The sequence below is a fragment of the Spermophilus citellus genome (genome assembly GCF_964194105.1).
Source record: "Spermophilus citellus genome assembly, chromosome: 7".
NCBI classification, from domain to species: Eukaryota; Metazoa; Chordata; class Mammalia; order Rodentia; family Sciuridae; genus Spermophilus; species Spermophilus citellus.
The window spans coordinates 112784559-112856647 of record NC_138188.1 but is presented as its reverse complement, the minus strand read 5'-3'; the positions used below and the strand labels follow the sequence as shown (position 1 = coordinate 112856647).

Sequence of the window (72089 nt, the reverse complement as noted above, 5' to 3'; positions counted from 1 at the left end):
ATAGGGTAAACGAGGACCCAAGTTTATTTCAGTCTTTCTCTTTTCAATTTTGTTTGGATGCTAAGATGCCTGCCAGATAGCTGCAGCAACCCTGGATGTGACATCCAGAAATGACAAATTCCAAGGCACTGAGAAGTGTCTCTTTTTTGTGTCTCTTTGAGAAGCAAGAAAATCTCTCCCAATAGTCTCTCAATAGGCGCTAGGGACATAGCTCAGTGGTAGAGCACTGGCCTGCCATGTGTGAAGCCCTGGGTTCAATCCTCAACACTGAAAAATAAATAAATAAATAATAAAACCCTAAACTAAAACCAAAAAACATCTCCCAGCAAATTCTAGTTGATTGTTTAGTTGGCCTGAGTCACATGCTTATTCCTAAAGCAATTACCATTTCTTCACCCCATAGCAAACCTTTAATAGTTCATAGAAATAAAATATTTTAAAAAAGATAACACCCCTAAATTTCATAATGAGAACAGGCATCCAGATTCTCCTGATGATGAATTGTCTCTATCACCTCAAGGATCACCTTGCTTTCCACAAAAACAACGGATTCTGAAGATTGTGAAATATGGCTTTGCTAACCGAATATTATTCTAGACACAACACAGCAGCTGGCTTTTAAAAATAACTATTTGGAGAAATTCTTTTTGATGACAAATGATCAGAACTTCGTGTTAAAATGATGTATTGAATGTACACATTCATCTCCTCTTCATCCCTAAACATCACTTAAAAAATGAGAAGTAATCACACACAAGGAACAGGGCGTAAGGACAGAGAGCTAGAAAGGAGCTGTCACCAGCCTTACAGCAGCCAGGAGCAGGGGGAGGAGCAGCAGAGCTCAGAAAGCTGGGGTCTAAGACAGCCACTTGGATCCAGGCGGTAGTCTGCTGCGTATTGAAGAGCTCTCAAAAGACTGAAAACATTGGTGGCACTGAGTCCTTCTGGAGTGTGAAAGATAGCTCCACTAGGAGGACTGGTTAAAAGTGTGCACCAGGAGTGGCTGTACCTGCTTTCCTCCCCTACTCCATACAGTGGGGACAACCCCTGAGGAAGCCTGGCATTCCCTCTAAAAACTGGAACAAGACAGGGATGTCCTCTGTCATCACTACTATTTAATATAGTCCTTGAAACTCTAGCCAGAGCAATTAAATAGACGAAAGAAATTAAAGGGATACAGATAGGAAAAGAAGAACTCAAGTTCTCGACAGATGCTCAGCCCTGGAGGAACACAGGCGATATCAAGGATAGGAGGATCATCCCCAAAACAGAGTAACCCAGGAAAGCTTGCATCCTGCCTGTGGAGATCACCAACTTCCTTCTCCCACCCATCCTGGTACACTAGAAACCTGAAGAGTATATTCCTCAAGCAGGAAATCAAATAGTGTTCTTTGGGGTAGCTGATCAGCCTAAGAGAAAAGATCAAAATATATTGATGCTAGAAGTCTCTAGATAGATCACCCTACAGTGAAAAATCACAATTAATGAGGTCCCTGTTTCCTGAGTTTCTGACTAGTTGTCTTGGTCTATTTCTGTTACTATCACTGAATACCACAGACTGAGTAATTTATAAAGAACAGAGGTTTATTTGGCTTATGGTTCTGGAGTCTGGGAAGTCCAAAAGCATGACACTGGCATCTGGGAAGGGCCTTCTTGCTGCATTATAACATGGCTGAGGGCATCATGTGATGACGAGAGCAAGTGTGTGTCCTCTTCTCATAAAGCCACCAGTCCCACCACAAGGTCCCACCCAACAACCTTATCTAGTCCACATTACCTTTCAAAGGCACCACCTACAAATACCACCGAGATGTAAATTTGTTCCCAGCACATGAAATTGGACACATTCAGACCATAGCCATTGTTTAGGCCTCTCTTTTAAATGTGTTTGGACAGAAAACGATCATCAACATGGGCAGAAAGTCCTCAGTATTAAAATGTCCAAAAGCTAACTATACTAAGCCCCAGGCCAACATCATTCTAAATGGAGAAAAATTGAAAGCATTCCCTCTAAAAACTGGAACAAGACAGAGATGTCCTCTGTCACCTCTACTATTTAACACAGTCCTTGAAACTCTAGCCAGAGCAATTAGATAGACGAAAGAAATTAAAGGGATACAGATAGGAAAAGAAGAACTCAAATTAGCACTATTTGCCAACAATATGATTCTATACTTAGAAGATCCAAAAAATTTCACCAGAAAACTTATAGAACTAATAAATGAATTCAGCAAAGTAGCAGGATATAAAGTCAACACCCATAAAGCAAAGGCATTTCTGTATATCAGTAACAAATCCTCTGAAAGAGAAATTAGGAAAATTACCCCATTTACAATAGCCTCAAAAAAGATAAAATACTTGGGAATCAATGAAAGAGGTGAAATATGTCTACAATGAAAATTATAGAACACTAAAGAAAGAAATTAAAGAAGACCTTAGAAAATGGAAAGATCTCCCTTGTTTTAGGCAGAATTAATATTTCAAAATGATCATACTACCAAAAGCACTCTACATATTTAATGCAATTCCAAGCAAAATCCCAATGACATTCTTCATAGAAATAGAAAAAGCAGTCATGAAATTCATCTGGAAAAATAAGAGACCCAGAATAGCCAAAGCAATCCTTAGTAAGAAGAGTGAAGCAGGTGACATCACTATATCAGACCTTAAACTATAGTACAGAGCAATAGTAACAAAAATGGCATGGTACTGGCACCAAAATAGACTTGTAGACCTATGGTACAGAATAGAGGACACAGAGACAAACCCACATGAATATAGTTATCTCATATTAGACAAAGGTGTCAAAAATATATATTAGAGAAAGGATAGTCTTTTCAACAAATGGTGCTGGGAGAACTGGAAATCCGTATGCAATGAAATGAAATTAAACTCCTATATCTCTCCATGCACAAAACTTAAGTCAAAATGGATCAAGGACCTAGGAATTAAACCAGAAACCCTGCGACTAATAGAAGAAAAAGTAGGCGCAAATCATCATTATGTTGGATTATGCCCCAACTTCCTTAATAAGACTCCTATAGCACAAGAAATAAAATCAAGAATCAATAAATGGGATGGACCCAAACTAAAAACCTTCTTCTCAGCAAAAGAAACAATCAGTGAGGTGAATAGAGAGCCTATAGAATGGGAGCAAATCTTTACCACAACTCACATCAGATATAGCACTAATCTCTAGGATATATAAAGAGCTCAAAAATTTTAGCACTTAAAAAAAACAAATAACCCAATCAATAAATGGGCCAAGGAACTGAACAGACACTGCTCAGAAGATGATATACAATCAATCAACAAATATATGAAAAATTTTCAACATCTCTAGCAATTAGAGAAATGCAAATCAAAACTACTCTAAGATTTCATCTCACTCCAGTCAGAATGGTAGCTATCGAGAATATAAGCAACAATAAATGTTGATGAGGATGTGGGGAGAAAGGCACACTCATACATTGCTGGTGGGACTGCAAATTGGTGCAGCCAATATGGAAAGCAGTATGGAAATTCCTTGGAAAACTGGGAATGGAACTACAATTTGACCCAGCTATCCCACTCCTCGGTTTATACTCAAAAGACTTAAAAACATATACTTATATACTTACATACTGCAGTGATACAGCCACATCAATGTTTATAGCATCACAATTCACAATTGCTAAACTGTGGAACCAAACTAGATCCCCTTTATTAAATGAATGGATAAAGAAACTGTGGTATATATGCACAATGGAATATTATGCCCTATGCCTTGTGTTTGATTACTTCTTATTTTTAAGTGATATTTAGGGATGAAGAGGAGATGAATTTTCAGCATTAAAAGAGAATAAAATCATGGCATTTTCAGGTAAACGGATGGAGTTGGAGAATATTATTCTAAGTGAGGTAAGCCAATCCCCCCCAGACCAAATCCCAAATGTTTTCTCTGATAATGAGGATGCTGATCCATATGGGGATGAGGGGGAAGCATGAGAGGAATGGAGGAACTTTAGATAGGGAAAGGGGGAGGGAGGGGAATAGAGGGGGAGTGGGGGTACAAAAGATAGTGGAATGAGATGGACATCATTACCCTAAGCACATGTATGAAGACACGAATGATGTGACTCTACTTTGTATACAACAAGAGACATGGAAAATTGTTCTCTATATGTGTAATATGAATTGAAATGCATTCTTCTGCCATATGTTAAAAAATTAGAATAAATAAATTAAAAAATTTTAAAAACATCCATAACAAACAGAAGTAAAATGAACTAAAGAGATTATATAAGCAGAATAAATACTGTCATTAATAGCATCACAAAAATAAGGTTCTCAAGCCCTCTGCAAGTACTTTTCTTTAGATAACCCACACAATATAAAAGATACTATCAAATTAATATTATCTGTACATTCCACCTCAAAAGACTTCCAAATTTACAAAGAAATGCCCATTTGTAGGCCACAAATCAAAACGATGGCACTTTTAAATCTTTTAATCTGTGAAATAAGAATTTCAGTTAGGTATAAAAATTTCTATGATGATGGATGGTGCTCCAGCCATGTTTGATTAAAAAAAATCTAGATTTTAATCATGACTACAATTATAGAACAAGAAACCCATGTTTTGTTTATGAAAATATTTTCCATGTAAAGTATCATGCATATAATTGATCTACTCATTCATTGAACCCATGCAAATATGTAAATTATTGCCAGTTTATGGAAATGTTGAAAAAATAAAAGATGATGAATTTAATAATCTTGTGTTCTTTGCACACAATGAGCACTGGCTCATTGGTTGAAAGGTAGAAATTTTCTACAAAGATTTGTTGCACTAACTCCAAATCAAAATTTTTTCAAAATAAAAAAAAAGAATTCTTGCTAAATATTAAATAGTCAAAGAAAAAATATAGCACTATCATATTATATATGAATGGGTTAAATCTAAAGTTCCCAGGAAAGGAACAATTTATTTGTGACCTAGCAACAGAGGTAAGAAAATTTATACTGACATTAAAACTTTTCATAATAAAAATTAGTATTAATGATTATGTACATTTTCTAACATGAATCAATGTGAAGATTTCAATTAAAAATAATAGCATACTAAAACCAAAGTAAACATGCTTTGTTAGTATTGGAAAATTTAGAATTTCTTTTCAATTTATATATCTTAATTCTATGTTAATAAGTTGAATAGAAGTAACTTTGAATAGAAGTTACTTGAATAGAAGTAACTTACTTGAATAGAAGTAACTTTGAAACGAACTTTTTAATTTTTTGCTTGGAAATTATGTTGATTCTTTAGAAAAAGATGAACCAGCTTTGTTGATGTAAATATGAGTGTTTAAAAAGTAACTTTTTAATACCTGCTTCCATAAATGGAAACCATTTAAGTGTTTTTTTGAAACAACTTGAGCATAAGAATCTCTGTAAATGTCATCAAATTTAAATTCAAATAAAATATTTCCAGTAAAAATTTAGTGCCAAATTAAGATATGCAGTGTAAAAATGCATGCTGGATTTGGTGACTTGGTACCAAGAAAAGTATAAAATGTCTTATTTTAGTTAACTTTTTGTTGCTGTGACTAAAATACCCGACAAGAACAATTTAGAGAAGGAAAAGTTGATTTGGCTCACAGTTTCAGAGGTTCCGTCCATAGAAGGCCAATTTCATAACTCTGGGCCCTAGTGAGGCAGAGCATCATGGCAGAAGGTTGTGGTGGAGGAAAGCAGCTCAGAGCACGGCAACCTGGAAGCAGAGAGAGAGCTCCAGTTCACCAGGGTCAAAAAATAAACCCTAGAGACATGGCCCTAGTGTCTCACTTCCTCCAGCCACATCCTATCTGCCTACAGTTACCACCCAATTAATCCATATCAATGGATTAATACACTAATTAGGTTACACTTCTTATAATCTAATTATATCATCTCTAAAAATTTTTTGCATTATCCCACATGAGCTTTTGGGGGACACCTCATATCTAAACCACAACATATCTCATTACTATTTTTTTTTTAATTTTGAGAACATGGAAATGGTAATACATGCATTTTAGATATATTGGATTAAATGTATTATTGAAATTAATTTCATATCTTTATTTTTAATTTTTTAATGTAAGTACCAGAAGCTTTAAACTTACATCTGCACTTCACATTATCATGCTATTGGATAGTACTAGTTGCTCTATTTATTCATCAGGGTTTGTGTCTTAATAACCACAATATATATTAATACATGTTGTATACCAGAAATTGTGCTGAGATTTACAAATACATTGAACCTCAGAACAACTCATTTAACCTCAAAACAACAATGAAATAAGTTAACTGATAAGAAGGTTGCGACTCAGATGTCAAGTCGTTTTCCTAAGTTCACACCGCTAGTAAGTAATATAACCAGACTTCCAACTCAGGATCCCCAAACTTGTCCCTTTAATCACAACTGTGACATCTAGGACAAACCCAATAATAGTGTTCCCATGTAGGAATTTCTTCCCTGCATTTCTTGGGAAATTTATGCTTTCTAAATTCTATATACCAAGAAAAATCAAGAAATTGAGAAAACAGAACAATGTATTGCAATTCTTCTATGAGAATCAAGATAACGACTCAGAGACATTTTTGGTGAAAGGTGGTCACTGATGTCAAGTCAAAAGCAGGAGCTGATAAATACTGAATTTATGTTATTATACTGACTACATTCAAAATTCTCCAATGATAGTTATATTTTCAATTCTATTATCTATGATAGTAACTTTGTTTTATTTTCTAAGACCTCACAGGAGATTGATTAAAATATGTAATTTGACACTGCTTGTTATACAAATTATTTCTGATATTTTAATAAAACGAAACTACCGGAAAGTCAAAAAAAAAAAAATAGCAAGAGCTGAAAGCACAGGTTGATGTTTCTGGGAACTCGAAGGAACATGCAGGAAAGAATTGGCGGTAGCCTCACTGGTCACTTGCTTGAGGCTATTGACTTGTTATAAACATCCTGCAATTGTCTTGCAGTCTTTGCAGCTAACAGTGAGTGATTCTTTCAAATAAAACAAATGAAAATCTGTTTAAAATGTACAGTGAACATCCACCTTCTTTGGGTGGGATTGAGAGAAGGAACAAGCATTGGAAACCATAGGTGACAGGGGCTGTTAACTCAGCTAGGAGAGGTAGCGCTGCATTCTTCTATACTACCCACTGCTCTTTGCTGGCTATTTCCAATGTTTGATATTTGCTATAAGCTACAGTTCTTTACAAATACTACCAAAGTATAAATGCTTTTTAAAATATTGCCAAGTATAAATATTCTGCAAAGGCTGCTAAATTTAGTATTTCGTATTCATTAAATAAAAATTTATAGATATCCATAATAATGAGAGATGAAAAATATTGGAAAGTGTTTTAAAAATAAGTTATGATTGGGAACTTCCTGAGAATTCCCAAGAATTTCAACTTTTTTTTTTTAATTCCCCAATCCCAAAGATTAATAGCCATCAGAAATTTGGGAATATTCCCCAGCATCTTAAGCCTTTAATTCTGCCGGTTGAAGAAGAGGAAGAAGAAGTGACAGTGAGGATCCACAACACTGGGGTGATTCTGACACACAGGTAGGAGAGAGAAGAAGGAAAGAGCTGGTCACCAAAGCAAATAAATCTGTAACAGCGGAAAGAGAGATTTGTTTACAGCCTCCTTCTCTAGTAAATTGAAAGTTAGGGCCAATTCATGAGAGGGGAGCAGGAAATAGCCAGCAGAGGGTCCTAGGAGACTTTAAAGGTTTGCAATTGCCTGGAAGGGGATGAGAGTCGATGGGGTGGTGTGGGTGGCACCTGGAAGGTTTATTGGGCACCCCTGAGCTCTCAGCTGAAACCTGGGTGCTCAGTAGAGAGGGGAAGCACTCAGGGCGATGGGCTTCCAGGGCTTCAGAACCTGTTGGATTTTCTGAGAGGGCAGACGTGAGTACAGCCACAGTCTCTCATAGGCCATGTGCAGAACAACACGTGGCTGTCATTAACAAGCTGCTATGCAGCATACACATGGCCCTGTAGTGAGCTGCCACTCAGGGGTGACGGGGTGGGGGGGGGAAGTCAGTGTTAACCTGGATGGTCTGCCAGGAGAGAAGTCACTGCAAACATGACTTGACATGAGTGGGGGTAAGGAGAGGAGGAATGTTCCAGCAAATATGGCATTTTGGAGCAACTTGGTTTTAGTGCCAGGAATGGCAGCTTTAGCGGCCCCTGCACTCACCCTGCATTTTACCCCTTCCCTACAGGGAACCCAAATTTAGCCTCTTCTCAATGAGGTAAAAGCTGGGTGACCTGGTTTCCAATCCCAGCTGGAAATGAGCTCAGTAAGCAATGCTGGGCTTCTCTGGGACCCGGTTTCCCACTGAATGACCTGGTGAGTAGGCCTGGCTGGGTGCTGCTGCAGCCTCCCTTGGTGCTCTGTTAGCTCTCTGGTGCAAGGAACAGCCCCATCAAGTGATGGGGGCTGTTGTAGGAAATCAGAATAATGAAGGAGGTGAGAATCACAGATGAACACAGGCGTGGGCCTCAGCCTGACCCCAAAGGAGCTTGCACTGCAGTTTTGTACCTAGAAGAGTGTTTAGAGTCCAAGAAGTCCTTGGGTTATTAATCACAGGAGCTCACCATCCTTAGCTCTAGTGTTCTATCCTCACATTGGCTAGTTCTGAGTGTGTGAGTACACAGGCGTGTGTGGGTTTGTGTGTGTGTATGTGTGTGTGTGTGTATGTTTGCTTCTCCTTGGATACCTGCTTGCTTCTGTCTCTCATGGATCACTCAGAGAGAGAGAATCTAATTGGCTCAGCTAGTCTCAGCTAAGCACCCATCTGTGTGGTTTGGATTAACCTTTGAGCCTAAGCCGTCTCACAGATCAGCTGCCATCAGCTCACGTTCCCAAAGCAGCCTTCTCAGCTATGAGCTTGGAAGGCAGGGCCACATGACAGAATGTGGCCACTCTGTACTAATGACTGGAACAGGCTGCTCCCTCTTGGGGTGGTGAGCTGGCAGTCACACTCCCCCATTCTCCCTCAGGCTCTGGCACCTAAGGAGACTGACCTCTCCCAACCCTAACCTCCACCTCCTAACATTTTGTCGTTTAGCCTGATGGTGACAGACTGAGCTGGCTGGCTTACATTACCCCAGGAAAGGATCTCAACACTTGTCCAAGTTACAGACATTCCTCTCTTTATATAGAAACAGTTTAAGACCAGTAAGGGAAGAAGACCTGGATCATGAGTGGTAGAATCAGGGATAGAACATAGGTCTCTGTACCTTCTCTCCTCCCTGCTACCCCATTTCTCCTTGCAAAATCTTTATAAGCAATTTTCTCCTTGGGCCATGAGTCCCAAAGAACAGTTATTGATTTGAGAAGGGCAGCCAGGGTGGAATTCTGTCAGCAATCAGGCCAGTCCACCCTTCCAGGGAAACAGCTGGGCCATCACCCAGAACCCACCACAGAAGAAGCCAAACAGCACGTCCCCCTCCAGGCATGACTGGAGGAGCAGAGGAGCAGCCTAGAAATAAATTAAAACAGATGATTATTCTCTGGGTGTAGTTTAAACGGTATCAGAAAAATTGCCTATAAATAAAATTGGAAAGCAGTCCCGGCAAACCAGTGCAAGTAATTATATCAACTTGATGGCAGTAATTATTTTTCATAAAACTCAGTTGCTTCCCACCTCCAATAAATCTACCCTAAGATAATTCTGTAATATGTATTCACTGTACATAAAACCAGGAGTCATTACCAACTGTGCTATGAATATGCACTGAGTTTCACACCTTCTTCAAAGACCTTGAACTGTCTACGGTTCCTGTGGCCCATTGCAAACAACCAGGCCTCAGAGATGCCATGATGCCATGATGGTCTTTGGCTAGGACCTGGGGGTTGTGGCATGGCATGATGTCAACTTTCCAACACTTCTGATTTTTTTTTTTTTTTTGAGAGAGAGAGAGAGGAGAGAAAGAATTTTTTAATATTTATTTTTCAGTTTTCGGTGGACACAACATCTTTATTTTTATTTTATGTGGTGCTGAGGATCGAACCCAGCGCCCTGCGCATGCCAGGCGAGTGCGTTACCACTTAAGCCACATCCCCAGCCCATGATTTTTGATAAGAAACTGGCAGTGTCAGGGAGGACACACTAATAAGGTGGTGGTGGAAACATTCAGACTCTTAGGAGAGTCAGACAAAGCAAACTCCTTCCTCTGGCTTGCCCTGCCCTCCAATTCAGGTCTCTCTGCTTAGGGATAGTAAGTGGTGGACCTATAGAGGTGGTTCCCTCCTTTAGGGGGCAGGAGGCTATGTACGGGTCCTAGCCTGCCAATCATCTTGCCTTGTGACCTGGTAAGCCTCATCATTTCTTTGGGCATCTGGTACCTCATCTATGGAGGTAAGAATTACAATACTTACTTTTTTATACTAAAAAAGTTAATGACTTTAAGAGGAATTTTAAGTTCTCAGCAAGACTGAGCAGAAGTTACAAAGATTTCCCCATGTACCTCCTGCCCTTGCACATGTACAGCTTCCTCATTATCAACATCCCCCACAAGAGTGTGAAATTTGTTACAGCTGATGACCCTACTACCTTGACACATAAATATCACCCCGAGTCCATCATTAGGCTCACTCTTGGTGATGTATATTTCGTGGATTGGGACATAAGTATAATAATGTAAATCTATCAAACAGCGTGTTTTCATTGGCGACCCCAGATCATCTGTGCTCTACCTATTCATCTGTCTTAGTCTGTTTTGTGCTGCTGTAACAAAATACCTGAGATTCTTTATAAAGAATAGAAATTTATTTCTCACTGTTCTAGAGGCTGAGAAGTCCAAGATCAAGGTGCTGGCAGGTTTGGTTGTCTGGGGAGGGCTGCTCTCTGCTTCCAAGATAGCACCTATTGCTGCGAACTCTGGAGGGGAGGAACACTGTGTCCGCACATGGCAGAAGGTGGAAGGGAAAGAGAGTCAAATGTTATGTGGAGCTATTTTTTTTTTAAGAAGGGTTTTAACCTCATTTGTGAGGGAAGCAGCCCGCATGACCTTGTCACCTCTTAAAGGTTCCATATCTGAAGCCATCACATCAGTCATGAAGTTTCAACACCTGAATTTTAGAGGTAACATATTCACACCATAGCATCACTTCTTCCAAAATTAATTAATTTGGTTTAACAAATCTCCTCCAAGTACCTATTTTGTGCCAGGCCCTTTGTGTAGCATTGTAAGTGGTACTTAAGACAGTCCTCAATTTCTTGATTCTTACAGTCAAGTGAGGAATACAAACCAAACTTGAACAGGTAATTAGAGGTGTGTTATTTACTACAACGGAGAAACACAGGGTTCAACAGGGGAATGAGTAATCTAATCCAGCTTGTTGGAGAGGTAGTGACACTTAGGCGAGAGAAGCCTGATGGAGTGACATGAAGGTGATACTGAAGCCAGATTTCAAGATAGGTAGGTAGTTAGGGTAGCTAGGTAAATCAGGGCTGATATTGAAAACGGTGTCCGATCTGAGCCTGGTGTTTTATACTTCAGATTCGGGGAAGCAAGGACTCATCACTGTAACCAGTATTGATACCTAAAGCAGAAGGGAGAGCTCTGTGGCAGTGGAAAGGTGCAGATTGCTTAGCACAGGGAGGTGGCTTTCCCCAGAGCCTGGCACTCATGGAGGATGAGAATACTGTCTTGACTTCTCCATAAGCCCTGGCTGGAAACTGGTGAGCCTTGGACAGGTGTGTGCTGGGCAGATAGCCATCCCTGAGCCCATTACAACCCAAGAAGCAGCCACTGTGACCTAGACTATACAGATAGGGAGCTGATCCATCCTCACAGCCTGCTTTTAGTGGGGCAGCATCTGCCAACTTCCAGACCGGTGTTGTGTCCAGATGCGGGGGTCAGATGAGGTCTGAGAGGCAACAGGAGATTAGATGGAAGAGCTGCTGAGCTCAGGAGAAATGGTGATTCTCACTTCCGTGGCTTTCCTCTGAGTGGCAACCACTGGACCTTTTGCTCCTGCAGCAGCTGCCCAGGTGCCCTATTTTCTGCTTGGATGTGATTTCAGAGCATGGACTTTGCACTCTCGTGCTTCCCTTCTCCATCTGTTTTAGTTGGCTTTTTTTTTTTTTTTTTTTTTTTTTTGCCATTGTGACTGAAAGTGCAATTGGAGAGGAGGAAAAGTTTATTTGGGGACTCATGGTTTCAGAGGTCTCAGTCCATAGACACCAGGCTCCATTCCTCAAGGTGAGGCAGAACATCATGGCAGAAGAGTGTGGTGGAGGGAAGTGGCTCACATGATGATCAGGCAGCAGAGAGACTCCACTGGCCAGATACAAAATATATACCCCAAAGGCATGCCCCCAATGCCCACCCCCTCCAGCCTCACCCCACCTGCCTTTAGCTACCACCTAGTTATTTCACTGATCGTGTTAAGAAGGCTCTCATAACCCAATCATTTCTCCTCTAAACCTTCTTACATTGTCTCACGCATGAGCTTTTGGGGGACACCTCACATCCAAGACATAACACCATCTGTGCCTGAAGGGACAGTTCCAAGGAGCAGTCCTCCTTCGTGAGGACCAAGGAACTTGGCAGCTTCTCTAACCTCAGACCAGGTTGAGAGGAGTCTCCTGATCCTCACATCAGACCCTCCCAGGAGCTGCCAGGTAATCTCATCAATTGCAGGCTGAAACATATTTCATATTAATTGATTATTTACCATCCACTTAAAAGACTGACAAATCCCAAACAGAGACACATTATCTCAACTCCATAAACAAAGGTGGCCCTACCATCTCTTTTCAAGTTTGAGCTGGCACTGACAGCCGTGCCAGGGGACCTCTACTGAGATTTTAATGCTCATTACTTCAGAGAAAGTTCCTCTGGTCTTGGATCTTATTTGAAACTAATCTCTCGCCCCTGAAGACCCTCACCACCACCTTCCCCATTTCCCAAACCAGGGGAACAGAGCATTATTTGAGACAGGATCCAGAGGGAGTTATTTTCCCCCCCACATGACCCAGATTCTAGACAGACAGTGGCTGTGGTCACCCTCATGTTACCTGTGGCTCTTTCTCTGTGCTACTTGGTGGGTCACAGTGATCCTACCTAATCCAGACAAAAGTTCACACAGCTGCTCTCCTGGACAGCCCTTCCACAGTTCTCCACTTAATTGTCCCAGTTCTTACAGATAGTTACAGGCTCCTGTGTGAAAGTAAAACAATATTGAAACAAGGACAAAATAATTGATGATGGGGCATTTAGATGATTATGTCTGAAAACCCACATCAGTCAAACCCACAGCAATTGCCTATGAAACAAGAACATCAGAGAGTCCAGCTTATTTAATAAAAGGTATACAAGGTGAGTGGAGAGATAAATGCCACTTAAGATAGGATCCATTAAAGTATTCAGAGTTTGATTTGTGGTCTTTCAATGCATTTAGAAGACAGAGTTCCCAGATTGCTGGGTTTCATTAAAACTCTGCACAATACACTGCTATGTTCCTTGTCCACTTATTCCAGGCTGGACCACTGTTCTTAGTTGGACTTTTCAAGCCAAGGTAAGAATTAGAATTAGCTCGAACTTTAATGAAGTGACAACAAAGCTGTACTACAAGATGCATGATTTTATCTAACTCTTTCCTCTGAGCACTCAGCGGTCAGGACATTGGCCAGCCACTGGTAAGGAGAATATGCTCTAGGGCCAGAGATGGTGTGATCCATCCTCCACCCCTGAGCATATGGAAAAAGGATGGACACTGCCAGCAAAGAACACCATCTCCAAGATCTCCTCCCCTGTGTCCAGGGATCTCTGAAGAGCATAGAGGGTAGAGGGGAAGGTATGGGGGAAGTCCAAGAGGGGAGGAAGGAGTGTTGTCAAGACTGGCCATAATTTGCTCAATCTTAGAAGAGTTGTTTCACTGATTAGGTTGAGGCTTAGAAGAGTCAGGGAATGCAATTCCCGAACATTCAGCTTCCCTGAACACATTACAGACAAAACTCCATACCATCTCTGGGAGGAACAAACCCAAACATTTCCTTCTCCTGAGTTACTGTGTCCATTCATTTTGCTTCTCCCAGAGAATGCTCCTGTTAAGGCATTCTTCATTCAGCTCCTGTGGGATTTAGTAACACATTGGCATTTGTGACTTTCACGGCCACTTTATTATTATTTTTATTTATCCCCCTATACATCTGATAGTTCTCCTTTTTGACACATACCTAGCTTTTTGGTTTTAATCTTCTTTCCTCCCAACCCCATACAGGGGACTGAACTCAGAGGCATGCTGTACCACCAAGCTATATCCTCAGCCCTTTTTATTTTATTTTGAGCCAGGGTCTCCCTAAATTGCACAGGCTGACCTCAGATTTGTGATCCTTCTGCCTCAGCCTCCTAGAGTCTCTTGAGATTTACAGGTGCTCACCACAGCACCTGGCTATTCCACCTTCTTTGATCTTCTCCAGCCCACCAAATCTTTCCAAGAATAGAGGGAGTGAACTTGCACAAAGTTCTCTAATCCATGACTTTCCTCGTTATGTTTTAAATATGTCTTACAAAGAGCAAAAGTTTGTAATTTTGAAGAAGACCGATATATTTATTTTATTAACTTGTGAAATGTGCTTTCTTGGCTCCAAAAAATATTTTCCTACTTCTAAGGTTGTGAATATTTTCTCCTGAATTTTATTTTATATTTTGGTCTGTATAGTGTGATATAATGGCTAGTGTCCACTTTTTCCATAGACATACCCATATAATGGGAGCACTATTTGTTAAAAAGACCCCCTTCCCACCTTGAGCTGCATCAACCTTCTGTAGCACACCAATCCATCACGCACATGGGGTTCTACTTCTGGATTCTGTTCTTTGCCATTGATTTTTATGTCTGTCTTCTCATCCATGTGGCACTGTCTTCATTACCATGGTTTTATAGTTAGTTTTAAAATATGATAAAGTCCTCCAACTTTATTCATTTTTTAAAAAATGGCTTTTTCAAAGTTCCTTTGCATTTCCAAATAAATTCTAGAATTAGCTTTCCAATTTGTACTTTTTAAAATCCTAGTGGAATTTTTATTGAGATTGTGATAAATATGTAGATTCTTTTTTTTTTTTTTTTGGTACTGAGGATTGAACCCAGGAGTGCTCAACCACTGAACCACATCCCCAGCTCTTTTTTTAATATATATATATATATATATATATATATATATATATATATAATTTATTTAAATATATTTTTATTAAATATATTTAATATAGATGCATATATATATATATATATATATATATATATATATATATATTTGTTTTGTTTGTTGTTGTTTAGAGACAGGGTCTCACTGAGTTGCTAAATGCCTTGCTAAATTGCTAAGACTGAACTAGCAATCCTCCTGTCAGCCTCCTGAGCCTCTGAGATTACAGGTGTGCACCACCATGCCTGGCTATGTAGGTCACTCTGGGGAGAATTGCCATCTTAACAATATTGAGTCTTCCCATTCTGGAACATGTTGTATCTCTCCATTTATTTAGGGCTTCTGTAATTTTTCTCATTAATTTGTAATTTTCGGTGTGTAAGTCCTTGACATATCTTGTTAAATAAATACCTCTGTGATTTATAGCTATGGGCCACTATCATTAATAGAATCATTTTAAAATTTCATTTCCCAGCCATTTGCTGATACTGTACAAAAATGTAATTAATTTTTATATATTAGCTTTCTACCTTGAAACTTTGCTAAATCCATATATTAGATCTTATTATGTAGATTCCTGAAGTATTTCTGTATAAACAACCATATCATCTGCAAATAGGGATAGTTTCTTTCCAATCTTTTTGTCTTTAGTTTGTTTTCCTTTTCTTGTTATAGTATCTAAAACCCTGAGAACAGTGTTCAATCAAGGTGGTGAGAATGAGAATCCTTGCCTTGTTCTCAATCTCAGGGAAAACATTTTGTAATTATGATGTTGGCTTTAGTTTTTCACAGATGACCTTTACCAGTTTGAGACAGATCCATAGTCTTCCCAGTTTCTGAGAATTTTATCAAAAATGAATATAGATTTTTGACAAATGCCTCTTTCTATTGAAATGATCATATGATTTTCCCCCTCTTTCTGTCAATAAATAAATTACATTAATTTGTTTTCAAATGCTCCACCAAACTTGTATTTCTGGGGAAAAAAATACTTGCTATTGCATACATCATATACTGTTGGATTCAGTTTTCTATTATTTTGTTAAAGATTTGTGTGTCAATCATGATGGGATGGGTTTCTTGTTTTTAATAATGTTAATGTCAGGTTTTGGAATTAGGTGAATGCTGGATTTACGAAAATACATTGGGCTGTGGTCCCTCTTCCTCGTATTCTGAAAACTTTATGCATGATTGGTGTTATTTCTACCTTGAATATTTAATAGAACTCAATAGGGGGAATATCTATACCTGGAATTTTCTTTGTAGAAAGATTTTCATTAACAAATTCCATTTCTTCTGTAGATTTGGAATTATTAGATTTTTATTATATATCACCAGCCTTTTGCTTTGTTAATTTTCTCTATTGTCTATCTTTTTTTAAAAAAATATTTTTTATTTTACAAATGTTTATTATTTTCTTATTTTTTTAAACTTGGGGTTTAATTTCCTCTTCTTTGTCTACCTTCTTGAAGTGGAGCCTTAGGTCATTGATTCTTGTTCTTATTTTCTAATAGGATTTTAAAGTTGTGACTGTTAGCTATATCCCCAAAATTTTGGTCTATCACATTTTTGTTGTCATTGGGCTCAAAATACTTTGTATCCTTCTTTTTGATCCTTGAATTATTTAAAGTGTGCTGCTCATTTTCCAGATATTTTGGGTTTTCATCAATATCTTATTATTTTGGACATTTTATTTCATTCTATTATGGGCAAAGAGTGCGTTCTGTTTGATATTAGTTCTTTAAAACTTAAGTAATATTTCTTTTTTGGCCTTTGACTAAATGACTTTATTCTCTTTATCCTATGTCATAAACAAAAAAGCAGAATGAAACAAATGACAATGGATTTCTTCTCAGTTTTTGAGCCAGCTTATAACTTGTGACATATTATTTTATCTATATATTTTATATTTTTAGCTATTCATTTATTTTTAACTTTTTAAAATTTATTCTGATTTGTTATACATGACAAAAGAATGCATTTTATTTCATTGTACACAAATGGAGCACAATTTTTCACTTCTCTGGTTGTACACCAAGTATGGTCATATCATTTGTATAATCATACATGTACCTAGGTTAATGTCCATATCATTCCATCATCTTTCCTATCTCCATGCCCCCTCCCCTCCTTACCCTCCCCTTTGCCCAACCCAAAGTTCCTCCACTCATCTTATGGCCCCCATACTGTATTATGGATTAGCATCCACTTATTAAAGAAAACATTTGGCCTTTGGTTTTTTGGGATTGGCTTACTGTACTTAGTGTGATATTCTCCAACTCCATCCATTTATCTGCAAATTCCATAATTTTATTCTCTTTTAATGCTGAGTAATATTCCATTGTGTATATATACCACAGTTTCTATATTCATTCATCTATTGAAGAGCATTGAGGTTGGTTCTACAGTTTGGCTATTGTGAATTGGGCTCTATAAATATCGATGTGCCTGCATCACTGTAGTATGCTGATTTTAAGTCCTTTTACCAAGGAGTGCGATAGCTGGGTCCAACGGTGGTTCCATTCCAGGTTTTCTAGGGAATCTCCATACTACTTTCCAGATTGGTTGCACCAATTTGCAGTCCTACCAGAAATGTATGAGTATGTCTTTTCCCCCACATCCTTGCCAACACTTATTGTTGCTTATATTCTTGATAACTGCCATTCTGACTGAAGTGAGATGAAATCTTAGAGCAATTTTGATTTGCAGTTCTCTAATAGCTAGAGATGTTGAACATTTTTTCACATATTTGGTGATCAATGTATTTCTTCTTCTGAGAAATGTCTGTTCAGCTCCTTAGCCCATTTATTGATTGGGTTATTTGGTCTTTTGGTATTAAGTTTTTTGAGTTCAAACTAAAAAGCTTCTTCTCAGCAAAAGAAACAAAGAGGTAAAGAGAGACTACAGAATGGGACCAAATGAATTCCATACTTGCTTTTTCTATTTCTATGAGGAATATTATTGGGACTTTAAATGGAATTGCATTAAATCTATATAATGCTTTTGGTAAGTGTGACCATTTTGACAATATTAATTCTGCCTATTCAAGAACATGGGAAATCTTTCCATCTTTTTAGGTCTTCTTCAATTTCTTTCTTTAGTGTTCTGTGGTTTTCATTGTAAAGTCACCTATTTTTTTTAGATTGATTCCCAAGAATTTTATTTTATTTTTCTGAAGCTATTGTGAACGGGATAGTTTTCTTAATTTCTCTTTTGGAAGATTCATCATTGATGTATAGAAATACTTTGATTTATGGATATTGATTTTATATCCTGCTACTTTGCTGAATTCATTTATTAGTTCTAGATAATTTTTGGTGGGATTTTTTTTGGGTCACCAAGTATATAATCATGTCATTGGCAAATAGTGATAATTTTTTTTTCTTTTCCTATTTATATCCTTTGAATTTCTTTCTCCTGTCTAACTGCTCTGGCTAGAGTTTCGATGACTATGTTGAATAGAAGTGGTGAAAGAGGGCATCCTTGATTTGTTCCAGTTCTTGGAGGGATTCTTTCAATTTTTCTCCATTTAGAATGATGTTAGCCTTGGGCTTAGCATAGATTGCTTTTAGTGTTGAGGTATGTTTCTACTATCCATAGTTTTTCTAGTGTTTTGAACATGAAGATGTGCTATATTTTGTCAAATGCTTTTCTGCATTTATTGAGACGATTATATTATTCTTATCTTTAAGTCTATTCATGTGAAGAATTACATATATTGAATTCTGTTGAACCAACTTTGTATCCCTGGGATAAACACCACTCGCTCATGATACACTATCTTTTTAATGTGTTTTTGGATGTGATTTGCCTGAATTTTATTAAGAATTTTTGCATCTATGTTCGTCAGGGATATTGGTCTGAAGTTTTCTTTCCTTGATGTGTGTTTGTCTAGTTTTGGTATCAGGGTGATACTAACCCCATAGAATGAGTTTGGAAAGGTTTCCTCCTTTTCTATTTCATGGAATAATTTGAGGAGTATGGGTATTAATTCTTCTTTGAAGAATCTTCTAGAACTTTGCTGAGAATTTGTCTGGTTCTGGGCTTCTGTAAACTGGTAGGCTTTTGATGGCATCTTTTCTTTCATTGTTTGAAATTGATCTGTTTAAATTGTGTATATCCTCCTGATTCAGTTTGGATAGATCATATGTCTCTATAAATTTGTTGATGCCTTTGAGATTTTCTATTTCATTGGAGTTTAAATTTTCAAAATAGCTTCTAATTATCTTCTGTATTTCAATAGTGTTTGTTGAGATATTTCCTTTTACATCATGAATTTTAGTAATTTGAGTTTTCTCTCTCCTTCTTTTTGTTAGGGTGCAAAAGGGTTTATCAATTTTATTTATTTTTTTCAAAGAACCAGCTTTTCATTTTGTCATTTCTTCAATTGTTTCTTTTGTTTCCATTTCATTGATTTCATCCCTGATTTTAATTATTTCCTGTCTTTAACTACTCTTGGTGTTGAATTCCTTATTGAGTTCTTGTTGGCTTGGATCACAATAGTGACAGAATGTTTTGGCTTGTAGACAAGGAGAAAGCAATAAATATATCATGTCTGACCTTCAGAAAAGTTTTGGATTCTATGATAAGTGCTACTTCACTCAGAAAGCCAAAAAGCTAGTTGTCTTCATTACATAACAGATGGAGGGCTCAGGAGGTCTCACCTGTTTGCTTCCAATTCTCATAATCCTGAACCAAACAGTTGGGTCTTTCTGAATATTTGGGGGCCTAGGACATTCTTGTTGATGTCCTTTTGGCTTTCTCCTTACACTGTGGCTTTTCTGGCTTATCTGTGAATGATCCAGATATGCTTTTCAGCACTGAATCTCCCTGGTGTTTTCCCAGATATAGCATTCATTTTTATAAGTTTCACATAAGTTTTGCCCACAGAAATATGAGTATAGGGTGGTGGCAGAAGATAAAATAAATAGGAAAAATTTTAAACTATGAAGACAAGCTCAGTGTCTCAATGTCCCTGGAAAATTAACCCAACAATTTAAATTCATAAGTTGATAATCAAAAATTTTGTCATTATCTTGACCTGCAACTAAAGTAGTCCTCTTTGATATCATTTCTAGTCCAAGATAGACTGCTGAGGAGCGACACAGGTGAAGTATTAAATAGAGACTTAGTACACCAAGGTTATGATACTTATGTTGAATTGGTGATTATGCAAGTTTCCAGTTTTCAAGATTTTATTCTTCATTTGAACAACATACATTGATGCACCACATAATTTCCTAAGCAGTTGACCTCAACAAATAAAGGAGTTGACTTTTAAGACTCTAAAGTTCTTTCTCTCTATCTCTTGAAAAGTGAATGCTTTTTGGCCTTTCTGATATTCAAGGCTAAAGAAGTTGCTTGGCATCTTCATTTCTTTTCTGGATTTTTTTCTTTTCTTTTATTCTGACATCTTTCATTCTGCAATAATCACAGATTCTAACTGAACATGTACTTTTAAAAGCTTAATTTACATAGGTATTCTTCAACTAAAAAGAGATATGTGCCATTTACCTTTTCCCAGTACATCTTGCACATACAATGCTCTGAGTAGAAAAATTTGCACTTTTATGTTCTTAATATTTAATGATCACAGATTTTATGGTTTGGATGTGAGGTGTCTCCCAAAAGCTCATGTGTGAGACAATGCAAGAAGGTTCAGAGAAGAAATTATTGGATTACGAGAGCCTTAACCTAAGCAGTGATTTAATTCCCTAATAGGGATTAACTGAGTGGTAAATGAAGTGATAGGGTGTGGCTGGAGGAGGTGGGAATTGGGCGTGGCTTTGGGGCATATATTTGTATCTGGCAAGTGTATTCTCTCTGCTTCCTGATCATGTGAGCCATGTCCCTCTGCCATACTCTTCTGCCGTGATGTCCTGCCTCACCTCAATCCCTGAGGAATGGAGCCAGCCTTCTATGGGCTAAGACCTCTGAAACCATGAACTCCCAAATAAACTTTTCCTCTTCTACAGTTGTTCTGGTTGAGTCTTTAAGTCACAGCAACAAAAAAAAAACTGACTAAAATAATAGATTTACCCCAAAAGTTCATGAGGGAAATTATTATTTCTTAGGCTTCTTGACAGCCATATCTATACTTTTTGTATATACAGTCCATTTTGTATTGGTCTTATTCAATAGTCTAAGGGTACAGCAGGTTTTGAAAGCAGGCTTCTGGAACCAGAGTTCTCTCATCTATATGAATGTCTCCCATCTATAGATATATTAAAAACTTTTGCCCTATTATGAGCTGAAGAATTAATTGAAACTTTTTCAAAATTAGTGCAAATTATAGTACAAATAATTATCAAGAAAAACAGAAGTTTTGAACTCACAAAAGTACAAATGTGATGGCAGAGATTTTTTGGCAAGTATAGATTAGAGGCTGTTTTCTATTCTACTGTTTTTCCCCCCAAGGATAAATTTAGTACCATGTTAAAAAAATGCACAATACACTCTTTCCATGCAATAATATCTCACAAAAATTTGATTTGCGCAAAGTCAATACTGTAAATAAAGACTATATATTTAGTTTCACTTTTTTAAAAGTGATGAATAGCACTTCTTGAGCTTATTCAAGTTTCTTGGATTTAAAACTTATATAGTAGGATAAATTAGCAAAATGTGGTGAGACATGATGGCGGATGCTAGAGAAAATTGAGATTTTCATGGGCATAGAAGAGAACTCCACATGTAGCATAGAAATAAGACAAACCGTAGATTTTCAAATAAGATGCTAATCTTTTTTTAAAATTTTAATTTATTTATTTATTTTTGGTGGTACTGGGAATCAAACCCAGGGCCTTGTGCATGCAAGACAAGCACTCTACCAACTGAGCTATATCTCCAGCCCAAGTTGCTAATCTTATTCTCTTTGTAGCCACTCTGTTTATCCTGATCTGAAATTTTTATGATGTTCCAGTTTTAGGCGTTACTAAAACAAAGACTGGCAGAATCAAGAATCCTATCATATTGTATTATAGTTCAGTTAGACAGAAAAATGTTTATAAGGGAATAAGATAAGAACTGAGAAAGATACATTGAAGAGGATTCCTAACCGAAAGGCACAGAATGGAAGTCAAATCTAAATAATTGTGTCTAGTGTGTGTATGTATGTGGGAAGAGAGAGAGAAGAAGAAGAGAGAGTGGGAGAAGATTTATTGAGAGACAAAATTGAGAGGGGTGAATGTAGATAAGTATGCTTCAAATGGATTTGATCTAGAGGCTAATTCTGAGAGCGCGATTAGAGACAGACAATGAGCACAGTCATGAACCTCATTTCCTTACTAGTTAAGCAAATTGTGCAAATCTAAGAAAAGTACTTTTTGTGCTAGAAAAAAATCACAAAATTATTAAATTCAGAATTTGTGCTTATTAAGAAATATATACATATATAACTCTTCATGTTTCAAAAAAGAGAAAATATAGGTTCTGAAGTATATAAAGATAATAAAAAATATAGAAACCAGTGATTAAATAAGATGACTTTGTAAACCAAATAAAAAGAGCTTTATGTCTCTCTCATATATTCTTAACCAGTGTTCTCTGATACAAACACATGAGAGTATAATTGTCAAACTATCAACAGTGGGGGCTGGGGTTGTGGTTCAGCCTAGCATGAGTGAGGCATTGGGTTTTATTCTCAGCACTGCATATAAATAAATGAATAAAATAAAGGTCCATCAACATCTAAAAAAAATTTTTAAGTCAATAGTTTCTTTAAACCAAGAAACAATATATTTCATTCTTTCTATCCAAAAAATAAATTATTGTATTTAAAAATATAGTAAAGCAGAGGCAGTGGTGCATGCCTGTAATCCTAGCAACTTGAGAGGCTGAGACAGGAGGACCACAAGTTCAAGGCCAGCCTCAGCAACTTAGTGAGGTCCTCAGTAACTTAGTGTGACCTTATCTCAAATAGAACATAAAAAGAACAAATAAAAAGTTAAGAAAAAAGAACTGGGGGAATATAGCTTAGTGGCAAAGAACTCCTGGGTTTTATCTCAAGTACTACTACTACTACTACTAATAATAATAATAATAAAAGAATGGATTAAATTCTCTTCATTACCCCATTTGACTGCTGAGGTAGTGTTTAGGGAGGAACTTTTTAAGAAAGCAGGGTAGTAGAGTGTAAGAGCAGATAAGATAGCCAGCCATTTAGGTCCCACAGTGGCTTGAATTTAAAAGTGATGGTTTTTTTTTTTTTTTTCTTTAGGTCTCAGACCAGTCCTCTGCAAGACTTATAAGTCTTGCAAGCTCTGCATGCTCTTTAAGCCTTGGACAGATAGAGATCTGGCAGAAGCTAAGAAGTAAGGGAAACTACTGTTCTGAGTGTGAGAGGCAAAACCTCATTCACAGGACATTTTAACCATTTTTTCTTTTGAAAAATCAGTCTCTTAAGGTGTGGTCTTAAGGAGCTTATCCTAGTTTAGTTTTTGTTTCCTCCAGAGACAGTTTTCATTCCCCTAGTTGATAATCAGGCCATGTTTGAAGCAGAACATTATTAGACATCTCATTTTTCCAACTGTGAGTAAGTCATTTCCCCGGCTTGGCAGCTGAATAAAATGAGGTGCTTTTTGATCATCCGGCTCCCAGAGCCTCTAGCAGCCAGCAACTTCAACCCCTCTTTTTTGAAACAAGACTCTTCCCTGAACTACATGAAAAAAAAAAATCCCATTTTTTTTCAATAGGTAGTAGGCTACTAGTGAACCAAACATAACTATTGGGGGTGAAGCTCTCATCTGAATATGAGAAAATAGAACTCAGGCTCCTGTGCCGGAGAAAACTCCATTTTTTCTTTAGGCCATTAGAGCTTCTTATAGCCAGCAAACACTTCTCTCACCACATGGTTCTGATAAATCTATTGCTGGCACCACTGGCCAAGTGAACAGGGGCCTTTATTTGGCCTCATGCCAAAGACCCTAGACAGTTCAGACTTAGAGGCAGGACTGACCTCTCCTGCCATTATAAACTTTAAAAGTGATAACCCATTGGGAAAAAAAAAGACCTGTGTGTGGTATATTTCTCTACTCTGTGGGCCAAAGGAATCTCCAGAGGGTAAGGAGGACATCTAATCATGGTTAAATGCCTAATACCCTTTCCCCAGAGGAGTTTAAGAAGGGGTGCATTGAGAATGCCTCCCTTTTGCAGCCAAAGAAAACTAGTGGAGGACACAAACAACAATGGGGAGAATCCCTACAGGCTCATGAAGGCTTAGAATGTGAATGAAGGGATCCCAGGCATTTCTGTAAGAACCACTCCATGTTAAATGTCCCTCTCTCAGTGACTAGAATCTGATCAGAGAGAGGAGGGGACTGCTCGGCAGTATGAGAGAGTGCAGTTCAGCTCACCAGGAAGTGTGTGTCACTGGGGTTTTACACAGTAAAATTGACCAATCACCACAGGATACCCCATAAGGGCCATCAGGAGAGGAGTTGGGGGAGAGATCTTTGTGGTTTTCCCGGGATGTGGCCCTGGCTAGAATTTCAAAGTTATTCAGAACCTTTGTCCATCTCCCCACATCCAAAGGCAGACTGGGACTAGGGACACTGGGTACTCATGCCAGACATGCTCTGAGCCTGGATAGGTTAGTGAGAATCCAACTTGCCCGACCTGCAGGACAGGTGATTAGGAGTCACCTAGGCCATGAATCCTGCCACCCAAGTCTTGTAGAATGGTAGATTGCACTAACTGCATTCAATAAACTGATGGGTGCCCATTTTTGTCCTCAAGAAAGAAAGGTGCAACTCAGAAGGATGTGAGGTGTGGAGGAACTTATCCTAGTAATCATTCCTGCAGAGCCCCCATCTGAAATCGGTCTGAAAAATCAGGATCAGGTCCTATTCACACACACTCCCCACCACCACCACCCCGTGTTGAAAATTAAACACCCAAAAAGCACCAAGGTAAGAGCAAGAGAGAGACCTCCTGAGAGGAGGGATTCCAGAGCTGGTGCCCAAGAGAGTGGGGGTGTCCTGTATCTTTTATAGATTTCAGGTTTCCTTTCTTCTCGTGTCTCTCTCTTCTGATCCTGCCTATATGGCCAAACAGAGGAAAGAAAGCCATCCAGGGGGTACTTCTCCCTATTTTCCATATCTGCCTAGTAAGGCAGAAAGGGAACCGTCCAGGAGGTGCTCATCAACAACTCTTTCTTGGAGGCAGAAAAACTTGGCAGCAGGTTGGAGGAGGGAGAGGTACTCTAGAGATACTGGCATTTTATTCCTGACCCGAACAAACATTATCAACACGACTGTCCTTTTGCCACAATCTCAGTGTCACCCACCCCTGATCTATTTTTTAATGAATTTAATTTTCTTGGCCAGGCATGACTGGCCCATGCCTATAGTCCCAGAGGCTTGGGAAACTTTGAAAGGAGGATCGCAAGTTTAAAGCGAGCCTCAGCAACTTAGTGAGACCTGTCTCAAACTAAAAAGTGCTCAATTCCCCTGGGTTCAATCCCCAATCCAAAAAGGAGGCAGAGGCACTATATATGGGCATTGGACATCTGTGCAGCTGCTGCTTCTCAACACAGACTTCTCAGTCGGTGGGAGCAGTTCTAGAGTAAAACTGATGTCACCTGGATCACAGGCCTCTGTAATCTTGTCAGAGAAGCCACAAGTATCTGCCCATTTTCAGCTCCAATTAGGAGCTGTCCATCCCTTACCAAGACTTATGGAGAAGAATTCATCAAACACAGAGGGTTTCAGGTGATCAATGGTCAATACAATCTCACACGTCAGTATAATAGAAACCCAGTTAATTTCTCATAATACACAGCTCAGGGGGAGGCTGTTGAGGGATAGAACAGAAACTCAATCATTTCTCAAGTTGTGTCTGGGTAGCATGACATGTTGCCTAAAGGGTCCCAGGTGGCACCCCATCCAGCAGGTCTAGCTTCAGAACAAAAAGCAGGACAGAGTTCTGCTAACTACATCCTCTTCCCTTTTAAAGAAAAGGTGACAGCTTTTCCAGAAGTGCTCAATAGACATTTACACACATCCCTTTAATCAGGATTGTTTCATAAAGCCCACCCTGGAAGGGAGGGAAAACTAGGAGGTTATTTAGTTGGTAGATTGCTACCTCCTCCCCAAACTGGAGCTCTGTCACAACAAAAAGGAAGAAGTGGAGCTAGGATAAGCGAGGAGCACTGCCTATTTCCATTAGCACTGGGCCTGAAAGGGGGATAACTAACCATCACCAAACTTCTCCCCATAAACCATATGACATGGTCTCTGTATTAGCTGCTTTCTGTTGCTCTAACAAAATACCCAAGAATGGGTACTTTATAAAGGGATGAGGTTTATTTAGCACAGAGTCCAACATTTGGCAGGCCCTGAAACTGATCTTTGGTGAGAGTGATCACAACATGGTGAATGCCATCATGGTGGCAGGACATGCAAGGGGTCGAGACTGAATGGCCAGAAGCTGGGGAGGATGAGTCTTGTTCTCTTTATAACACCCCCTCTCACAGGAACTAACAGGGACCCATGAGAAGTTCATTATCCCTTCCAAGGGCCTCATCCCCAGTGGCCAAATTGCCTCCCACGAGGCCCCACCTCTTGCAGGTTCTACCCCCTCAACACTGCCGCACCGAGGACCTAGCCTCCAGCCTATGAACCTTTGGGGGATAAACTACATCCATCCTCACAAGCTCCAACAAAGCCACATTGTAAGAGCAGGATGTCCCCGTCCAGAACTGTGTATGTGAGGGCAGGGGAAGGTTGATATCAGTGGGCACAGGAAGCAGCCAGAGGCCCCATTCCGGAACCTCTCTGATGTCACACTTGTAGTCATGGTACTCTGGGTGCCAACCCAGGAGAAGGAGCGGTTGGCTCTCATTTGTTTGAGAGCAGGCATCGCAGCATGACTGTATCAAACGATTTATTGTCCCCACCCCTACCCCCAGCCAGATCCTGGCTATTCTCAAGCCTGTGGGCTTGTGTGACTATGGCAGCCCTGGTCTCTCTAAGCCTAGTGTTCTTTACGTTTCCGTGAGTCTCCGGGCCAGCTGTCGGGTTCTCACCAAGTGACAGAAGGGAAATAGACAGTGAGAGTGCAGAGGCAGGGAGGTGGAGGGAGGCCAGGAGGGGAAGAAGGATATTTAGTGGGAAGCACAGATGTGGGGAGCCTGAGGATTTGGGGGGACTGTGGGAGGCTGGTAATGCTGGTGACATTTGGTGGAGGGAATGGGGTCTGTCTCTAGCCTGGATATTCAGATCTGTCCTTAAGGTGTATGGGTCTGACCTCAGGTGAGCCGAGCCTCATGGGGGCTCCGGGTTGCCCCCGACTAGAACTGAGTCTGGCCCCCTGGTTTCAGAGGCCGAGCACTGGCGCAAGATGGAGAGTGGGCCTTCCCTGTGGTCTCGGGCCTTCTCTGCCTCCTGAGTTTGTACAGCCTCATTGGCATGAATTTTTCAGACCCAGGCATCTTACACAGAGGTAAGGCCTCAGACTCCTGGGAGAGGGAGGTGGCACCCCAAGGCTGGTGCCTACAGGGGTCATTTGTAAAGGGCTGACCCCACCTGTGGCCTCAGGGTCCCTTCTTACCCAGTCATTGTTACTTGGGCCCTGGCACTTCATTTCCCAAGCCACTGAAGTGTGAAAAACAGAATCCTGGAGGTTTTCCAGTTGCTTTAGAAGGGAGGACGGGGCAAGAGAGGCAGCAGGCTCTTCCAACCACACAGTTCACCTTCCTCCTTCCCATTTCACACCCGACTCCAAGCACTGATCACTATTCCACACGGGGAGCTCCATGTAGAGCTCCTGTGCTGGACAGCCCTTCTCTCTGACTGCCGCCCATCTGAGTGTCAGCTTGCTCCACAGGGACCGGGGTTCCCCTGCCCTCCTCCTCCCCACCTTCTTGATGCCCAGTGATGCTATGGGGCTACCCCGAGCATCAGAGTGATACTAGGGCCTCCTCCACTGCCCACACCTCTCCCCCTGCCAGGCGCCTTCAGCAGGACCCTGAGGCTCCCTACATGGCCCGAGTGAATGGCAGGTTGTACCACACGCTGTAGTGTCCCACCTGTTATTTTCACCACCTGCCCCGAACCTTCCACTGCAAAAGATGTGACATCTGTGTGGAGGTGAGTGCTCCTCCTCCCTGTCCACTCACCAACCTATCTCCGGGCACCTGGCCAGGACCAGGAGTGGGCCAGGTGGGGGTATCAGACCATGTTCCCAGAGTGCTTCAAGTGGCTGTCAGCCACTGTTGGTCACTTATATATGTCATCACCTCTGTGTCTGCACCTGTCCTGGGAGGGTGGCCTTGCTTGCACAGGTGTTGACATGCAAAGGGCATCCCCTCTGTGCGGAGCCTGGTGGAGTCAAGGAGAGGAAAGGCACTGACTGTCCCCTCCCCTGGCTTGCTGATACTAGATCCCCAGCCCCTTAGGCTGACTGCTGCTCTGTCCTGGGGATCTTTGCCCGTCTTGGTCTGGGTGTCCCAGTGGAGGGTTTCCTGGTTCTGAGTGCGTTTCTCTGATGTGCCCACCCTGCTCGGGTTCACAAGTGCAGATGGCGGGTAGTATAAGGGCATGTTTTTCATCCTTACAGAACCTGAGAGAACGGAGGCCCAGAGTTTTCATGTCCTGGTCCATGTGACACCAGGCAGGTCTTGTCTCTAAAGACCTCACTCAGGACAGTTGACTTGATGAGCCATGGGGTCCTAACTGTGCTCTCACCATGGAAATGCCAGGTTCTCCCTGAGATGGGAACCCTTATGTAAGGTCAAGAGCAGGCGGCCTAGAGGGCTGCATAGGGGAGGCCCCAGGATTAGGGGGTGATGGAGGCCATTCCAGAAGGACCCTCTGACCTGCCTCCTCTCCCCTAGGAGTTCGACCACCATTGCAGGTGGGTGAATAACTGCGTGGGGCACCGAAACATCCGGCTCTACCTGCTACTCCTCGTGTCCCTGTGCCTCTATCTGGGTACCGTGCTGGCCTCCTGCATGGTTTTCATCATACGCAGGAGGAACATGGCGTGTCTGGACAAAACCATGACGTATCCACACAGTCCCAAGGGCCCACACTGGGAAGAGCTGGTGTGGTGGGGAGGGAGGGGCAAACAGCCCAGGAGGGTCAGGGTGACAGGGGAGGGGCTGAGGTGGACGGGGCTAGAGGGAGAAGTCACTGGGGAGGACCTGTGAAGGACAGGTGGAAGGCCAGTGGGGTCAGGGACGTGGGCGGGGTAGGATGCCTGTGGAGTTAAGAATCTAGGGGCCCACAGAGTAGGGAATGAAAGTTGAAAAGGGACAGTGGGAGGACAGTGTGGTGGAGGGAGGTTTCCCTTGGGTGTACTGGACTAACTGTCCAGTCCAGGGAGGGAGAGCGGTGGGCGGTGCTAGCTGGGGCGGGAGGGAGGGAAGGAGGGAGCAGTGGGGTCGAAAGCGGGGCCAGGGAGGAGCTCTTCCATGGCTTCCCTTCTTAGCCTGTGCACAGCATCCTAGTGGCTGTACCCGCTGGGGCCCTCCTGCTCCCGCTCATCCTGCAATTGTTCATCAAGGCAGTGGCGGTGGGCACCGCCAGGCGACCCTATGAGGAGAAGGTAAGCGGTGAGTGCGTGTGCCCTTGGCTGTGTGGAGGCATCTTGCTCCTCTTCAATTAGACACTTTGTGCGCTTTCTCCACTGCCCTTGGCCTTGATGGTGCCTCATGAGTCCTTCCAGACCCACCTCTGAAGATGCAGCTCAGATATCTCCATACCCTGGAGCTTGGGGCCATTCGGCCTCCTGGGTGCATTGCATTGAAAGCCTACTGTGTACTGGGTGTGCTAGGTGGCGGTTATTTGAGGGATGGGTGTAGGGGTGAGTAAGTACATTCTGCACTTGTGTTGATAAGCAACCTGCCATCAGAATAACACCGGAGACACCAGAACACTCTGAGCGACTGGTCAGTTCTGAGTGGTGTAGCCTACTGGAAGAGACTGGGAGTTTGGCGAAGCCACGCTATAAAGGAGAACATGCCACTCTCTGTCCTAGGTGTGCTTTTGGAGAGGCAGACAGGAGGGCATTGACTGTGAGAGGTACGATTTTGCAGAAAGGCACAGAAATCTGAAAGTAGGGTGTTAACAGAATGATGAAGAAATGGATCCTAGTTCAAGCACAAGGTGACATGGGCAATGAGGTTGACCCCATGGGGGTCAAGATTAGAAAGGCCCAGAAAGCCAAACGTGGAATTTCGTTTGGAAGAAGTGGAAACCTGGGAGCCATGGTAAAAGTTTGTAAAAATGTCATTCATTGAGGGGTAACTACCAACAGAAAATTCACCCTTTTTAGTCTACAGTTAGGGATTTTGACAAATGACGTCGTGTATTCTCCACCAAGATCAAGGTTAACCAGTTTCACTACCCCAGAAAATCCTTTCATCTCTTGTTGTCATTTTCTCTCCCTGAGTCCTTGTGGTTTTTCTCTTTCCGGAATTATGCATAAATGGTGTTGTGGGCTTTCTAGTCTGGCTTCATTCACTGAGCATGATGCATTTGAGATTCATCTATGTAGTTCTCACATCAGTAGTTTATTGTCTTTTGTTTCTGTGTAGTATTGTATTTCCCTACAGATTATTTGTACATTCACCAATTGAAGGATTTTTACTTTGCATCTAGGTTTTGGCAGTATTTTTGTTGGTTTATTTTGTTTTGTTTTTGAACCAGGGATTGAACCCAGAGGTGCTTCACTACTGAGCAACAATCCCAGCCTCACCCACCCCTGCCCCCAGCATCCTTATGTTTTCTTTTTGAAAAATTTTTAAAATTTTGAAAAGGGTCTTATTAAATTGCTTAAGGCCTTGCTAAGTTACTAACTTACTGAGGCTTTGAACTTGCCACCCTCTTGCCTTAGCCTCTCAAGCCATTAAAGTCATGGGGAACTGTGCTGAGCCAGTTTCAGGCAGTTATAAATAAAGCTGCTACAACAACCACTGATGCATAGACATGTGGAAATAAGTTTTCATTTCTGTTGGGTAAATTGTTAAGGGTAGCATTGCTGAGTCATAAGGTAAACATGTGGGACATTTTAGAAAACAACTCTACTGTTTCTACTTTCTACCAGCAATGAATGAGAATTCCAGTTGCTCCACATCCTCACTAGCATTTGACACTGTCATTGGTTACTGTTTTTTTGTTTGTATGTTTTCAAATTGTAGCCTGTCTAATAAATGAGTAGTAGTATCTCATTAGGGCTCCAGTCTATATTTTCCTAATGACTAATAATGTTGAGCATATTTCATGTCTTACCAGCCATGGGTATATTGTTGGTGAAGTGTTTGCTCCAAACTTTTGCCCATTTAAAAAAAAACTGAGTTGTTTTCTTATTGAGTTTCAGGAGTTCTCTGTACTGGATTCAGATCTATGTGTTTCAAATCTTATCTTGCAATTTCATGGCTTGTCATTTAATTTTCTTGTCATAGCATATTCCAAAGAGCAGGAGCCCTTAGTGTTGCTGTTTTTCCAGCACTGGGGATTGAATCAGGGGTGCTCAACCACTGAGCTTCTTCCCCAGCATTTGTTGTTGTTCACTCTGAATGGAACCTCATGTCCTGTGTGAGGAACAGTTTCATGGCTTTCTTCCCCATCTGTGTCTTTATTGCTTTTTCTTTGAGCATCCGCTAGGAATGATAGGAGTGGGCGTCTTTGCCCTGGGATTCCTTTAGTGTGGCAATCACTTGACTAAAGTCTCTTTCAGGAAGACTGGTGGGCAGCATCAGTGGGGGAGGGGAAGCTGAAGACCCTGAGGCAGCTGAACAGACAGAGGAGCCTGTCTGCTCATCACCTCCCATCCTTTTAGTCAGCACCCACCACTGCCATATGTGGTTCCCTCCCACCTGTGACTCTTGAGCTTGGCCCTTATTCCTCAGCCCTGTGGTCTGCCTGTCTTCCCCTCTCTCCAGCTTCTAGTATCATCATTGAGTTTGTCTGGCAGCCTTTTCCCTCCCTCCATCCTGTGGTTCTTCCAGCCATAGATCAGGCCATAGGCCATCACCCTTCCTCCTCTGCTCAGAGTGAGGCCTTCCAAGTCCAGGACTCCCAAGTCTCAAGGGACCTAAATGTGGTCTGCACTCTAAGATTCACCAGACAGGGTTCCTTTCTATTCTTGGCAGCACTAATTTCAGGCACTGATCCCATGCTCCAACTTTCACTCCCACCATACTCCATTCCCTGACTGCAACTCCTCCTAGACTCACTTGCTTGGTGGTTGGTGGCAAAGACTCTGGTGAAGACCACATAAGTTCAAATAGCAGCTCTAAACTGACCAGCAGGGAGACCTGGGGTATGCTACTCAGCCCCTGGTCACCCAATTTCCCTATCTGTAAAACAGATAAAACCACATAGAACAGTGGCTGGTACCAGAGTGTGCCCTGTGTGCTGCTGTTACATCACTACCATTCCTTCCCATGGTCATCTACACATGTTTGTGCTCAGACTAGAAGACATACAAGTCCCAGCCTTAACATCCCAGGCCTCTACTCCACCTGTTGTACGTTCTGGGCCTTATTTCCTGACAGAGTTGACCTTGTTCACTAGCCTCCCCTTCACTTCCTGGGCCAGCTCAGCCCAGCCCTTGCTGTCAGGATGATCCTCTCATTAATGGCCAAATTCAGCAGACATCTTCAGACTACTCTTTCTGGTCTAGACACAGCCTCTGAAACCAGAAGTAGCTGTCTCAGCACTTCACTCTCTGGGCTTTTTCTCTGCATGTACCTGGGTGCTGTGAGCTGGGTTGCCTGCATGGTTCCCATGATACTCTCTCTCTGCTCTACCCTTTCCAGTCCCCATGGTGCACAGGGCCTCGGGTTGCAGCTGCCCTCACCACTGAAAGTAGGCTGGCCATGCTGTTTGCAGGGTGCTTTCCATCCCCAGTGCAGTGACGGGGCTTTGTTTTTTTGCTACTTGGTATTGAACCCAGGGGCAGTTTACCACTGAGCTACATCCCCAGTCCCTGCTACTTTTTATGTGAATCAGGGTCTCACTAAGTTGCTGAGGCTGGTCTCATACCTGCCTCAGTTTCCCAAGTCACTGGGATTACAGGTGTTTGCCACCGTGCCTGGTTGGACAGAAGCATTTTTGATGCCCTGAAATATTTCTGATGGGGGTGCATCTCAGTGGTAGAGTGTGTGCTTAGCATGTGCAAGGCCCTGAATTCTTCAATCCCCAGCACACAGAGAAAAGACATCTGAATCAGTGAGTGAAGCAACAAACAGAAGAACCAACATTTGGGGATAGAAGGAAAGAGGAAAGGAACCGAGAGAAGCCTGGTGCTCTGACCCCCCAGGATAAGGGGAAGAAGGAGAGGCAGCAGGAAGTTGGGCAGAAGATGGGGCAAGAAGAAGGTGCAGCTGCATTTTGGTCCTGTGGAGTGTGAGGGTGTTTGAGACACAGAATTGGAGCAGGAGCTCCAGGAGTGGAGCCAGTGAGAGAGGCGGTCTGGGTGCCTCAGAGCTGTTGGATTCTAGTTGTGTGTGATAGGGTCCCATGTGGGGGGAGGATGATATTCACATTTACTGCTGAGTTCTTAGAAATTTACTATCATTCCTTAAACATTTTGTATACTTTATGTACAATCAATATTTTCTATACATGATATATATCTAATCAAATATTCTTTCTCTATGTTTAAAGTTCCTGTAATTTTTTAATACTCTGCCATTAATTAATGTATTTCTTCTGGTACTAGGGATTGTACACACAGGTGCTTTACTACCAAAGCTGCATCCCTAATCCTTGCTCTATTTTGTTTTGAGATAGGGTATCACTAAATTGTTGAGGGCCTTGCTAAGTTGTTGAGGCTGGCCTTGAAGTTGGGATCCTCCAGCCTCAAAATCCCAATTCCCTGGGATTACAGGTGTGTGCCACTGCACCTGGTGGTATACTCATTTCTTAAGTGCTGTGAACACCTTAAAGGAGGCAGATCCTCATAGAGGACAATGATTCGAGTTGCTTTTTGGACATATTCCAGAGCTGTTCTGATGTGGAATCGTCTTTCCTTCGGGGGAGAAGAGTGTTGAAGATGAAAATCTTCATGTGTGGGCCATCGGAGACTTGGGGTGGATAGAGGTGCTGTTGGGCCACTTTCCATTCTAACAGAGTATTTAGTACCTAAAGCTCGTGAAATTGGGGTGAAACTCAACCTGGTCTGGAAGGAGGAGGGGTCGAGGCTGATGGATGGACTCAGGGGAAAGAGAAAGTAGAATAAGGGAGAGAGGAGAAGCCAGTTATTGTCCTGGGAAGGACATGACCTTTGAGCTTGACCTTTCCTGCTTTGTGTACTGAAGGTCTTCAGCTCAGATTTTCCTGGGAAATCTGATTTTTGAGTAGGGAAATATGTCTGGGCATCCCCTGCTGCCACTGGTCTCCCAGATAGTGAAACTCAATGAAGGTAGATTTTTAGAAAAATCGAGAGGTAAGAGAGTCAAGTGGGAGTGGGCTGGTGACACCATCTTTGGATAGTTGAGCAGAACAGCACGAGACAGACCTTAAAAGGTACCTGGAAGGACGAGGTGAGAGGACAGGTGAGGCCAATGGAGACAGAGCAAGGATCCTGCAAAGGGAAGCACTAGGGATGAGGAGCCCTGAGAAGGCAGGAGAGGTGGGTCTGGGTCAGCACTGTCTGGGGACGGCTGCTCACAAGTGGGTCGAGGGAGGTCACGCTTCCTGGGAGCCTGGGAAGGCAGGAGGCCCTAGGTCACTCCTGGGCACCCCTGTTCCTAGAGCCTGGCCACAGGCCCAGGTTGAGCCCTGGCTTAACTGACCAACTTAGCGAGGGTCCCTGGGAGATGGCCGTGCCCAGTCCTGCTGATTCTGAGCTCCTCTTCCCTTCCTCGTCTCCCTCCAGTATGACAAGGCATTCAATGTGGGCTGCCCGAGAAACTGTTACATCGCACTATGTGCACCCCTGGGACCCAAGTGAGTTGGCCAACAAAGGGCTCAAGTGGTGGACCCTGGGGCTGGTGGGGGGGATGAAGCTGGGTCTATTTCCCTGGTCCCTGTCCCCAGCTCTCAGCCTTAACACTCCCTGTTCCTTTCCTTTGGGGTTTTCTCCAGGGCACTCTGGGAGTTTCTGGGAATTTCATTCTTCCTTGGTGTTGTAGGTTCTTGCCCCAAGAAACGTGCTCGAGGGGAATGGCAGCCTGGATAAGGCTCCTGGATGAGAGCCCTGGGCTCTGTGCTTTCCCAGCTGAGGGTGAGAGTGGTCAGGGAGACCAGGCCAAGGTGGGTAGTGACTCCTTGCATTTGGCCTGTGCTTCCCAGGTACATGTCCGAGGTGGTCTGCCTTCAGGTGGACCAGGGGACCAACTGGGGGCCAACAGAACACCTTAAAGACCTCCTTTGGCCCAGGTCTGCAACTCAGGCCCCCCCAAGGAGTGGCAAGTCTGCACCTGTACAGAAGGTAAGGAGTATTGGGTGTGCTTTGAACCATGAGGGTCTGTGGTTGCACATGTGTTGGGGGAAGCCCCCATGTGGGGCAGGCCCTGGAGCTGAAGCACTTGGAGCATAAGGAGTGGGATTATGGACCTGGAGGGTGCAGGGTCCAGGTCACAGTGCTTCAGAGCACACCCAGGTGTCCCTGGATAGAGAAAGAGAAAAGACTGAAACACTAATTTTCTGATTGGCTTTGGGCCAGTCCTTACTTTTTTGTTCCCCAGTTTCCTCAGCTATTAATGAGGACTCAGACTAGTCCAGTGGTTTATGTTTTAAAGAAAATTCTATTTCTTTTATCTGTGGGTATGTGAGTGTGAGTGTGTGTGTGTGTGTGTGTGTGTGTGTGTGTGTGTACAGGTATAAATATCAGCTGTAGATAAACACATATATTTATTTTGTTTATTTTTATGTGGTGCCAGGGATTGAACCTAGTTCCTCATGCATGCTAGGCAAGCCCTCTGCCCCTGAGCCACAACCCCAGCATCCCCAGCTTCTTTTTTATGGAAATTTTTGACGTATGATGTGAAACATTTGTGTGAAACATTAGGTGTACAGTGGGGTGGGTAACCCACAGTGTCCCCCATGGTCCCTTGCAGTGATGTGGTGCCAGCCCTCTCCCTTGTCCTGCCTCTAGGCACCCTGGGACTTGACTGTGAGTTGTGGGGTGGAGGGTAGGTAGATCCCCCATGTACTGACTCTGTGTTTAGCTTCTCATCAGCCCAGTGGTGCATTGGGAGGCTTCCAAGGGAGGCTTGGCCTCCCATTCTCCCTTCACACCCAGCAATGCCAGGACTAGCACCAGAAGTTCATCTCCTGATCACCATGTGGGGGTCTCTTGTTCCTGAGCCCTCACTTCCCTGTTGAGAGTGCCAAGACCCCCACGCCTGTAATATACACATATTTTTTCCTGCTTCCTATGGCAGCTGTGCCTATGTGTCCTAGGTTCAGGGAAGTGTGTTTCCTGGCATTGGGTGGAGGCTCTGAGGGGCTAGGACAGAGCCCTCCTGGTTCATCCTTGCTCTCTGGAGACTCAAGCTCATGAACCAACACTGCCTGACTCTTTGCCCTTGGGCAAGACATTCAGCATGTCTCTCATCCTTCAAATGTGGCAACAGTAATAATCACAGTGACTGACCTGGCTGGCTTCCTGGCAAGGGCTGCAGATGGAGAATACCCACCAGCCTGGATAATACCAAGTGCGCCTGAAACAATTCCATAAAATACGAAGGGAACTTGTTTATTGTTAGTCCTAATAGGGTAGTAGATTACTCAGAAATTACAAAGTTTCAGTTAAATATGAGTAAGTTTTGGAGATATAATGGCCAATATGGTTGTTGCAGTTAATATACTGCATACTTGAAAACTGATAATAGAGTTGGGTACAGGGGTGCCCATCTATAAGTCCAGCTACTGAAGAGACTGAGGCAGGAGGATCACAAGTCAAGGATCAGTAACTTAAAGAGAATTGTTTTCAGTATATATATATATATATATATATATATATATATATATATATATATATATATAAAGTCCTGGGGATGTAGGTCAATGGTAATACACAAATGTGGAAAAGGAAAGAAAAATTGACCATCAGTTTTGTGGGTTTTCTGTTTGTTTGAGGTGGAGTTCCCAGTATGTTGGTCAGGCCAGTCTTGAACTTCTGAGGTCAAGCAAACCTCCTATGTCAATGTGCTGAGTGCTGGAAGGCAGATGTGCACCACTGGACTGGCTAGAAAAGGGATTGTAAAGTGGGTTTGGTGGCACATGACTAATTCCAGCAACTCTGGAAACTGAGGCAGCTTTAGGCCAGCCTCTGCAATTAGCAAGACTGTATCTCAAAATAAGAAGAGCTAGGGAAAAAGCCAAGTGGTAGGATGTCCTTGGGTTCAACCCCCTAGTGCTGGGGGAAAATGTGTGTATACACACACACAGAGAGAGACACACACATACACATATATTTCATTATATAGAAGGATTTAGAGATTTTAGATTTCTCCTTTGGGGCTAATATGCATAAGCATGAACACTCCTGTCCTTGAGCATGCTAGGCAAGGGCTCTACCACTGAGCCACACCAGAGACCTTACATTTAAATTTGGGTTATTTTCTCACTGTTAGTTATTGGAGGACCCCACTTTTATCTTTTTTTTTTCCATTTTCTTTGGACATGTTTTGGGAATTCCTCTGATTCTCACACTGGTCTCTAATTTGTTGGCTCCAGCGACTCTCCTGCTCCTGCTTTCTGAGCAGGGGGGATTACAGGTACATGCCACCACACTTGGCTGTACAATCTCATATTGATAAGACATTTTACATGTGATAGGAAACCCAGAATAAAAAACAGCAATTTAAGATGACTGGGCATTGTGACATCTGCCTATCATCCCAGCAGCTCAGGAGGCTGAGACAGAAGGATCATAAATTTGAGACCAGCCTGGGCAGTTTTAGCAAGACCCTATCTCAAAGTAAAAAGGCTGGGAATGTAGCTCAGTGGTATAATGCTCCTGGCTTCAATACCTAGTACTTCCAAAAACAAATTAAAGAATAAAAACATTAGGGCTTGAGTTGTGGCTCAGTGGTAGAGTGCTTGCCTAGCACGCAAGAAGCCCTGGGTTAGAGCCTTAGCACCACATAAAAATAAATAAAATAAAGGTATTGTGTCCATCTACAACTAAATGTTTGTTTTAAAAAAATAAACATGAAAGCTGGGCTTTGGTGGCACATGCCTGTAGTTGTAGCTACTCTGCAGACTGATACACAAAGATCACTAGAGTCCATGAGTTTCAGATAAACCAGGGGAAAATGGTGAGACCATATGTCTCAAAAACAAAAACTAAATAATAATAATAATAATAATAATAATAATAATAATAATAATTTGTGAAGCCAAGCACTTTGGTTCACCCCTGTAATCCCAGAGGCTCCCGGTTGAGGTAAGAGGATCACAGGTTTGATGCAGGTGTTGGGGTCTTAACAAGACTCTTGTCCCAAATTTGCAAAAGGGTGGGGGGAATGGGGATGAAGCTCAGTATTGAAGCACCCCTGGATTCAGTCCCCAGTACAGGAGATGGGGGAGGAAACAAGCCAATTTGACTCCATATCATTAAGAACTTGGGACTAGAGGTAACTTGTGGTAGTGTTTAGCAGGTGCTTAGCAATTTAAGGCCCTGGGTTTAATCCCAAACACCAAAAAACAAAACAAAACAAGACGAAACAATAAAAACAAAAACAAAATTTAAAAAAACCCTTTATCTATATATCCCAAATCACAAATGAATATGTTACTTTCACATATATACCTTTTGACCCAGAAATGTAAGTTTTAGCATGTGTGTCCTAGGGGAACCATAGATCAGCGTAGATTATGGGTTTTGTCCCTTTATTTAGATAGCAAAATGTAGCAAAAAAATCAAATCAAATATCATTAGTAGTAAATTGGTTAAAAATATGGCATGACCATTTAATGTAGTAGTAGATTATTTTAAATGGATTTATTAGAAAAAAAAAACTGTAATGTATTGCTGGGTTCAGTGGAGCGTGACTGTAACCCCAGAAGCTTGTGAGGCTGATTTAGGAGGTTTGCAAGTTCAAAGCCAGACTCAGCAACTAAGTGAGGAACTAAGCAATTTAGTGAGAACCTGTCTCAAAAAATAAAAAGGCTGAGGGTATGGCTGAGTGGTTGAGTGCCCCTGAATTCAATCCCTGGTACTCCTCCTCCTCCCCACCAAAAAAGATCTGAAACAGTAAACACTGTATAAAGTGGGTTCTTGGTTTCAAAACCCTATATTTGTATTCCCTGAAGTGCTGAAGTTGGAATGGGCCTGCCACCCTGTGTTCTCTGTCTAAAGCCTAGAGCAGAACCAGACATAAGCAAGCATCCTTCTTCCTGTTTGCTGTCCCCTGAGTTTTGCTCTTGGCTTAAGCCTTTTCAATTAGGAGCTACTCTGGTGGGTGATGAACAAGAGGAAATACAGGTTTGACACTTCTGACCCTCTCCCCAAACAAACCCAGCACTCCATTCTATTCCTCTGTTTGGATCTTTCCTGTTGATTTGCAAAATAAATATGGAAAAGTAGAGTTTTAGTAAACTAGACCATTTAGAATTTAGTCAAATCTAAAATTATGTGTATGGGTTTGTTTTACGTATGTTGATATTTATGTCTGAAAATTGATAGTATTAGAGCAATTCAAACCACAACTCATTTCTGAATTTCTTTTTGTTAGGGCATGCCAGAGCAGCGGGCTCAGTTGCCACAAACCTTCAGGGTCCTCAAAGGAAAGCCAACGGAGCATCCTCTAGCTGTGCGGGGTGTCAACAAGTATTATGACGCCAGCACCTTGAAACAGAAAAATCTCAGATTTCCTCCTACTGGTGAGACATCAGACAGTGGTAAAAGACTGAATCCCATGGAAACTTGTGAAGCACTGATAGATAAAAAGATCATTTCTGGAAAAATAAAAGGCTAAACTGTATTGTTCCTACTTTCTCCTACGTAGATACTGCTTTTGGTCTACTGTCGGGATGGCTCTTGAACATCATCTGGAGATTGAGGATTTCATTGATCTCATAATTTTGTTAGAAATGGAATTGGATGTGTTACATTTTTTTCCATATCTCTTATACATTATATCAACATGGTAGTGGGATTCACACTTGTTCCATGTTGTTACATTTACTTGGGATTTTTTCCTCCTCAGGGCTTTAAATGATTTTCAGTTTAGAAGGAAAACGTGTGGATTTGCAGACATGTTTATGCTAGAGATATGTTTATTGTCAGTGGCATAGAAGGAATTTTTGCTTTATAAATGCACAGACCTTGAAATAAAAAGTATTTTCTACTCAAAAATTACATGCAAATACTTAAAAATAAACATTATAACTAAAAGGATTTATACCTCAGAATTAGAATATCAGTGGGTAAGAATTGGAATATACTGGATTTTTAAAAACAGTTTGTGTAAAGCAGCATCCGAATGAAGTCCACGTGGTGCAGTTGGTTGAGCGATCCCTGGAATGTCTTTGGAGATTTAGTTAGACTCCCCTTCCCCACGCTGGTTCTCCTGCTTTCTCTTCTTTGCACTGTACTTTAAAAGATACAAAATCATTTCTCCCATTTCTCTCCGTGTAGATTTTGCCCATTACAACCACAAGATATATAATTTTTATTTAATATGTTTCTCCATCTCTAAGGTCATATATATAGTTTTTAAAAATAATCTAAGTATGCAAAAATCATATGTGGTTGGATTAATTGTATTCAATATTTACATCATCACAGAGATAAAGGCTATGTTCAAAAAAGAAGTAGACTTCTTTGCAAGTAATACTGATCTTGACTTTTTCTATAAATAACTTACCTGGTATCCTTAGGAAAAGGTCAGACTTTTACCTAGAACTTCTGTGTCAACTAGTAAGTTGCATTTTAAAAAGAAACAAGCCATGTCAAAAATAATTCTTATCCCAGTTGCCATGTTTGGTGGCTTTATATCCTTTTGCTCCTTGGTAGGCAATTCTCTGGAGAAAATATCTTAAACATGGAATGTTTTATTTTAATACAGCTTGAATGGGTATGGTTTTCATTACACTTTGGTGGGGGCAGGGTACCAGGGTTTGAACCCAGGGGCATTCAACCCCTGAACCACATCCCCACTCTGTTTTGTATCTTATGTAGAGGCAGGGTCGCATTGAGTTTCTAGGCACCTAGCTAAATTTCTGAGGCTGGCTTTGAACTCAAGATCCTCCTGTCTCTGCCTTTTGAGCCACTTGGATTATAGGCATGGAATTACCAGGCCAGGACTCCATTACATTTTAATAACTTGATTGAAGTATAATTTACATACCATGAAATTCAATCATTTGAATGATCAATTCAGGTTTTTCAAAATGTATTTTTAAGGTTTCATTAAGATTATAGAGTTAGTAGCTGAGTCTTATATAAATTATTATTTTTATGTTACTATTACTGTCATATTTCTAGAGAAGTAATTCTACTTAAAATGAAATCAGTTTTAAGACATTTCACTTGCTCCTCTTTTATATTATTTTTCTTTTTGTCATAGAAAAGTTTTCTCTGGTGAATTATTAAAAGTCCTTTCCTTTTCACTTTCAGAGAAGGATTGCTTCCCTTCTGGAACACCAGCAGTAAGTTCATGATTTATTTCTTATAGTTCTTGTTCTAATTAAGGTAACCAAAAGAAATCTGCTTTTTTTAAAATTTCTAAAATAATAGGTAGGGCTGGGGTTGTGACTCAGTTGTAGCATGCTTGCCTGGCATACATGAGGCACTAGGTTCGATTCTCAGCACCACATAAAAATAAATAAAATAAAGGTTCATCAACAAAACTTTAAAAAAATGTTTAAAAAAATAAAATAAGAGGTAAAGAACTATTTAATGTTTCTAAATAGTACTCAAGAATATTTATCATATATGTTTATTTACTTTTCCATACTTCAGAAAATCACCTTTACTTTTTAATTGAATATATTGGAACCAGTGAGGTTTAATCATTTAAAAGTTAGCTATTGAAAAAATAAATTCTTAAAGTTTTTTTTAAAAAAAGAGACCTGGTCACATTTTAATCTTTGACTTTCCCGGCTTGTCTTCCTTTGCTCCTGAACACAGCTGAACACCAAGGGGCCGGAAACATCAGCAATAGTAATGGAGGAAGATGATGGTGATGGAGAGGTGCGGCCTTTCACTTCCCCAGGACATGGCCATACAAGACCAGTGAGTGACTAATGACCTGGTGTGCACATCTGTGCATGTGTGTTTGAAAAACACCTGTTTGTGTTTGACTTTCAGAGATAATTTCAAAAAGCCTTCAGGTTTAAAATATTTTACTATGAGAAAATTAAGATTAAATTAAAATTTTTACCTAAAGAGTACTCATCAAAACCATTTTTTTGACAAATAAAAATCGATGGCTTCTTTAAAAGTTAGAATACTTAACTCACTGGGTTTTTTCTTTCCATGTTTTGCCCCCTTTTCCAGAGAGGTCATCTATTGCTCTGTTTTTTCTCTGTTTCATAAAGTGGGTAACTCTTCTACCTAAAACTTAGATCTTTCGTCTTCCCCAGATTATGTACTTTATTTCTCATTTTGACATTTCTCTCAAAGCCTTGATGGCATTCTAAAGACAGTTGAGAGTGAAATTCCTCCCCAGCTGAGGAGAATTTCAACAGTAAAGAGCTCAGATGGAGCCAGGGAGAGAAGTACTAAGGGGGCTGGACTGTGATATGGTGGCTCTGAGGATTGCCATTGGATTCCCATCTCATGACAGATGGCTGTGTTTTCTATATTCCTTACAACTGGCTCCTTGAAGTGAAAGAGGGAGGGTAGGCATTATATTTGTGTAAAATGTTTTGTGGAAATTAGTTATTTCAACGTCAAGATTTCTAGTCTTTTACATTTTATCTTTTTATGGAAAATTTAGTTTTAAAGTGTGCTGCTATGTTGTTTTACTATTTTATCTTTCTAACTTTAAAAAATATATTTCGTTGTAGATGGACACAATACCTTTATTTTATGTAGTTATTTTTTCTGTGGTGCTGAGGCGTGAACCCAGGACCTCACACATGCTAAGCAAGCACTCTACCACTGAGCTACACCCGTAGCCCCTGTTATACTATTTTATATCTGGGCACACAGAGATTTTATTCATAGACCTGCTATTTTGCTAGTTATACTTTTTTTTTTTTGGCATTGTGGATTGAACCCAAGGACACTTAACTACTGAGCCACATTCCCAGCCCTCTTTTTTATTTTTTATTTTGAGACAGGGTCTCGCTAAGTTGTTAAGGCTGGCTTTGAACTTGGAATCCTCCTGTCTCAGTCTCTCAAGTTGCAGGGTTACAGGCATGCACTGTTGCATCCAGCTGCTAGTTATACTTTTTTTTTCTTTTTTTTTATTGGTTGTTCACAACATTACAAAGCTCTTGACATATCATATTTCCTTTTAAATAAGTTCATGCTATGGCAAAGAAAAATGTTTCACATTTTTTTTCACTACATGATTTTTGTAAGTCTGAAAGTATGGCTTTCTTTAGAACAAGAGAAATAACTTAGTTTTGGTTAAAAATTAAGGAATTCTGAGTAGTGTACCAGTTAGAATATTTGAAAATATTTGTTTTAAAATCTCAGTCATGAACAATATCTCTGCATATTTCCACAGTCTATAACTGATGCTCTTCCTGCACCTCTTGGTGATGCGACTGTGGGCAGTGATGCCAAGAGAAAGAACACAAATTTGACCGATGAGGAGATTGTGTCGAAAATAAGTATGTTATCTACTTTTCATATTATTTATGAATTAACATTTCTTAAAACATTTGACCTATGTCTGGGGATAGAGCTCAGTAGCAGAGCACTTGCCTGGTGTGTGCAAGACCCTGGGGCCTTCCACAGCACTGCAAAAAAAAAAAAAAAAAAAAAGGCCCAGTTGAATTGAAATATATACCTTTTATTTTAGCTTAAGGCAGAAAGACTGTTTCTTATAGGAGTAATTGCTTCAATTCAAATGTAGTGAGCTGGGCATGGTGGCATATGAATATAATCCCAGCAATTTAGGAGACTGAGGCAGAAGATTTTAAATTCAAGGTCAGTCTAGGTGACAGTGAGACTCTGTCTCAAAATAAGATATAAAGGGCTGGGCATATAGCTCAGGGGTAAAGTGGCCCTAGATTCAACCCCCAGTACCACCCTCAAAAAGTGAAGGCAAAATATCATTTATTTTGTTTGCTATTGCATTTGAAGTCAGTCCCTTCGGGAGCAATACTATTTCCTATGAGCTAAATGTAAAGGGTATGAACGTGGTCATAGTTGGAAACCTTATCTAAGGAGGTTTGTATATATTTGTCCAGACCTATAGCTTTTCAAAATAGAAACATTTAGTCATAAAATATATTCCAAGGAAAAACATGTTTTCCAGGTCTCTTTAAAATCACTTAATATCGCAGTGACCTGAATCAAACATTATAAATAATGTAAGCAGTTCCAGGAAGGAGGTAACAATAATGTCTGATTACAAGGCCCCACTGACTATAGTTATAAAGAACAATGTGATGTAAAAGCTCAAGGAAAAATACTTTAGAGATGGGTGTTATAAGCACTTACGTATTCAATGTTTTTTAGTTCTGGATTCCTCAGTATTTTCCAATATAAAACTGCTTTAACTGTGACATCCTAGGGATATTTGTATATAGGGCTGCTGCTTTAAAAAATAAACTAAAATAGTTTACTGTGACTATTCATTTGTGACCTTTAGTTATCACATCCCCTGTCTTTATGCCCTTAGCTTCTTGGCTTGAATCTTAGTAGTTAACTTGAGATTGAATACCTACATAAAATTATTTATGAGTTTCCTTACATGGCCCTGTCTTCGTTTATCTTGAGGTAGTGAAATTTTAATGTGATTTTCTTATATTTTGACTTACTGGTCATAAGAATTCACACTAGGATTTTATATCCAACCTCCTAATTTTACCATTTCGTCGTCATTACTTTGAACATTGCTAAAACAGATATATGATTATTCCATAGTAGAGTAATGTCTGTAGTAGGAGGTGGTTTCCTAAATATATTGAAAGAAGATATCCTGGAATAGTCAGAAAAGTCAGTTAGGATTATTCATTTGACTATCACTTATTTATTATTACTGATAGTTGTTTCATAATTTATCATTAGTATATAATACATGCAGTGAGGAAGAAAAGTAGAGTGCAGAATTTCCCATGAATTGCTAAGTTTTTGTTTGTTTTTGATCCTAGGGATTGAACCCAGGGGTGCTTTACCACTGAGCTTCACCCCAATCCTTTTCAGTTTTTTTGTTTGGAGACAGGGTCTCACTGAGTTTCCAAGACTGGTCTCCAGTTTGTGATTCTTTTGCCTCAGCTCCTGGTTATTTGGGATTTCAAGCATGTGCCACCATACCCTGCTGGAATTGCCATTTGGAAAGCTGTACATCCTGAGAATCCCCTTAATTCTCAGGCAGACTAGAACATTCAATTGTTCTGAAATGTCATGATGTTTGAGAAAGTGGTTAGTTAGGAGTCCCAACCTAATGGAGAGTATGTGTCTTCTTGTTTTGAACACACTTTTGCTTTTCTTAAGTTTCTTCAGAGTTTTGTTTGGAACCATTTATTGTTGAAACTTGATGTGTTTGAAAATGACTGTTTTAAAATCAGTAGAGTTTATTAAAAGGGATCATGATACTAAAATTAATTTGTTTTTAAAATTCTTGACTGAAAGAATTCAATGTTGTTTTTGTTTAACAAGGAACTATGGTGAGCATTGGTGACCCTAAAACAAAATATACAAGATATGAAAAAATTGGACAAGGGTAAGTGTTTATGATTGTATTGTTATAATATTCACTACTTACTGGGTATTCAGCATGAGCTCTCTTCCCTCCCCACCAAGGACATTGAACACTTACTGTATTCTATGAGTGGTACCTTAGGGGATTTGTGTAAATACACAATGCAATTGTTCAAAAACCTTACATGTTAGCAATGACTTTACATCATTGTTTCTTCTTGAATGTTATTTCTCATAGATGGTAAGGTGTTATTAAATGGAAAAGTTGCCCATGACATATTTAAAAGCCAACTTTATTGCAGGATTATAGGCCATCAAAACTCTTGACTTGGGGCTGGGTATGAAGTTCACTGTAGAGCATGTGTCTGAATCACATGAGATCTTGGCTTCTGTCCCTGGCATTGCAAAAACAAAAGCAAAGCAAAAACCCACACATTGATCTGGGCTTGCTGGTGCACACCTATAATCCCAGCAACTCAGGAGGCTGAGTTAGGAGGATGGCAAGTTTTCAGCCAGCCCCAGCAATTTAGTTAAAACCTAAGATAAAAAGGGCTGGGGAGTTAGCTCAGTGGTAAGGTACCCCTGGGGTTCAATCCCCAGTACTAAATAAATAAATAATTACCCAAAATGTTTTTGAATCCTATTATTGAGTATTAATCTTTGAGTCTGCCACTCTGATTCAGTAATTTGTTTTTAAACAATGCTAAGCTCTTTCCTTTATTGCTTGAGAGCAAATGAACATCTTGAATTTTTATTGTTACTAATCTCTAGAAAATGTTCTGTGAACTTAGAAAGAATGGTAGGATTTGGAATGAGAATTTTTGGAAACATCCTTAATTTCTTTTTTAAGGACTAAATTCAGTTCAGCACTGATTTTAATAATAAAGTTGAAAACACCTTAATATTTTAAGCATGATAATATGTTGAATAATTAATAACAAGTGAATAAGAATCATGCCTATGTATGTAGATAGGTATCAGAAATCCAGGTGAATTATTTATTAGTTAGTTTGTGATCCTGGGAATTGAACCCAGAGGCGCTTCACCACTGAGCTAGTTTCCCAGCCCCTTTACAGGTGTGTGCCACCATGCCCAGTCAGATGAATTTTTAAAAGCAAATTGTAGAGAAATACCTGAACATTAACTTCATAATTGAAAGTATAGGAAAGCGCTTGGAAAGTTGCACATCAAATATAGCATGAACACCCAATGCAGGTTCCCTGAGGTGGAGGGAGAACGCTGCAGGCAAGGGCACACCAGAAACTTCCAGGTGCACTTGATTGTTTCTTAAGCAGGGAGCTGTCAGAACAAGTGTCTGTTATTCACTCTTTTCTTTATCTTTTCCCCTATATTTTTGTAGGTCTGAAATATTTCAAATCAAAGTTTTGGCTACAAGGATTGTCTCCTCTTTTCCCTTTCCTTTTCCTGTTTTTAAGATGCTAAATCTAAAAATTAACCGTGAGAAGGGTAAAGTTCTTGGCTATTATTAATGGTAGTGATTTAGAAATCTGAATTCTGACTGTGTCTTGTTTCCCCTAGGTTTTCTGGTATGGTTTTTATTGCTATTGATGTGGCTCTGGGGCAAAAGGTAGCAACTTTTTCATACTTCTAGATGTTCTATTAGCTTTTTGTTTAGGAGAAAAACTAGATAAAGCTCAGCATAATCAATAGGAATATACCTTTTAATTGGATATATGTTGCAAGAATTAATCTATAAACATTATGCATCATATGTGCATGTGTGCATATGTATATGCATATGCATGTAGGTGTATGTTTGTGTGTGTGTTTTGTGTGTGCATAAAGATATTTGAGTGTCACTGATGTTTCAAAACAATAACCACTAATTTTCTTAATCTGATAACAGCTATTTAACAAAAACAAAATGATCCAGGAAGCATCATATTTAATAATAAAACCTTAGAAAAATATGCTTAAACTTATGGAAAATTTAAAAAAAAGAATTAATCTATATAATTTTATAGCCATTCTCACATGAGGGTGAACAAAGAAGGAATTATGTCATAAATAAGCAAATATTTTTTTAAAAAGTTTTCCCAGATTGGAGTGAAAAGAGGGTTAATTCCTGGCACTGGACTGATCTTAGGTTGGTTAATCAACTTCAAAATAATTCTGAACATATTTAGGGTTCAGGTAGTATAAAACACTGAGCATAGTCAGTGTGCAAGTGAAAATACTAATTATTTGTCAGTTGTAATCTCACTATGTAATATCATGTGTTACTATAAATTAGTGACTGGTTGGTGTTTGTTACTTTCTAAGAGAACTAGGAAAACCATTTTTTTTTTCAATTCTGTTTCCATTATAGGTTGCGATTAAGCAAATTGATTTAAAGAAACACCCACAGAAGGAACTGATCCTTAATGAACTTTTGGTGATGAAAAAACTAAAGAATCCCAATATAATTCACTTCTTGGACAGGTAAATATGTTTGAAGTTCTTTTAAACATTAGGATAAAAATATGGAAATTTATATAGTCTGGTGGTTCAACAGAGGCTAGCCACTTTGAAGTGTCAATAGTGAAGAGTAAACTTAAAAGAGAAAGAGGAGAGGTGAAACTAGCCTACTCCAAGTTAGAAGGTCCTTCTGTTACAAGGATATTACTTGGCAAGTGAGAGAAGGCAGCTGAATGAAGCACATTGCAGATGATTTGTATATTCGTGCAAATGATCAGAAGCAGAAACATTTAAGAAATGGTCAGCTGGGATTCATGTCTTAATCCACAGAGCTAACTAGCAGTCAATTCTTAAACATTTAGATCAGTTTTTATTTCAAATGCTGTTCTTTGTGTACAAATTGTATATGTTTGTCAAAAGCTCATGTAGGCCATGTGTGTTGGTCCATGCCTGTAATCCCAGGGACTGGGGAGGCTGAGGTAGGAGGATCATGAGTTCAAAGCCAAAATTTAGCAAGGGCCTAAGCAACTCAGTGAGACCCTGTCTCTAAATAAAATACAAAATAGAGCTGGGGGTGTGGCTCAGTTGTTGTGTACCCTGAGTTCATTCCCTGGCACCCCCCCCCGCCACCAAACAATAAAAAATTCATACAGATTAGCAATTGATGTTAAAAAAAGAAAAAACAATGGAAAACTAAGTATACTATTAATTTTTTTTAAAGAGAGATAAATTTAAATTTTTTTTTTTTTTTTTTTTTTTTTTTTTTTTTAGTTTTTGGTGGACACAACATTTTTATTTTATTTTTATGTGGTGCTGAGGATTGAACCCAGCACACAGCATGCCAGGAGAGCACGTTACTGATTGAGCCATATCCCCAGCCCCCTATTAAATTTTTTAAAAACACTTATGAAATATATGAATGAAAGATAACTGGTAAAAAATGATAATAGCAGTTGTATTAGAGGGTTACAGGTGATTTTCTTCCATATATAAATTTATTTAGGATGGAAAAATGATAATATATTTTGAGACTTTAGCCCGAATCATGGGGTCTGGGGGTCTGCATTCATGGAAATAAATTTTTAGGCACATTTCTCTGCTTTTTAAAAATAATATTTCAAGTCAGCATGGAATGTTAGTTAAGATAAGCCATAGGCATTGTAATTGTTAGAATTTGACTTCAGATGCTGATCCTGTCACTTTCTATGTGATCTTAGATGAGTTACTTCACCTCCCCAAGCCTCTGTCTCTGTATCTGCAAAACAAAACCAAGAATCCTTATGTGATAGGGTTATTTTGGTTGGAAAACTCCAAAATATACACCAAGACTGCTATTATGGGCAAACTATGACTTAAAAATAATAATGAATATCATAATGGCCCTTGGACTTTTTTGTGCTGTTACATAGTAACTTTCCAGTGTTTTTCTTGGCTCTCAAACTATCAGCTCTGTAGTTTTATTATTATGGCGCTTAACATTTGAACTCTTGAACAAAGAGTGTCATATGTTTAAAAAAATAAAAGGTATGTTTTGTATGTTCTCTTTTTAGTTACCTGGTCGGAGATGACTTGTTTGTAGTGACCGAGTACCTTGAGGTGGACCACTCACTGATGTTGTAACCGAAACCTGCATGGATGAGGCGCAGATTGCTGCTGTGTGCAGAGAGGTGAGTTTGCTTTCTTTGAGATAAAGCAGAGTGATGTGTGGTCAGTAAGAGATGAATTAAAGGAAAGTTTTTCTGCACAGGGAATTTTGGTTGTACACATCCTCTGAAAGTTATCCCATACTGTTTCATCTCAGATGAGCATTTCAGTCCTTCATGTGTAGGATACATTGGGAATGGGGTTTAGGCCCTTTTTTATTTTTATTTTATTTTTTTTTGTGGAATTGGGATTGAATCCAGGGATGCTCCACCACTGAGCTACATCCCCAGTCCTTTTTATTTATGTATTTGTTTATTTATTTATTTATTTATTTTGAAACAATCTCAAAAGTTGCCTAGCTTGGCCTTGAACTTGTGATCCTCCTACTTCCACCTCTGGTATAGCTGGGGTTACACGAATGCCTGGTTAAGGTCTTTGAAGAACTAAATTCACCTGCAATCTCCTTATAGTCATCATGATAATTTATCATCCAGACAGTGCACTTTTGAGAACAAAGTGGGGTGCTTTTAAAAAATATACCACTCAGCCAGGTGTGGTGGTAGAAGCCTGTAATCCCAGTGACTCAGGAGGCTGAGACAGGAGGATTTGCAAGTTCAAGGTCAACCTCAGCAATTTAGGGAGGCCCTAAGCAACTTAGTGAGACCCTGTCTTAAATGAAAGTGTAAAATGGCTGGAGATGTAGCACAGTGGTAAAGTCTCTCCAAATTAAACCTCCAGTGTCCCTTTTCTGGCAACCCCCTACCCGCACCCCCCCCCCTCCCAAAATAAATTGGGAACTAGAACTGTCACAGACAAACAAGGCACATTTACCTTTAATATCAGTAAGTCTGCCTCTGGCTTTATTGAGCTCACGGAAGGTGAAGGAACTGGTGGTTTCTTTATGTTTTTTAATGAATTTCTTTTTGCTGAAGCTAGTAAAATTTTCCAAATTGCCTAAGTCTAAGCCAAAAACAAGTTCCATCTGTTTCTCCATAACTTGTTCTGTAGAGGAGACTGGGGATAATTGTTTGCTTATTGTCACTGAAACTGATACTACTTTGTCCTGAGGTCACAGGATCATTGTCATAAATGACAAAATTATAAAAGTTTATGATGGACTATAGTGTAAAACATACATGAATTATAAACTTTGTATAATATTTTCGTTAAGGTAACATTCTTTGAAAATTTAATTCTGAGTTGTATTAAGTACTGAAGTACTTAAAGGAAGGAAATCAGAACTCTTTCATAGTTCTGAATATCACATCCCTTAAAAAAGTTTATTTGGTCACTAGAAATCTAATCACATCTTAAGAATTTATCTATTTATACTTAATTGTTTTTCTCAATTTTTCATAGTTGATATTAAAATCTATTTTAGAAGTTCTAACTGTATTCACTTAGGTGTTCTTTTATGTGCCCCAAATTTAACTTGAGACTATAGTTTATTTCTACTTATTTGTATAAGTATTTTTCTGTGGCTTTAAAAAATCTTTCCAAGAATTTGATTAAATGCCTGGTAAATATAACATGATAATACCATTTATATGTTTTTTCTTTGTATAATAGTAAAATATTTTGAATGGTATTTTTACTGGTTACAAATAATGTACAGACTTTGTTGTTCTACTCTGATGGGAATGAGAATAAAAATACAACTAACTTTTCCCAAGTGTATAATTTATCTTATCAGTTTGTATTCAAAAATCATGGAGCAAAGAAATTTTTTAAATCTCATTTTATTCTTGTTTTTAAGGAAGGGGGGAATTTGTCTTTACTTTTTAAAAAATATTTTTAATTGTAGATGGACACAATAACGTTATTTTATTTATTTGTTTTTAATTGTGGTTGGTTATTTTGTTTCTTTGTTTCGGCTCTGGGGATCAGACCTAGGACCTCAAACATGCTGAGCTCTACACTGAATTCTACCCCTAGCCATATATTTTCATGGTTGGTGTCAGGCTGTGGAGATAGCTTGACCTAAAATCTACCAGAGAAGAAATGAAGAGGACAGAACATTATATTGACGACCCCCCTCAATGCAACCAGACCACCCTCCATCTTGCCTGCTTCTCTCAGTGGCTCACATTGTTGAGACTTCTGAGTACCTCAGGTTTCAAGTGCAAATAACCACAAGTTTATCCTCTACTGTGGAAATAATTTCTAAAGAATTTATGCTTGTTTACCAAGTGTTGTGTACTATTAGGCATTTAAACCTGAAAAGGCCTAGAAGGCAATATGGACTCATTCTTCATTTTATAAGAGACCATTGAAGACTAAGTTTTAAAAATCCATGGTAGAGACGGGGGATGTAGCTCAGTTTGCCTAGCATACACAGTGCGCCAGGTTTGATTCACAGCACTGAAAAAGAAAAAAAAAAAGAAAAAAAAGAAGAAAGAAAAGGAAAATAATCAGTGGTGGATGAGTCGGGCACAAGGCAGGTGTCTGCAGTCTTAGCTGCACAGGAAGCTGAGGTAGGAGGATTGTTTGAGGCCAGCCTGGGCAACATAGAAAGGCCTTGTCTTAAAAAAAAAAAAAAAAAAAAAAAAAAAAAATTGGGAAAAAAAAGAGCTTAGTAAGACATTATTTAATAATGCCTCTAGATGAGATCAGAGTGTGGGAGGGGATCTTCTTACTAATTAAGGTATTATGTCTTCAGAACTTTGCATATGAGGGATGTTTTTCTTTATAAATGTTAAGTATTGCAGGGTCTTTAGCTGAAGACTACAGACAGTTCTCAGGCCACAACTTCTGCTATAATGACTCTGTGTGAGCTAGTGAATGGAACTTTCCAGGACTGTTTCATTGATACGTGTTTTCTTGTGTTCAGTGCTTATAGGCATTGGAGTTTTTACATGCTAATTATGTGATTCACCTCGACATAAAAAGCGACAACGTACTTTTGGGGATGGAAGAATCCGTCAAACTTAGTGAGTAACAAACGAAGGAAAAGCATTCATTGTTTATTTTTTATTATGCTTTCTTCCTTTTTAAATAAAAAAAAACCCTTGTCTGTTAATATTTTTGAAAACTAAAATGTGGAAGGGGCTAGAATCTAGTGGTAAAGACTATGAGCTGGGAACTGAACTGGGTTTAAATAACAGAGGTGCTACTATTTGCTCAGTAATTTGGGGCAAGTTAATTTCTTTGTGTGTCTTTTCTCATTTATTCACTGAGGAAGATAATAGAACCAATCTCAGGATTTTTTTGGAGGTTAAACATGTAAAGGGCTAAGAAGCAGTACCTGGGACTGTGCTAGTGTGGATGCTGCCTTAGAGATCAATTTGCATTTGTTTCCGCCATCTGTTAGTTTTTCTCATGGTACTCTCTTCAGCATTCTCTGAGTTTCACTCAGGATAGCCTTTTCAGGAGAGGGCTGTATGACCCTGACTCAGGGATGACAAGGAAAACATCCAACTTTTCCAATGTTCTTCAGAAGGAGACACAGCAGAGTCATGCAAAACAAAGTGAACTTCTTTCCCCTGTGTCCATGGGTTTCTTGAGTCCTCTGGAGGACTCAAGCAGAGCTTTTAAAGTACATCCTGTAAAAGTTACTCAATCAGGTCATCAAAATAAAAGATTCTACTTTTAAATTATCTTAGTGGGCAAGTTGGGAAGAGATAATCACATACATTGTTGGTGGAGACATATGAAAATGGAATTAGATTTTTTTGGATCATGTTTTGTGGTGACTCTGCCACTTACTAGATGAATGATCTTAGGTGAATTAACTAAAAACATATATGCCTTGGTTCCCCTATTTGTAAATTAGAATAATTTAAATAGTAAGCATAGCTGGGGCTGGGTTTAGTGGAGCACGCCTATACTACAGCGGTTTGGGAGGCTGAAGCAGGAGGATCACAAGTTCAAAGCCACCCTCAGCAGTTTAGCAAGGACTTCGAGCAACTTAGTGAGACTTTGTTTCAAAATAAAACATTTAAAAAACCTGGGGATGTGGCTCAGTGGTTAAGCACCAATACAAAAAAAAATTAAATTTTTTAAAAAAGGAAATTACCCAGAACAAATTTTTTAAAACTTACCCTATCTCAAAGTGTTATCATGAGGATTACATATTTTTACAAGGTACTTGAATAGTACTTGAGTTTTATAAACATTCTTTTTCATAATAAATATTATTTTACGTAACAGTTGCTCTTTTCAGTATTCACTCCTATAGAATTACTAAATATATGCACCATAATTAGTAAAAGGATATTCTATGCAACATGGTAAAGAAAAACTAAAACTATCTTTAATGTCAAACAGTAAAGGAATAGTAATCTGGTATGTTAATACACCATAATATATTATAGTTTTTAAAACAGGCAGATAAATGTATTAATATGGAAGGATCTCTTCTATAAACAGTTTACAAAATATCCTCATTAGGTAAAACAAACCAAGCAGTTCATAGCTTAATATTCACTCTTATGCAAATATCAAACAGTCTAAAGCTTACAGACCTAATACCCATAGTTACATAAGTACTTGAATGGCTTTAACAATAGAAGGGAAGAAAAGATCATAAATTCTCATCTTGACCTTTCCACAAAATTAACATCAAGTACTAAAGTTTTCTGTTTCTTAGTTATAGTGGAGATAGTTGGAGTAGATGAAGGCTAGTAAGTACCTTGTCAGTATAATTACACTCAAATGTGTTCATTTTCTAAAGTCCCTGCTAACTTGTATGCTTAGTATAGCTTCTCTTTATTTCATTTAAAGTAGTTTCAGTGTCCTGATGTTTGCCTGATTCATTTCATTTGGGTTTGATGTCCACCTTCAGTGATTTTCTCCCCTTTTTGGATCTCTTTCAATTTTACTAAAACTTTTAGGATAAAATATGTATTACTGAGAATAAATGCCCCCCTAATAATCTGCACTCTGTTGTAGGAAGAAGAAGCAAAAAGTGGCAGTATATAACATCACCAAAGTATTCTAATCCCAGTCTGGATAACCTTATTATTAAATTCTTTTAATAAAATAAATAAGCCCAAATAGTCCAAATGCAATTATGTCATCTGAGGTGAACTCTTTTACAAAACCATATCTGGAAGCTATTAACTCTAGATGTTTTGTTTTTGTTTGTTTCTTAGCCGACTTTGGGTTTTGTGCTCATCTCACTTCTGAGCAGAATACATGCACTGGCATGTGTGGAACACCCTACTGGATGGCACCAGAAATGGTTATGGGGAAAGCTTATGGCCCTAAAATCGACATCTGGTCGCTAGGGATCATGGCCATTGAGATGCTGGAAGGAGAGCCTCCATACATGAAAGAAGATCCCACACAGGTAAGACCAGTGTAACACCAGCTTCACTGCAAGAACAATACTTTCCCTTAAAGTGTAGTTGAAACTTCCTTGTGTTGTTCATTGGCCAAGAATTTAGGATCAAAACTTGATAAAATCTAACCTCTGCCCTTACTTTGTATCTACAAGTCACACTGCTTCTGAGTTACAGAGCTGACCGTGTTAGCTAAAGAGTGTAGGTGTTTGTTAGTCGTTGTATGGTTTCCTGTATGGGGTGTAAGTAAGCATGGACTCACCCTTCTACATAGTTGAAGTCTCCTAGATATGTGCCTCTGTCTACACAGTGAAGGTACTTTTCTTACCCATTAAGTTATCCACTTTGAACTTCAGTCTCTGATCCCCAAGGTCCAGAAAAGAGGAAAGCAAGATGACTCCTCTGAGAAAGCTGTATCACTGACAGTGTTCAAGCCCATTTTCAAACAGAGTAGACTTTGAACAAGTAAATATTCTTGCAGCTGAGGTGAATTTCAACCATCCTCCCATCTCCTTTACAATGACCATATGTGGCTCAACTCCATTAGTAATTAAGGAAATACAAATCAGAACCACAGGATACCTCTTTACACCTAATGTCAGACAATAATCAGTGCTGGTAAGAATGTGGGAAAATTGGAATTGTTGGCCAGGCAACAGCTGTAATCCCAGGGATTTGGGAGGCTGAGTTAGGAGGATTGCAAGATTGAGGCCAGCCTGGGCAACTTCACCAAACTCTGTGTCAAAACAGAAAAACAGCGTGGATGTAACTTAGAGATAGAACACTTCTGAGTTCAATTCCTAGTACTACGGAAATAAAAATGAAAAAATGATTGGAACTCTCATATATTGCTGGTGGGAATGGAAAAGGTTGCACTGCTTTATAAAAAACCTCACAGTTCCTCAGAAAGTTAATAGTGGGTTACCATATGACCTAGCAATTCCACTACTAGGTATATATCCAACAGAAATAAAGGCATATGTCCAAGGTTGGGATTGTGGATCTTGGTAGCCTGCTTGTCTTGCATGCGTGGGGCACTGTGTTCGATCCTCAGCACCACATAAAAAAAGAAAATTAAATAAAAGAAATTTTAAAAAAGCATCTGTCCATGGAGTGGGAGATGTAGCTCAATGGTAGCGTGCCCAGCAGGCCCTGGGTCAGTCCACAGCACTGCCAAAAGAAAAAAAAAAAAAAGGCAATAAAAGCACATGTCCACACAAAACGTGCACAAAGTGTTCACAGCAGTGTTATTTAGAATAGGAAAAAGTGGAAACAACCCAATTATGTGTCATGTAATGAGCAGTAGAATATTATTTGGCCATAAAAGGGAAGGAAGTTCTGACACATGTACACATTGACCCTTGAAAGTATTATACTTAGGAAAACAGGCCAGACAACAGAGGGAATTGGATTTGCATATTCTTTCCTAAATGCGTTTTGCCCCACTTCCAAAGAATCCAGTTGAAGTAAGCAGTTAAAATAGTTTTAATAGGAGATTTATTTAGAACACTTTTCAGAGCAATTTTCAAAACCCTTTCATTTCATATATTTATTTAGCCAATATTGAATTAAGTCCCTGCCTTGTGCTAGACACTGGTTTAAGTTGCTGCCTAGAGAACCCACAAAAATTCCTGCCCTGTAGAACCTACATTCTAGTGGAAGGAGAGAAGCAAGAAGGGAAATCAGAATACTACATTAAGCAATGGACTCTTTAAGTGCTGGACTAGCAGGAGAGAGAGCGTCAGGGGTTTGTTTTTAAAAGGGTCCTTATGGAGGGCTTCACTGAGGTGACATTTGGACAGAGGATGTGAGAGTGGTGCTTATTTACTTAGGGAAGAGCATGGCAAGCAGAAGAAACAGCAAGTCCAAAAGCCCTGAGGCAGGAATGTTCCTGGAGCAGTGAAAGATCCTGAAGGGCTTTAGCAGAGTCACAGTGCACTGAGCAAGCAGTAGGCGGTGAGGGTCAGTGAGGGGAGGCCCTGGGTATTGCTTTGTGGGGCTTCTGGCTTCCACAGAATGGGAAAACCAGTGGAAAGTTCTGAGCAGAGGCGTCAAATGGTGTTACTTAAATTTTAAGAGGCTCACTCTGGTCAATTTGTTCAGAAGAGATTCTCTAGGAAGGCCAAGGCAGAAGCAGGAAGACCAATCAGGAAGCTGTTGCAATAATTCAGATGAAAAATGACAGTAATGTAGACAAGAATGGCATCAGTGGAGGTAATGAAAAAATAGTTAGATTCTGGGTGTATTTTGAAAGGAGCATCTATGTAAAAGAGGAGTTGAGGAGAGTTCCAAGAGTTATGGCCTAAGAATGAGAATGATGAACTTGAAGCTTCCCTTAGTTGAGATGGGAAGGACTGCAAGAAGGGTAAAGGGGTTAGGATGAAATTGGGAGTTTAGTTGACAACATTTTAACTTGTTTTAGACATGTAAAAGTGAAGACTAGACCTAGAAAGATGTTCAAGTGGATATGTTGATGACGCTGTTGGGTATGCAAGTCCTGGATCCAGATTAGAGAGATAAAATTGAGGCTCCTTAGCTACAGATGTTTCCTACAGCTGCCAGGCAAGATGAGGTCACAGGGTCAAGTGGGTATAGATGGACAAATATTTACCTGGCATCCTGACACAGTCTACAACTAAGAGTTGATGAGGCAGAGCAGCAAGGAGACCAAGAAGGAATGGCAGGAAACACAGGGAAATCTAGATAAAGATACGCCCTGAAATCTATAGGCAAGAAGTAAGGGAGAGATCAGCTTGGCAGAAACCACAGTTACACTGAGACTTGATCAGTTGAGATGTAATGTTGGTGAAAACTTGATGAATGGGTAACAGGGACCAACTTAACCCTTCTTGCTGGAAGCGACACCAAGAAACTAGATTATATGAAACAGTGATTTTCAAGACACTATCAGATTTTGAATGAAGGACAGTGATGTCAGAAAGTGAGTACTAACTGAAGTGAACCCTACCACTGCCCCAGTTTCCACCATGCCCTTCCACCATGGTCTGCTTCACCTTGAGCCCAAGGCAGTGGAGTCAGCACACCATGGACTAAACCTCTGAAACTGTGAGCCAAAATACCTGTTCCTCTAAGGTTTTCTTGTCAGGTATTTTGGTCACAGTGACACAAAGCTGACTAACACTCTATGGAAACTATAATATTTGAGACTGGATTAATGATAGATTACTTTAGTGGAAACGACCACAGTGAAACATAAAGGTAGAAATGAAAATAGTTTTTAAATGCAATAGCATCAGTGAGCTGTGAGACAGTTTCAAGGGTTTTCATGATGTGTAATGAAGTTCTGATAGAAAAAAACCAACCCAGAAATCTATCTCCCAAAAGCTAAATAACAGCTTCCTCAAATACAGTAAAGTCAAAAGTACCTCTACCTACCTGAATAAAAAAATGTCTGTCTGTTATAAAAGTATCTTTAAAAGATAAAACCATTTAAATAAAAATAACAGTGGAGGCAGGAGATATACATACATAAAATGACAATAAGAGCATCCGGGCCAAGAACAACAACCCTAAGATTCTTGTCCTGTGTGACATGGTGTGTCATGTGATGGTCGAGTGTGATCATTGAAAGATGCAAACATTCAATAATAAGAGGGAGTCTTACCTAATCACTAAGGAAAGAAAGAATAAAAAAGTGAAGAATGAGAGATGGAGCAACAGGAATGCTCCTGCTTTGCTAGTGGGAGGCTCCACTCCAGAAGAGGGTTTTTTCAGTTTCCCACAAAATGAAACACGACCTTACCACCTAACCCAGCAATGTGTTTCCAGGTATTTATCCCATGCATTGAAACCTGTCCTCACAAAAACCTGTGCAAAATTTTTATAGCATCTTTATTCATATTTGCCAAATCTGGAAGAAGATGTGTTTCAAAAAGTGAATGTGAGGACTGTGTGTAGCTCAGTGGTAGAGCACATGCCTAGCCTGCTGAGGCCCTGGGTTCCATCCCCAGCACCACAAAATAAACAAAGGAAATCCAATGTATGTGCTACATCCATACAATAGAATAGTATTCATGGATAAAAACTGAGATATCATAACACCAAAAGGCATGGAAGAATTTTATCTTATCTATTTATTTATGACAGGAAAATAACTTGGATAATTGACTACATGCCTATGGCGTGGGCATATTATTCTCTGAAAGATCTTTAAGAGCATAGTGCTTAGTGGTGCCCTTCCATCTAAAGGGGCTAGATGCTCTCCAATTTCAAGTGTAGCATGTGGGCTAGAAGTGTTCATCCATGCTAGGGCACTGCCTAGCATGTAAGTTTAGGACATCTCAAGTATGATGAGTTTTAAAAAAATCATCGATTGCAGGGATTTAGGGATGTGAAGAGGATGAGTAGTAGGTTTTTAGAGCAGTGAATTTATTCAGTATGATGTTATAATGGTAGATACACAGGACAATATTCATTTTTCAAATCCCATAGAATTATATAATCCATTACAAAGAGTGAACTTTAATGTCAAGTGTCAGCTTTGGATTAATAGAAGTACATCCGTATTTGTTCATTTGTGGTAGCATGCTTGCCTGGCATGCATGAGTCCCCATGGTTCAAGCCCCAGCACCACTAAAAAACAACAAAAGTGTAATAATATATAGATATGTATCCACAATAGGTATCATTGTAGTAAGTATACTGCACTGTAATGCAAGATATCAATAAGAAAATGAGGGGCCAACATGGGAACATTTCAGGATCCACATTTTAAGACCCAGTATGCATTTGGAAAAAGCATTTGCAAGGCTATCTAGTTGTCTTTTCAGTTTTGGAGAAGGTCAGCGAGATCCCTTAAGTGTTCTTTTTGTGTCACAGGCAACTCAGCGAGGGTCCCTATTGTCTGCTCACTTTTAAACCTAAAATTTATACTAAAAAATCCATTAATTAGAAATAATTTCACTTCTAGAAACTTAAAGGTAATAATAAAAAATTAAAGAATACAAAGATTTTCTAAAGGGGATTGGTTAAATTATGAAAACACCCATATTAAGGCACGATTGAAGTTAGCCATTAGAATCATTTTATGGTCTGTTCTTAGGAATGATGTAACTGGTACATAGCTTTTGAAGGAAAAGAGTTTCAGTAGATCCAAATTGTTTTGAAATGTGACTTTTAAAAAGCTTGTGAAGGTTTAAATAGGTAGAAGGATTGTCATCATTTTTCTTTATTCTTTTATGCACCCCAGGTTGATTTTGTTTTCTTTAAGCAAATGTATTGTATTTATACTTCAACCCAGAAAAGATGAAGCTGCCAGGCCTGGGGGCACATGCCTGTAATCTCAGCTTCTGGAGAGGCTCAGACAGGAGGATTTCAAGTTGGAGCCTGCCTGGGCAACTTAGAGATACCCTGTCTCCAAATAAATGAAAAGAGGGCTGGTGTATAGCTCAGTGGTAGAGCACTTATTTGCCTAGCATATTCCTGGGTTCAATTCCTGCACCACCCCCTACAAAGAAAGGGGGGGGCAAAGAAAGGATAGAGGGAGGAAAGGAGGGAAGTCGAAGAAGGAGGAGGAGGAGGAGGAGAAGGAGGAGAAACAATAAAGGAAGGGAAGAGGGAGGATACAAAATTCAAGCAGGAAGAGATAATGATAACCTCTTTTTACTCACTGTAGTATTTATAGTGATTGTCTTTGCAGAATTCAGAGTAGCTAGAGATGTTGTTCAGTGGTAGAGTGCTTTGCCAGCATGCACAAGGCCTGGGTTTGGCTCTAACACCACACACACACACACACACACACACAATAGTTCCATAAACTTGATAAATTACATTATCATTGTTGAGTTACCTTAAAAATGTCATAAATGCTATACCCAGTGGTTGCACACCTGTGATCCCAGTGACTGGGGAGGCTAAAGAGGGAGGAACACAAGTTTAAGGCCAGCCTCAAGAATTTGGTGAGACCCTATCTCAAAAATTAAAAAGAAGGTTTAGGGATGTAGCTCACTGGTAAAGCCTCTCTGGGTTCAACCCTCAGTATTCCACACCCCCCCATAAAAAGTATGTCACAGACGTTGTTCTATTTTTAGGCCTTACACCTCATTGCCACCAATGGAACGCCAGGACTTTCGAACCTAGAAAAAATTTCCCCGGCATTCCTGGACTTCTTGAATAAATGTCTTGAAGTGGATGTGGACAAGAGAGGTTCAGCCGGGGAATTACTAGAGGTAAATTTGGAAATTATGCAATTTGGGGGAAATATTGACTCTTTTTGAATAACCAACAGAAAGTTTTCATTTCACTGTTCATTGATCACTACCAATAAGCAGCTGCTACATTTTAGGGTTTTATCTGCCAGGAGTAAAAGTTTAATTTCATGATAGTTTGTTGTGGTATATTATCAAATATCAGGTCCATTCGATGCTGGTGTGAGTGTATTAATGGGCTGTTTAACTGTTGATTTTTAGGATTTAGAACAATTAAAAACAACTGTTTTCAAAACAGCTTATGAAATTTATGGTTGTGACTATGAGAGGTTTGGGCAGGTATTAAAATTTGGGTTGTTTAAGTCAATTGTATTCATAAGTAGTCTTCAGGCCTTAGTTGAAAGAACATGTTTTTCTTCTAAATTATGCACTTTTTGTTTCCTTCTTTGGCAGCACTCATTCCTGAATATGGCGAAACCACTCACAAGTTTAACGCCACACATCTTGGTGGCCAAGGAGGTTCTCCAGAAAAACTACTGAAATGCCATCCTATTCTTTTTTGTATGTTTGGAAACAGATGTTTATTAACATACCATTTTAAAAAAATTAAATGCCTTAAACAAAAAACAATACCATAAAGTGAAAGGCCTGGTAGCATGCAAATATTTCAGGTTGGAGAGGCATGTTTGCTCTTGATGAATGTACATATAATAAATTCCTATGACATTTGACTCCAAAATTAATGTATGAATCAGTTGGACATGATTATATGACTAATATTTTAAAGTAAAGCATAATCTTAAAGGCAGTTTAAACACTGGCATTAATCTACAGGAGTCCATTCAAGGTCAGTGACTGGAGAGCTATATAAAAAGAACGCAGTGCCTATGTACATCTGTAAGATTCAGGCTCAACTTCTGCTTTTGACGAACCTGATTCGGAAAAGGATGTATAACATCCATTACATACCTGTTTCAAACACAGTCTGTTTCTAAAATTACACATCTCTTTGCAAATAAATATCAACTATTAATAGCTAAAAGATGCCACTGGGATGGGCTCCGAAGTCTGCTGTTCTCACGGCCACCCCGAGACATATTTTAAGGCATCATTTTTAATCTTGGGGCTTTAAGAACATCTTCTTTGCTTTAACTGGTTCTATGTCTCCAATTTTATCTTCTTCATAATTGGCATGGTCTCTTTTCTTGGCAAACTTTTTTCCAGTTGTCCCCCCAAGGTCTCATATCTTCTAGCCATTTCCTCACCTGACACATCAAGCTCTACTATTTCATCTTCATCTTCATCTTCGGCTTTATTCGTAGCATTCCTCTGAAGCATCAATTTCTCAACTTCAGGATTAAATCCTCTGAATGAAATTCCTCCACACAGATCTTCACACTAAAGAAGCTCTGCTCCTCTGTTATGACACTCTCTTTCTCTTTAAACTCTGGCAAATCCAAGTTCCCGTGCTCTTCACTGATGATCTTCTTTTCTTCTTCCTCTAGTTGTTTCTTGGTTTCCAAGTCCAGTTTCCTTTGCATGAACTTCATGCGCATCAGGTTCTTTCATGAAGTTGGTCTTGCGCTCAGCCGCCATGCTGGCTGCAGCTGCTGGCATCCTATTCTTTAATTTTCTGAAAAGAAAAAATTTTAAAACTTTATTATAATAAAGTGTTTATTGTTGTAAAAGACTTGTACCATAAAATTTGCCCTTTTATCCATGTTAAGTGGACAACTCAGAGGCATTAATTAAACTCACAATATTGTACAACCTTCTGTTTCCAGAACAGTTTTGTCACTTCAAACAGAAGCTCTGTCACCATGTAAGGAAGAACTTACATTCTTCCTCCTCCACCCCCAGGCTGCCACCATTCTTTTTTTTTCTTTTTCTTTTATTTGTTCTAATTAGTTATACATGGCAGCAGAAGGCACTTTGACACATCATACACAAATGGAGTATAGCTTCTCGTGTTTCTGGTTGTATGTGATGTAGAATCACATCAGTCATGTGGTCACACATGTACCTAGGGTAATAATGTCTACTCTTCTTCCCACCCCATACCTGGCTCTCCTCCTTTCCCTCCCCTCTGCTTAATCCAAAGTGACTTTATTCTTCCATAGCCACGCTCCTTATTGTGAATTAGTGTCAAAATATCAGAGAAAACATTTAAACTGTGGTTTTTGGAATTGGCCTATTTTGCTTACTGTGATATTCTCAACTTCCACTCATTTACTGGCAGATACCATGACTTCGTTCTTCTTTAAAACTGAGTAATATTCCATTGTGCATATTGACCACATTTTCTTTATCAGTTCCTCTGTTGAAGGACACCTAGGTTCATTCCATAGTAAAACTCTTGTGAGCTGAGCTACTTTATAGCATTGATGTGGCTGCGTCACTGTAGTATGCTGATTTTAAGTCCATTGAAAATAGACTGAGAAGTGGGATAACTGGGTCAAATGATGGTTTCATCCCAAGTTTTCTTAGGAATCTCCATACTGCTTTCCATGCTGGTTACATCAATTTGCAGTTCTACCAGCAATCTATGAGTGTGTCTTTTCCCCCACATCCTCACCAACTTTTATTTTTTCTTGTCTTCTTGATAATTGCCATTCTGACTGAAGTGAGATGAAATCTGAGAGTAGTTTTGATTTGTATTTCTTGAATTGCTAGAGATGTTGAGCATTTTTTTCACATATTTGTTGATGAACGTACATCTACTGAGAATTGTCTGCTCAGTTCCTTAGTCCATTTATTAATTGGGTTATTTGGTTTTGGGGTGTTAAGATTTTTGAGATCTTTATATATCCTGGAAGTTAGTGCTCTATCTTATGTGCGTGTAGTAAAGATGTTCTGCCACTCTGTGAGCTCTCTCTTCACATTATTGATCATTTCCTTTGCTGAGAAGAAGATTCTGAGTTTGAATCCATCCCATTTATTGGTAAGAATATTGTTTTATGGCCCAGAATGTGATCTGTTTCAATGAAAGTATAAAGTGCCCTTAAAGGGAACGGGAGTTCTGTAGTTGTTGGGTGTTGTATTCTATAAAGTCAGTTAGGCTGAGGTAGTTGATACTGTTCCTCCAACCTTCTATTTGCCCATTTAATGTATTTACTGAGAGACAGATATCAAAATCTCCCACAATGGTTGGTAACTGTTTCTCCCTTTCATTCTGTTGATTTTTGCTTTATATATTTTGAAGCTCTGTTACTAAGTGCAGGAGTATTAATTATTGTCATATCTTTCTTCAGGATTTCTATTTATGGTAATACTTTTGCAGTTTATTTTATCTGATATTAATACAGCAGTTCCAACTTTTCATTCTTCATTTTTGCATTATTATTTTCCTGACTTTTTAACTTTCAATCTATATCTTTAGATTTTAAGCACATCTCTTGTAGACATGATTGTCTTGATTTTTTTGACCCATTCTGATAATCTCTGCCTTTTAACTGGGTGTTTAATTCATTCTGTCCAATGTATTACTGATATATTTGGACTTAGACCTCATATTTTGCTCTTTGTTTCCTGTTTCTACCATCTGACCTTTGCTCTTCTGTTCTTCCTTTTCTGTAATCTTAAATTTTAACCATCAACTTAAGAGTTAATGTTTTTATTTAAAATGTAAAAAACTTCTAAGACCATCATTTTTTTTTGGCACTAAGGGGGTACCCAGGGACACTTAATCACTGAGCCACATCCCCAGCCCCCCCCCCTTTTTTAATTTTTAGAGACCGGGTCTCAGTACATTTTTTAGGGCCTTGCTAAGTTGCTGAAGCTGGCTTTGATACTCCTGCCTCAGCCTGAGTCTCTGGGATTGCAGACACATGCCACCACACTTGCCTAGTCCATACTAATTTTAACCTCCTATTATATGCTACAGTTCTGACAAGAATTCCATTTCCATACCTGATAAATTCCACCATACGATGCTGTCATTTTTCTTTAAACTGTAGGATATTTTGAAATGAATTAAGAGAAAAAGTGATAGTTTAAAACTATGCTCCTACATAATTTACATAGTTACCATTTCTGACACTCATATCTTTCTGAGGATCTGATCATCTACTGGTACCACTTTCCTTTAGTCCAGAGACCTTCATTTAGTGTTTCTTGGAGTACAGGTCTGCTGGTGATGGGTTCTCCCAGCTTTTCTTTATCAGAAATTGTCTCCGTTTTCCCTTAATACTTTATATATGTATTTCGATATATAAAGTATATACACATATAAAGTATATACATATATACACACATTTTATGTATTCATGTTTATGTAGTCATTTGGTTTATTTGGCTTGGTATAGAATTCTGGTTTGACAATTTTTCCTTTCAGCTCTTGTTTAAAAAAATAAACTTTTTTATAGAACAGTTTTTTTATTTAAAGAAAAATTGCATAGATATAAAGACATAGTTCTCCTATGCTCTACACCCAGCTGGCCTTATTATTACACCTTTTGTTAGTATGGCACACTTATTCAAATTGATGAACCAGTATATTCTGGAAGAGATGATCGAGAAATAGTACACCACTGAGGTCACTTCTTTTTTCAAATTTTTCATAGAATTCACCAGCAAAGCCAACGAAACCCGATGTTTTTTCTTTTAGAAGGTTATTAGCTTTTAATTTATTTTCCTTAATAGAAACAAACCTATGCACATTGTCTATTTCTCTCTGTGTGAGTTTGAGTAGTTTAGTTTGTCAAGGAACCCATCATTTTAGCTGAATTATCAAATTTGAGGGCATAGAGTGGTTTGTAGTAACTTTTCTATTGTTTTTAATTTTATTGATTTTTCTTTTTTTTTCTTTTTGCTTGCTTTAGGCTTAAATTGCTCTTTTGCTTTGGCTTCTAAAAGCTAGATTACTGTTTAGCTCCCTCTTCTCTCGTCTGTGTCTTCAGTGCTATAAATTCCCCTAAGTGCACTAAATGCTTATACAGTTCATTGGATAAATTGTGTAATTTTGATAAATTGTAATTTCTTTTGTTCAATTCAAAACATTCAAAAATTACCCTTGAGACTATTTTTACTCATATGTTATTTACAAATGTATTATTGAATTGCCAAATATTTCGGGATTTTTCAGTTCTCTTTCTATTGGAGATTTTCAGCTTAATTTCATTGTGATATAAGAATATATTTTATTTGATTTCTAATCCCTTAAATTTATTGATGACTATTTTATGACACACAGGACATGGTGTGCCTTTCTGAATTTTATGTAAACTTGAATAGAATGTGTACTCTATTCTTTTGGGATAGAGTATTTTAGAATTCCAAAAAGATCAGGTTGATTGACAGCGCCATTCTGGTCAACTATATCCTTATTGATTTTCTGCCTGCTTCATCTATCAAGCCCTGACAGAAGTGTTTGGAAGTTTCAAATTATATAGTAGTGAATTTTGTCAATTTCTCCTTGAGTTATATCAGTTTTGGTGTCACATATTCAGATTTCTGTTAAATGCTTACATATTTAGAATTGCTATGTCTTCTTGGAGTTTGTCCCTCTATATTGCTGATAATTTTTCATCTTCTGAAATGTACTTTATGTAAAATTAATACAGCTATTGCAGATTCCCATTGATTAGTTGGTATAGTGCCTCTCTAATTGTATCTGGGTGTTCATAATCAAAAGTGGCTTTTTTACAGACAATATATGGTGGAGTCTTGTTTCTTTATTCAGTTTGACACTTTTTCTTTTAATTGGCATAGACTAGTCACATTTAAAGTGATTATTGGTAGAGTTGGAGTAGTATTTGTTGTATTTATAACTGCTTTCTCTATTTTGCCTTTGTTCTTTACGCATTTTCCCATTTCTCTGGTTATATGAGCATTTTATATGATTACGTTTTATTGCCTCTCTTAGAATATCCTCCTTTATCAGATGTTTAGTGGTTGCCCTAGAGTTTGCAATGTACATCATAAGAATATAAGAACATCCTCAAATAATACTCCACCCTTTCATGTGTAGGGCAGGTACCCTATGATATTGCTCTCATTAATTTCACTTTTTCCTATGCTATAATTACCCAATATATGGTTATTGTTACTGCTCTAAACACATGGTTATCTTTTATATCAGGAATAAAATAAAGAAAAGATGGCATTTCACTTTCATTTCTTCTCCAGTGCTCTCCTTTCTTTTATATATATATCTATGTTTCTGACCTACATCATTTTTCTTCTCCTTGAAGAACTTGTTTGAATGTTGGCTCAGAGCAGGTTGCTGGTGACAAATTCCCTTTGTTTGTGTTTATATAAGAAACTCTATTTCTGCTTCACTTTTGAAGAATCATTTCACTGTTTTAGTCAGCTTTTGCATCACTGTGACCAAAATACCCAACAAGGAACAATTTAGAGGAGGAAAAATTTATTTTCGCTCACATTTTCAGAGGTTCAGTACATGGTCATCTGACTCCATAGTGCTGGGCTCAAGCTGAGTCAGAACATGAGGGCAGAAGGTGGCAGAGGAAAGCAGCTCAGAACATGACAGCCAGGAAAAAGAAAGAGAGAGAGAGAGAGAGAGAGAGAGAGAGAGAGAGAGAGAGAGAGAGAGAGAGAACTTCAGTTCACCAGGAACAAAATACAAGTCCCAAAGCCATGCCCCTAGTTGACCCACCTGTCTACACATATCACTGGGTTAATCCATATCAGTGGATTCATCTACTGATTAGGCTACAACTCTCACAATCCAACTGTTCCACCTTTGACATTCCTGCATTGTCTCCCACATGAGCTTTTGGAGGACACACCATATCAAACCAAGATACACTGGATAGAGGATTATAGGCCAGTGGGTTTTTCTTTCAACATTTCAAAATTTCACTCAACTCTCTTTCTAGCACAGGAGAAGTCCACTAAGATTCTTATCTTGGCTCCTCTATGAGTATGATTATTTCTTTGAACACCATCTCTTTGGCTTTGATGTTCAGCAATTTGAAAGATGCTAGGTGTAGATTTTGGGTATTTGCCTTGTTTGATGTTCTCCGAACTCCCTGGATCTATTACTTTAGAAAAGTTTTCCATCATTAATACTCGAAGTCTTTTCCTCAACTCTGTTCTATTTTGCTTCTTCTCCTCGTATTCCAATTGCGTATGTTTATCTTTTGTAATAGCCCTCTTGTTTTAAATTTTCTGTTTCAATTTTTCTTTTCTCTTTGCAATTTTGCCCAAGAAGTTTCTTCTGACCTATCTGCACTAATATTCTCCCCAGTCATGTCCAGGGTACTGGTGAGCCCATCAAATGTGTTAAGCATTTATCTTAGTGGTTTTGATTTCCAGTCTTCCTTTTTCTTTTCTTGTTTACCATTTCCATCATCAGCTTACATCATCTATCTTTTCTTTAATATTCTTGTTCAGCTATAACCTCTATAACCCTTAGCATCTCAATCACAGTTGTTTCAAGTTCCCTATCTGATAATTCCCACAGCCTCATCATCTGAGGGTCTCATTCTAATGCTTGTTTATGTCCTTAGACTTTCTTTCTTCTTTTTAGTATGTATGTCTTATAATTATTTTTGATTGAAAGCTAGACATAGTGTACTGAATAATAGGAACTGAGGTAAATAGGCCATTTATTTGGTGAGATTTTGTGCTCATATGACTAGAAGTTTGGTCAGATTAGCACAAAATCTTTAGTGTTTTCTGTTGCCAAAGAGGCCAGAAACTTCAGATTCCTATAAGGTCTTTATGTTCATTTCTTGCCTAGAAAGAATTTGTGTCTTCAACTCTTTCAGCTGTAATTCTCTAGAGTTGTGCGGAGGCTTTTTGGTTTAGCTTTTTCCTTTAGAGAGGAAGGAAGGATTCTGTGGTCTATGATTAGATCTTGGTGTTGAGTGAGCCTGCATTGCTGGGGTGTGACTTTCACTGCTGTTTCCTACTTTTCCACCACCACTAGCATCTTGCATGAGACAAGAGCCTGGAGTAGGAGAAATGCCTCCCCCCTCCAGGGACAAGGCTCTGGTGAAGTCCTTGTCCTTGGAGAGTAGGTTTCTGTTCTGGAGAATGGTTGCTCTTTTCACAATGGTTACCTTTCTCCAACCCCTGCCTGAGCCATGAGGGTATCTTCATTGGCTCTTCAGCAAGAGAAGCTAGTAATGTTCCTGGAGGATGCCTGAGGGCCGGGGCTCTCTAGGGCTGTGTCCCAGGAGTTTCTCACTCTCACACTAATTTACCAGCAATGCATCAGAATTACCAATAGGTGTTCCTACCAGTTGATGGTTCCCGTGGCTTCTGCTTCAGGGGAACAGAGCTGACCCATGACCCTGGATTCACCTCTTTCTCCAGGTTTCATGGTGGCAGTGTGCCCTGCTACCTCAGTTCCCTGGTGGGGATGTAAAAGTTGCTGGTTTTCCATTTGTTCCTGTTATAAGGCTGGAAGTCACAACTTCCAAGCTCTTCACATGTTGGAGCTGAAACCAAAAGTCTCTTTCAGCACTTTAAAGATCCCTCTCACTATCTTCTGACCTCTATGGCTTCTGGCAGGAATCCAACCATTATTATTTACATTGATGTATCATTTTTCTCTGGCTGCTTTCAAAAAATTTTGGTATTCGTTTTTTAGCTATCTGGTTTGTATCCACTCAGGTCTGTTTTGTTTGTATAAATTGTTGGTAAATTAGTGTGAGAGTGAGAAATATCTGGAGGATACAGCCTCCAGGACTCTTTAATAATGTCAGTGCTCTATAAAACTAAAAGTCAAAGAACCATTATAGATTATAAGAATCTAAAGAAACATGACAAGAACATGTAGCATGTGATCCTTGATCATATGCTGTACATTTAAAAAATCCTTCTAAAATGGATTTAGGAAATTTTGAATATCAGTATTATACAACTGATTATAGTTTCATATCAATAACAAATTTCCTCAAAGGGATATTACTATGGTGGTACTAGAGAATATCCTACTTGTAGCAAAATATTAAAATTGATGAATTTAGCTTAATAATATATGGGTGTCATACTAATCTTCATATTTGCTTGACATATTGCTGAGAGCCATAGCTAAGTAAGAATGACGCACGGCAATTTCCTTGTCAGCCTACCCCATGCTGCTTAGAGGGAGGACTCTCCATTGTGGAAATGGGCTTGCCTTGGACCCAGGTCATTTGCAGTGACATTGCATGAATGTTTGAGTAAGGTGACCCTGCTCAAGGACCAGGGCAGATCCAGGTTTAGGGCGGATCAGCTTTTAGGGCGGATCAGGGTTTAGGGTGATCCGGGTTTAGGGCGGTTCCAGGTTTAAGGTGTATCCTGCTGGGAATAGGGCGTATCCTGCTGCCTCCAGGTGCCCGCTCCTTGAGTTCCCGTTGAGTTCTCGGGGGATTCAGAGAGTATTTTGGGATGCAGAGCCCAGTGGAGGTGTGGATTTTCCCAGAACGTGCGTGTAGAGTGCCTGTGAGAGTTCGGGAATAAAGAATTGCTGTTTGAATCTACAAGGCTGTGAGTGGCTCGTGATTTTTTGTCCAGCCAGACTGCGGCAATGGTGGCCCAGTCGAAGAATGTCTGATTCTTGGAGGTAACTGAAATTGCTCGCCCCTGAGGGAAGGCGAGAGATTGGGTGACCATTTCAAAAAACAATGTGTTCTTGTTTTGATTTATTTTGTTTTTGCTTCAAGCTGCCTATCCATAGAAATTTCTCGGTCAAACTGGGAAAAATGGTTGGCTCAAGGTTTGAAGTTTGTCGGCCCTGAGGCAGAGAAAATTGATACAACGATTTTTTATTCTGTTTTTGTTTCATTCAGTTTCGGTTTTGTTTTGTATTATCTTATTGGGTTGCGTTATCTTCATAGTAGATTAGAAATTAGTAAAAAATAAACCGAAAGAGTGTTAAGTAAATTGTTAGAGGTTCAGACGATGGAGAAAGACATTTTAGATCAAGCAAAAGAGAACGTCTCTTGAGCTAGTTAGACAGAGGAAGAAAATTTAAAGGAAAAGGGGCTATTAGGAAAAAGGCTACAACAGGAGGCTGCTACTATCTCCGTTCTATCACCAGAGGGCGTAATTCAACCAACAGCTCCACCTATGGAGATAGCTGAGTGGCCCTCAATCCCCGTAGTTGATAAATGGGATCCTGAGACAGGACCTTAAAGATTAGCATGCCCTGTACTTGAGCAGACAGGAGGGCAGCGAATTCACCATGCTTTAGATTTCAAAACAGTGAAGCAGTTAAAGGAGGCTGTAACATCCTATGGTCCCCAAGCACCCTTCACGGTAAGCATGGTCGAATCCATTACCAACTTGGACATGACGCCAGCAGATTGGGCTAGCATGTGTAAATCTGTGCTAAATGGAGGACAATATTTGTTATGGAAGGTTGCCAATGAGGAATTTTGCACGGAGACAGCTAGGCGAAATGCAGCAGCCAGTTACCCTGAAAGAAATCTAGATATGTTGTTAGGAAAAGGACCTTATGAGGGTCAATGGCAACAAATTGAATATGATCCTGCTATATATGCACAAATTGCTGCAGACACAGTTAGGGCATGGAAGACTTTACAAGGACATGGAGATTTACAAGGTTAGCTATCTAAGGTAATACAGAGAGCTAATGAAACTTACGCTGAATTTGTAGATAGGCTTATTCAAACAGCTGCCAGAATTTTTGAGGATACAGAACAAGCAATGCCATTAATAAAA

The 72089-nt window shown here is 39.5% G+C and overlaps 2 pseudogenes across 2 annotated transcripts; one reads left to right on the top strand and one right to left on the bottom strand.

Annotated features, from left to right (window-relative positions):
• Positions 1 to 28239: 28239 nt before the first annotated feature.
• LOC308653383 (serine/threonine-protein kinase PAK 2-like) lies at positions 28240 to 62039 on the top strand (annotated as a pseudogene). The gene is made up of 17 exons: positions 28240 to 28299; positions 29046 to 29215; positions 29653 to 29758; positions 35039 to 35109; positions 35455 to 35593; positions 39849 to 39996; positions 41735 to 41766; positions 42248 to 42352; positions 43797 to 43902; positions 45899 to 45962; positions 47480 to 47528; positions 48270 to 48382; positions 49909 to 50025; positions 52833 to 52932; positions 55096 to 55292; positions 61335 to 61472; positions 61905 to 62039. The product of its transcript is annotated as a serine/threonine-protein kinase PAK 2-like (transcript).
• A 526-nt stretch (positions 62040 to 62565) lies between these two features.
• Positions 62566 to 63047, bottom strand: LOC308653753 (M-phase phosphoprotein 6-like; annotated as a pseudogene). The gene has a single exon. The product of its transcript is annotated as an M-phase phosphoprotein 6-like (transcript).
• Between the last annotated feature and the right edge of the window lie 9042 nt (positions 63048 to 72089).